The sequence below is a fragment of the Triplophysa dalaica genome, chromosome 2 (assembly GCF_015846415.1).
Source record: "Triplophysa dalaica isolate WHDGS20190420 chromosome 2, ASM1584641v1, whole genome shotgun sequence".
Taxonomy (NCBI): domain Eukaryota; kingdom Metazoa; phylum Chordata; class Actinopteri; order Cypriniformes; family Nemacheilidae; genus Triplophysa; species Triplophysa dalaica.
The window spans coordinates 4,422,092-4,483,039 of record NC_079543.1 but is presented as its reverse complement, the minus strand read 5'-3'; the positions used below and the strand labels follow the sequence as shown (position 1 = coordinate 4,483,039).

The following is a 60,948-nucleotide window of genomic DNA, read 5'->3' as shown; positions in this document are numbered from 1 at the left end:
AAGTCTGATGTTCTGTGGAGAGTGTGGTTGCGTGAGGTGTAAAGAGACTTTGCATGTCGTTCTTGCCTTGAAACCCCAAATAACTGACATGGTTCACAAAGGAAAAGTCATTCACACGGTGAACATTATGGCGACGTAGGACAAGCTGAAATATGCACATTTAGGTTTGTCCAAAGGCTGTTGCCCACAGCCGCGATTAGCTTGTTTACTGGTTTACCATGGGGTGATGAAATGTGAGAAAAGTACAACGAAGAGCGTCAAGTACTGTGAAGAAGTAAAGCAAAGCTGCAATGTGCATTTGACTCGTGTACATGTCAATTGTGCACATAAATTCAGAGACAACTGCTTAAAATATAATTCTTTTTTCATCACTTACTCACCTTCATGTTATTTCGAACCTGTTTGACTTTCTTCATTCTGCAGAACACAAAAGAAGAGATTTTGAAGAATGTTGGTGACCAAACAACACCGCTCCCCATTGACTTTCGTCACATGGACATAGAACCACAGAGACATTTCTCAAAATAACATGAGGGTGCATAAATAATGTAAGAGTCGAAAAACATCCAAACGTGGCACCAAACTGAGAGTATAGCATAAATGTTTATTCTTTTTTTTAATACATTTTTTATCATCAAATACAGAACACAGGATGATCATTTGATAACATTGCCATTTATATACTCTTTAGTACTGTTATTCGTAATAACACATGAGTAAAATCGTAGGACAGAGTATATGCGGTCTGATGGATGTAAAGAGATTTTTTTTTTAGTACCGGTGAATGTAGGTAAGGCAAAACTACAGGGTAGAGGATCACATCAGCCCCGCTTAAACTCATGCCCGGTAATTTAATGTGGCGACACTTGTAAGCATGTGACGCCCATCTTGACCTCTCATGTCGCACTTCGTTTTCCACTGTTTTACATGGTGGTAAAAACAGCCGTCATAATACATTTTCAGGAAATGTAGTATGCCCAATGCATACTGAAGTGTGCACATGCGTGTAAAATAGATTTCCCCCAATTCAATGCATCAAGTTGAACACGTTCCCTTACATTTAGAAAATGTTTAGACAACCAGGAAAACATTTGGTTGTAATGTAGTGTACTACAATAAAAAAAACTGAAAACATGATACAGTACGGAGTAAACAGTATGGGAATATGCGACTTTGAACACAACACGATCTGTATGTGAACATGTTTCTAATGGCACCAGGGTAGATTCACATCTTCCAGGACTACAAAGGGCATGGAAAATAAATAAAATAAGAGACAACACTACAAGTATTCAGCTCAAATCCCAACACTGAGATGTAAAAAGGAAAAACTGTGTCTACAATGGACACAAAACATCAAGGTGCTGTGATTTGAATTATTGTTACTCTAATAGCATTGTTTTAAATTAGTCTATGACTGTTTCATTAATAATTCAGTATTTATAAATAGTGAAATAGAAATGTGTTTGACCGTATCATGTAACATTTTCTTCTTGCTCGTTGGTTTACCAAAAACCCTCACATTATCAGATTATTTCAAAACAGCTATTTCTGAGTTCCTAATAAGTCAATCAAACGCCACAAAACCGTTGCGTGTGATGTAATCAAGTTATGAGCACAGATCCTTCAACAGCTTGAAATCCAACAGTGTTGGTAAAACAACAGCTTGGCCTGCAAGCCTCAAACAGTACAATTTTACAGTCTCGTTTTGAGCAGTTTAAGAACAACATGCCTTGCCGTCTTTACCAGATGTGTCAAAGTGGAACAGAAGTCAAAACTGCGTATGTTCAAACACTACCCGCAAGAGACCCCCAAAGTTGCCCCTATTTTCAGCGAAGTTGCAAAAAATGAAAGGTGCAGAGCAACTTCCTTTACAAATTCTTGTTGTGTTGTACATACTGTATTTTCACTACTTCGAGTTGTTCTGACAAACACAATTTTAGTTGAAATTTCTTTCAAGACAAAAACATGAAGGATGTCCAAAATCAGTGTACAGTACTGACAATACATACTTTTTCAGCTTTTGTTCTTTTAACACTGCGGTAGGCAAAAGCAAGACTACTAGGCGACTACTTTGAGACTTGACAACCCTTTGAGATAAGTTATGCCGCACAAACACTTTTCATCTCAGAATCAGCACATAAATGCTTATCTTTCAAACTTTCATGTCTCGGCGCTGTGCCTAGCAACTGTTTCTCAAAGGTTTGCATTCACTGCCAGTTGGAATTCAATGCCATCTTGTCCAAACATGATAATGTTTGTAATCATGTAAACACGTGAATGTCAGATAATTGCGACAATAGATCAAGTTTTAGCGATAATATGAGGCAGTGATGGGAACGGCAATGACAACGATGCACGGTGTAAAGTTAGGCAAACATGGCATGAAAGACAGTACGGAGACAGTCGGTAATCTTGGAGATGATAGAAAAAAATCTAAATTACAAACTTTTTAAATAAATATATTACGTTGTGTATGTGTAATAACTGCAATCCGTAGCTTTGCCTCTCTATCGCCATCTCTGTTTCAAGCATAAAATAACAGGTTTCTTTACAATTAGCAAGTCCTATGAAATCGTATCCGAAAGCTCAACATATAAATCATACAGTAGCTTACCATCGTGAATCGGGGCACGCTTTAACTGTTTTCATGTACTCAATATCAGATTTTTGTTCGTTTTTTTCAAGTTACAGACTGCAGCTTTAACTTTGTTTGGTAGTTATATTTGTTTGTAAACCTGCTTTTGTTTTCTAAATGAAAACAACAATGATACCAATAGCCAAAGGACAATAGCGAGTAACTCTTTCTTAAAAACAACAGGAAGTCATTTTGTCTTAAAGGGAGAGTTCACTCAATTTCTACAAATTCTGTTATCATTGACTCACCCTCGGGTTGTTCCCAAAAAGTATTTGTTATAATGTACAAAGAGAAAGATATTTGGAAGAATGCTTGTAATAAAAAAGTTCTGGGCCACCATTGACTACCATACTAGGAAAAATGACAATTGGAGTCAAAAGTGCCCCAGAAATGTTTGCTTTCCTACATTCTTCAAAATATCTACTTGTGTTCAACAGAAGAATAAAATATATAAAGCAGTTTTCCTACTATGGTAGTCAATGATAACCAAGAACTGTATGGTTACAAGCATTCCTCCAAATATATTATGTACACAGATTTGGGACAATTCGAGGGTGAGTAACTGAAGACAGAATTTTCATTTTTGTGTGACCTGTTCCTTTAATGCTTCATAAAGTTTTAAAGCAGTCAAGTCAATAATAACTTCTTGGTATTTAATAGTCATACAGACCATATCGATACACTTTAAGTTATCACTTAAAAAGTAAAATAAATATCTTACTAGTTTAGTCATAGCAGCGGTTTTCTTCTTCATCCTTTTGAAAACTAATCTCTTCTCTGGAGACCCTGTAGTTTCAGCTTTGTGCTGTTCTGTCAGGATTGGCACAGGAATGATACAACTAAAATACATATTTTGGCCACTGTCTACACTTCTTTGTTCCAACACATAGACAACCAACACATAAATAACAAAAAAAACATTTGGCAATGTCGACATGAAAGTGTTTCGCCTTCCAAAATGTTGCTCGCTGTTGTTTTGTATAAAAATCACACACACATATACATGAATGAGCTACTGTAATATTCACCTATGTATGTAACTATTAACATCCCTATTACGTAATATAATTAGAGTTTGTTCATTTCGTCCTTGCTTGTCTTTCAATGTTCTCTTCATCCGTCACCTCTCGATAAAGTGATAGTAGTGTTGGTTGAGTTTGACAAAAACAAAAGTGCACATGAGAAAAAAACAAAACGTAACATCCAGTCTGAGAGAGACACCGTATAGACTCGATGGACAAATAGAGAGATGGCCATGCCGCTATGATATCCAGAGCCACAGATAAAATGTTCGAAATAAACACAGGGGTATCTGAAACTGCGTCCTGCTTTCTCCCGCGCCCCTTCTCACTTCAAGCCTGATGGCTGTGTGTTATTGGTGAAGGTAGTAGTTTCACAGGGTTTAAGTGAGTGTTAAATCAGAGGTAGTTTCAAGGCCAATATGCTTTCAGATCCCTTGAAAGAATAAAAGTGAAATAAATAAAAACAATCAACTTTCTGGCACTGATGTCAGAGTTGAACCTCGCATCCAGAATAAAGTTTTTTACTTTACACAATATAAGTCTTGGTACTATGCATATTAAGTTGGAATTTATAAACACATACATGTTTACATATAAGCATTTATTCATTTTTATATTTAATTTAAATGATAAATAAAATCCATCCGATCATGCAAATATGAGCAAAATGTATACATGTATGTGTTTAAAAATATTAAATAAATATGCACATTGCACAGACATACATTAAGTAAACACAAACTTTCATTCTTGATGTGATCAATCCCCCAACAGGGTCCAAAATTAACACTCGTCAGATTCAAGTAAAAACTGAGTTTGGGTTCGGTTAGTAAATGAAACCAGCTTGCTGGTAACTTCATGAGGAACTGCAACATAAAACATGTCCAAATTGAACTGCAAGAACATGTCTGACGGACCAAAGTGACACGTGCAATTTAAATCAAAGACACAAACATTGAGTCGAGTCTTCTAAGAACTTCACCCTCAGAAGATAGTTTACCCTCTAGGTTAACCTAGAGGCACATAATATAATAAAAATAAGAAAGAAAATATGCGTTGTGACAAGTGCAATTTCAAGGAGAAACAAGAAAAGAACCTAAAAAAAACCATTTGGTACCAAAAAGTATTATTTACAGAAAAATATATACACACACAAACACACGCTAAAAGATATGTACGGTCAAAAAACCTTCCCAATTGTTATTTTTGGACCCCGTTCATGCATGTGCACGTGGAATCTGGTGCTTTATAGGGGTAAATAATTCAAGAAATACACGTAGTCACTAAATGACAAAAGAAAGAGAGAAAGAGATGAGTGAGTGTGTAGTATACTATGAGAGTGTGGCGCTATGCATCGGTTTCCTGCCGTACCTCTGACAGAATTTGGGTGAATGTATCTCTCTCTCTCGCACGCAATGCATGCATGCGCTGCTATGCAGTCTATTGTTGTCTCTTTCTATCCGTTCACGTCCTCTTGCCCACCCTTTCAACGAATCTCAATTTTCTAGTTCTTCGGCACATACCATGCCCGGGTAAAGCTGCTGCTGGTTGGCCAAAGCGTCTTGGCAGGAATTCTCGAGTTGATTCCGTTCCTCACCGTCGCTGTCCGTGCTACCCTGACTGTCCAGACGTGGCGACGAGTGGTGTGGGTACAGGGCGCTCACAGGTAAGTGGCCATGAAGAGGGTCCTCGTCCGAGCTGGGATAATCCCCTTCCGCGGACGCCGGGCTGGCCAAACACAGGTCCTGGAAAACGCCAGTATTCTGGAACTTGGAGGGCTGTCCACGCAGCTGCCTGATCTAAAATGTTGAAGAGAAGGGGGTTGAGAACATTTCAACAAATACAGCATTGGTTGAAAGCGGCCCATCCAACACCGAACTACAAAAAAGTCACTAAAACATTTTCACTGGGATCATTTCTTTATAGTTAGATATTAAACTTTTTTATCTGTCTGCTTGTTTTGGCCTAACAGGTTTTTTTTGTGTGTATCGTATGTGTACTTTACTGTCAATAATGAAAAAATGAAAAAAATAAATTATAATTATATAATTGTATATGTAGTAATAATTATTAATAACAATACTATAATCAATAATAATAAATAAATAAACATAAAAAGGAATAAATAAATTTATAAAAAAAATCTTAAACATTGATTTTAGGATTGATAGGATATCTATCTGTGTCAAATTCAGTTTGATGACTTTTATACTTTTTACATATCTGCAACACTCATGTATGTATGTTTAGGTCTGTATGTGCATCTGTTTGTGAACGATGCAGACAGTGGATTTTCTTGCGTGACAGCAATGGACCACAAATTTTTGCTCTCATTTCAGATCTTCCCTTTTGAGTCAGTGAGCACAAGCCAGTGTGCTTGTGCGTTCTGACCTTCGTGAGAGCGCCTAAAACAGGTATTATGCTAAAATCTCAGATCTGAAACGTCATGGGTTTCCCAATAAGTGCTTTAGCAATTTGCGAGTGTGGGAGGGGCTGTGGTTAACCAATGGAAAAGCTTCCTGAGACAACAATCTACACAAGCCCCACCTCTCACTTCCTCTGTCTGGTTGATCTCGTTTCAGCCAAACCACAGAGCAAAAGTCAGTGCACAGCACTTCCGAATTAGGACATCACCGAGATTTTTTAAAAGTGCACGTTGACGGCAGGGGACACAGAAAAAATACATTTCAACAGACTGTTGCAATGAGACACCCTTTACGAAATATAAATAATCAAGTGTGCAATTTTTAAACCTAACACGCAGAAACAACCATTAGACTTTAAAGTGTGCCTCCCTATGTGATGCTATCAAAACATTGCTCTGTGTGTTTGAGCATCCCAACAAGCACAACATCATATTGTGGTTCAACCAATGGAAGAGTTTGGGGTGTGGCCATCCATTTGTTCCATCAATCATAGACAGGAAATGAAACTTCGCTCATATTTGCGATTATCAATATACTTTGCTTCCTCTTTCAGCGATTAAACAATCTGCAAAAAGCTGCACGTGCCAACAGGAAGATCACATAGCCTCAAAGTTGAATTTTGCGTTTTCCTAAATAACTCGCATCCTAAGTTGACATTAACATTACTGTAGGTATTTGAAACAGTATAGTATACTATAGTAACATCAAAAATGTGCTTTTGTTGTTGTAAAAAGATTTTGAGGCAGCACCTCAGATCAGTGACCTGATTCAGGGGCAGAATACGATTACACGTAACGCGCTGACGTAAAATCGGTCCTTTGAAAGCGCCCACAGTACAGCTCAGTGAATACAGTAACCCTGAAACTGGGTTTGTATGTAAACACTGACACAAGCTCAGAAATTGCACAGGAGGAAACGTGAGGAGAAAAATCAAAACGAAGAGAAGGAGAAAACGAGAGCGCGATACGCGAAACGAGAGGTGAAAGGGAGAGATAGAAATACAGAAGAAACGAAATGTCAACACACTCTCACACCCCCCTGTCACGAAGGCTTCTCTACAAATGAGCAAGCTCATCAGAGGAGGTGCGTGAGACGGAGCAGTGACTGGGTGCGTGGGTATATGCCACAGCATCCAACCATCAAAGCCATCTATGTGTTTGTGTGCATGTGAGGGGGGGGATCGGGGAAAAGATTTTCGTGTGGTTTTGGCTGCGGTTAGGGAGTGTCCCAAATGTTAATAAAGATTATTAATACCACTTTTAAACCAAAGCGGTCCGGTAACCCTTTTTAAATTTGCTTATAAAATGATAGGAAAACGTCTTTATTTCTTTCTATGGAATACTGGGTTTATGTAGTCCTTTAGAAACGTACGAAGCACTTTTTACCGAAGATAATTGGGTAACAAATGGTTTGCTTTTCATCTCATCACATCACAGACTGCCACGCAGACTTAAAGATTGTGACAGAAAGCACTTGCATTCTAGGGTGTGCAAACCATTCACAATACAGTATTCACTTGTATGTTTTCAGCATTTAGTATTTGAAAACGTTACGTTTTTGTTTTCCAATGTTTCAAAAATTCTGTCACAAGTTTATAGTGTTATGTTTTATTATTGAGAGTAAAAAACGTAGAACACTCATAAAAGTATGAATTTCTTCATAGAAAATTATACTGATCGTAAACCTTTAAACAAAAGTCTAAGGCTGGGTTGCACAAACAAGGATTAAAGTAAACAGAATTTCAAGCTAATCTAGGGTTTGTTGAACCTAGTTTTATTTGAATTCAAATTGCGTTGCACCACTTCATTTTCAAACAGAGATGAACAAATCCTGGATTAAAACTTTAATCTGTGTTTAAATCGTCGTATGTTTCGTCGTATGTTTAAATCGTCTGTTTTGTCAGCCATGATGGATGTGCCGGTGTAACTAAACAGCAACAGTGTTGCACTGTCATGTAAAAAGGAAATAAACATCTTGTGCATGTAAAAACCTCTCTCTGGATAAGTTGTTGATCTAGATAAGTATGGTCTGATCGACCATAAATACATTTCACAAGGCTTGAGGGCCAGTTTACAAATATGACAGTTGAGCCGCATCAATATCCTGCTCCTCGCCACTGGAGCAGAGAGAAGAGTGCTGTACAGTGATATCACAAGCGAGTGGACCTCTGCTGTCAATGCTGCCGCGGACGGCCCCGGTGGGCGATTGTGTTTCTGGGGGTCATCCTCGGATGTATTTTGGGGCTGTTTGCGGCTGAGGTGGGCAAGTTCGGGCCGGACCACCATTTAGACAGCGCGCCCACAACCTTTTCTGTTTAATGACAGACGTCGTGCATGTATGTATTAGATAAGAAAGCAGGGCATCTTGAACTTGACGCTTCACAGCCAACCACCCATCAAACCGATGTGCCCTCACACGTGCCCTCACTCACGCCATTTTTACTTACAATAAACACTTTACTGAAGCATGAACTGACGCATATGTATATGTTTCTGGTCATTTTCCCGCACATTTTATTATAGATATGTGTTTTTTATAGTGGTGGGCATAGATTAATTTTTTTAATCTAGATTAATCTAGATTAATTCCAAGATTAATCTAGATTAATCTAGATTAAAATGGCTCATTTGAATTCTGCCGAAGGCATTCAGAATATGTGTGCCACCCAAATAATGACTAAAAGCAAGTCTTTGAGAACGGGTTTCTCAACCCAGGTGGCGCATTAGACCAGGGGCTCATCTCCTGTTTCCAAAATGCATCACAAACTGCTTGAGAAAGCTGTTCTACTACGATAATTGGTGATGAAAATTAAATTATGTTCAATAAGATGAACTTGTGTTTACTTCCGCATTAGCTAAGGGATGATTTGCATTTAGGTGGTACTTGAGACTGGAAGAGCTCCTACAGTACATTTACATTTAGTCATTTAGCAGACGCTTTTATCCAAAGCGACTTACAAAGAGTGAGGGAGCAACAAGCGATATGTCATACAGTAGCCATAATACATTAGGTGCCAATACAAAGTTACTGGTTTCAACTAAAGCTAGACCAGTACCTGTTGAGAGAAAGTGTTTTTTTTAAACCAATTCCGCATTGCACAAGGTGCAAACAACCTTAGTCTTGTCGATGTTTCTATTGGGAAGCTTCTTAAAAATGAATATTCCCTGAAGCAAACCCGGCGGCTTCATAGCTGCATCCATGTTAGCACGTCACTTTTGATGCGGTAATTTCACAGTAACGTGATGTTGTGTTCAGACCAAACGCGAATGGCGTGTCAAGCGCGAGTGATTTATATGTTAATGAAAAGAGCCAATAGACCTACTTGCGGCGCGAATCGCGCGAATGAAGCCCGGGTTATGAGATGATGAGGCGGCTTCTGCTTCCGCGAATGACGCGAATCACGCGAGTTGAAAAATCTCGTTCTCGCCCCGTACAGTGCAGTTAAGCTGGTATACATCCGCGCTAAAATATCAAGGTGAAAGTCATCATAGCTTGCGTAGTATAGACCCAGCTCCCAACCCAACTTTGAGAATAGATTAACGGCGACAATTTTTTTATCGCGCAATAAGAGTCTCACTGCGTTAACGGCGTTAACGGCCCACCACTAGTTTTTTATTACTTGAATCTTCTCAGTAGCAAGTTTAAAGTTATTCCCTAACTGAGAGATAAATCAGAGTTTACAGAGCAACAGAATGAAAGTTAATCTAGGTTTACTATCAAATTAAAACCTGGATCAAAGGATAGCTTAAATATAAACCTGGTTATTTTGAAACAAGCTTTACAGTTTGGTGCAACAGAATCATTAAATAAACCTTGATTTAATCTAGATTTAAACCTAACCCTTGTTTGTGTGTTTGTGATGCTCACCTCGTTCTTGAGTTCAGAGATCTGCTGTCTCAGTTGAGTTATATACTGTCTAGAGTCGGAGTGGTTCAGCTGGCCCTGGATCAGGCCTTCCTCTTTCTGCCGGCCCCAAAAAAAAACACGGGATCACATGACAAAAACACACACAAACCTGTGAAGCCCAAACACACCAAACCTTTTCTCACCTGTATTTCAAGATCGGCGATCTTCTGTCGGAGTTCGGCCATCGCCGCCATACTGTCAGCTTCTCTCAGCCGCACGGCCATCACCTCTTCTTTGCTCTAACGGAGAGATGGCATAGAGGAAACAACAACGTTTCTAAAATTGTATTTACAGTATTGAACATTTAATGAACGAATAATAACTAATGAAAGATGCAAATGATGAAACAAAAGCATGACATCAACAGTTTAGCTTAAATGCTAACTATTTTATCCTGAAACACATTAAGGATTATGATTTATAATACTTGAAATATATTTTTTTATCAATTTATAGATTTGTACTGATTCAATTCCAAATACAACTAGTGCAATAAATAATAGCAATTATAATGAATAATAAAAGAGAAGCGAAACAATATCTCATAATTACAAAAATCCAAATTAATCTATTTTTGCGTAGTTATTGACAGCGAGTATGTCTATTTAATCTTTGAATATTACTTATTTTATTATGAATATCTTGTATTTATTTATCTTTAATATTTAATGTAATGTAGTGAGTAAAAATACTGTACCTTACAGTCAGACTCTGACTGCTTTCTCTTCATTTCATTCATTTGACTTTGTAGTGTTTTGTTGTAGGAAAGCGCATTCTGCAGCCTCTCCTGCAGGGCGGCGCTCTCCTGCTCATGTCTACTGACTGCTTTACAATTGATCTGGTTCTGTAAAAACAGAAATAAACATTTATGGTTTCTTTAACAGTGTGTATAGATTATAATATATAAACCATGCTTTTCAACAACACATATTTTAATATGTTTTAAAACAATTTATAAAGCTTATTTGTTTGAGATAATGGTAATACTAATTGTGTTATTGAGGGTCTATCATTAGGGATATGTGTAACAATGTATAAATGGTATGGGCATTGTATTTCTAACCTGGGTCTCCAGCTGCAGGCTTTTAAGTTTGACCTCTCTGAGTTCAGCCTGAGTCTGAGCCTCACGAAGCCTCATGCCCATCAGTTTATCCTGCAGCTCATTCAATGCATTCTTCTTCGGAGATTCCTTCCAGTGACCTCCTCCTCCACGAGATGTGTGATGCTGTGATAGAGAGTTCAGTAAGGTTGTGGAGAGTTTAGAAGATCTTATGTAGAGTGGATTGGGAAAGTTATTTACATTGCTTTATCCTATACATTTTACATAGGTATTTGCAATCCCCAGGGATCGAACCCACAACCATGCGTTGTTCAGTGGATTGTTGTGTAGAGTTAAGTGGGATTGTGTGAAGTCAAGTGATGTTGTGTAATGTTCAGTGGATTGTTGCGTACAGTTCGGTGGGATTGTGTGAGGTTTAGTGATGTTGTGAAAAATTCAGTGGGATTGTCTGAGGTTTAGTGGTGTTGTGAAGAGTTCAGTGGGATTGTGTGAGGTTTAGCGGTGTTGTGACGAGTTCAGGGGATTGTTGTGTAGACTTCCTTGGACTGTTGTGTTGAGTTCAGTGGACTGTTGTGTTGAGTTCAGTGGGATTGTGTGAAGTTAAGTGGGATTGTGTGAAGTTTAGTGGGATTGTGTGAAGTTTAGTGGGATTGTGTGAAGTTTAGTGGGATTGTGTGAAGTTTAGTGGGATTGTGTAGAGCTCAGTGGATTGTTGAGTTGGGTTCAGTGGGATTGTGTGAAGTTTAGTGGGATTGTGTAGAGCTCAGTGGATTGTTGAGTTGAGTTCAGTGAGATTTTGTGAAGTTTGGTGGTGGTCTGAAGAGTTCAGAGGGATTGTGTGAAATTCAGTGGTGTTGTGTAGAGTTCAGTTGGATTGGGTGATGTTTGTGGTGTTGAGTTGATTTCAGTTTGATTGTGTGTAGTTCAGTGGTGTTGTGTTGAGTTCAGTGGGATTGTGTGAGGTTTAGTAGTGTTGTGTAATGTTCAGTGGATTGTTGTGTTGAGTTCAGTGGGATTGTGTGAAGTTAAGTGGATTGTTGAGTTGAGTTCAGTGGGATTATGTGAAGTTCAGTGGTGTTGTGTTGAGTTCAGTGGGATTGTGTGTAGTTCAGTGGTGTTGTGTGAGGTTAAGTGGATTGTTGTGTTGAGTTCAGTTGGATTGTGTGAAGTTTAGTGGATTGTTGAGTTGAGTTCAGTGGGATTGTGTTAAATTCAGTGGTGCTGTGTTGAGTTCAGTGGGATTGTGTGAGGTTTAGTGTTGTTGGTTCAGTGGATTGTTGTGTTGAGTTTAGTGGGATTGTGTGAAATTTAGTGGTGTTGTGTGAGGTTTAGTGGTGTTTTGTAATGTTCAGTGGATTGTTGTGTTGAGTTCAGCGGGATTGTGTGAAGTTTAGTGGATTGTTGAGTTGAGTTCAGTGGGATTGTGTGAAGCTTAGTGGTGGTGCGAAGAGTTTAGAGGGATTGTGTGATGTTCAGTGGTGTTGTGTAGAGTTCAGTGGTGTTGTGTTGAGTTCAGTGGGATTGGGTGATGTTAGTGGTGTTGTGTTTAGATCAGTGGGATTGTATAATGTTCAGTGTATTGTTGTGATGAGTTCAGCGGGATTGTGTGAAGTTTAGTGGTGTTGTGTTGAGTTCAGCGGGATTGTGTGAAGTTTAGTGGATTGTTGAGTTGAGTTGAGTTCAGTGGGATTGTGTGAAGTTTAGTGGTGTTGTGTTGAGTTCAGTGGGATTGTGTGAAATTCAGTGGTGTTGTGTGTAGTTCAGTGGTGTTGTGTGTAGTTCAGTGGTGTTGTGTTTAGATCAGTGTGATTGTGTGTAGTTCAGTGGTGTTGTGTTGAGTTCAGTGTGATTGTGTGTAGTTCAGTGGTGTTGTGAATAGTTCAGCGGGATTGTGTGTAGTTCAGTGGTGTTGTGTTGAGTTCAGTGTGATTGTGTGATTGTGTGTAGTTCAGTTGTGTTGTGAATAGTTCAGTGGGATTTTGTTGGCGCACCTGCCAGCAGTGGTTGAGATCAGTCACGGCCTCCTGCATCTCTTTGAAGGAGCGTAGAGTCTCCTGCTCTCTCAGTTTCACAAGCTTGAGCTCCTCCTGAAGCTGAGCTACATTGATTTCATCCGGCAGCGAGCTGTTCCTCTATAACACACAGAAAAACAAATCTCCCATTTATAACCCAATTACCTGCCAGCCTAAGCAACATCACTTCCGGAAGTATTAAACACACACCTTCTCCATGTCCAGCACTTTGTCTTGCATTTCTTTCAACGCGCCGAGTAGTTCTGCCTCCTGCAGCCGAGACCGTTCCAACTGAGTCTGCAGGTCGCTCACAAACTCCTCTGTGTACTACAAACAGACAGTAAATGGATTCCATAGTGTATTTTTAAATGTTTTATCTCAAGTGTTTTACAGACAGGGACAGTCCCAGTGGATATAGGGTATGCGTTGCATTCGCAGAACGAACCTGCAGGGCATGAACTTTCGACCTTATCATGAAACAAGATTTAAGATAATATCTCCTCAATATAACGAGTTTCTGTTAATTTGAGCGTTCTCTATCACTAAAAGCGGCGGTGCTGATCTGAGTGTGCTGTTGCTGTGTGAATATACTGTGGCCTACCGGAGGGGGCTGTGGGCTGGCCTGGAGACTCGTGTGAACACTGGTTCCCACGGACTTTGACTTGTCTTTTTCTGACACCCATAGAGCCTTTTCAGTCAAATTGTCGCGTTTGTTTTACTCAGATGTTTCAGACACTCATTCTAGAGTCATCAGTGCACTTGAAAATGTTTCCAGAAAGTACAGGACCAGCTTAGAAGTCAAACTGCTTTCTTTTTTTATGTGACAGGATAAAGTGCGCCGCACCGGAAACAACGAGAACATGATGTACTGCTAAAAATCCATATCGGCTTGTGAACGCTATTCAAAGTTAAAACGGCACGTTGGAGTATATGTGTGTGTGAACCCAGATATTAACCCCTTTAGACGCATAAAATCGTGTCAACCACACAGAGCCCCTAAAGAAACCAGATCAGTTCTTATGTCAAAATAAGAGGCCTAAATAATCACACCTTAATACAAAAAATGTAAAATCACATATTCTAGGTTTCTATACATATCGACGAGAGCAGGGGTGTGTACACTTGTTTTGCTGACATCGGCACAGGGCGGTGGTCAGTCCTAACCGTGACCAGAGAGTGCTGCTTTAAGTGAGAAACATTTCATGTTCACAACGAGCACTCAGCATGACACACACCACACCCCGACACTCACAGCTAACCAAAAGGACATCTCTAAAATACCCTATGTCGAGAGAGCGGCGCCTGTTCTTATCTCATTAACTTGTGACACAAGAATTTCAAACTGAATAATGTGTTTGAACAATCAGTTTGGTACTGTACCCAAAGAACATGTAGTCATTTTCATACCTTCCAGAAAACAACCTGTGTGACCTGTCAATGACCCAGTTTGTGTAGTTCAGGGTATTTTTGCAGTGGGTAAGTAAATCTTTTGACCGAGAACAGTCTGTAAACGTGTGTACGGTGAACATAATGAGCATGTGGGTGTGACTTAAGAAATTGTCAATATATACAAAACTCTCAAAAGCTTTAGGTTAGGTTTATCATTTTAATTAATCTCTCTCACTTATCTTACACCTACCAGGCTGATCCACTTTTGAGAATTTAAAGGTCCACCCCAAATTAAAAATTCTGTCATTTCTCTTCCTCATCGTTCAAAACGTGTATATGACTGTTTTGTCAGTTGAACACAAAATAAGATATTTTGAGAAATGTCCATACAATGGAAGTCAATGGGGGTCAGTGTTGTTTGGTTACCAACATTCTTCAAATGATCTTCTTTTGTACTCGAAACAAAGTCACTGGTTTGAAATGACACATCAGCTTCCGTCTCAGAAGAAGAATTACCATAGCCATTGCCCAATACTGACTGGTGAAGTGTTCAACCCAACTACAACGGTTTTGGGGTTTTTATTTACTGGTCTATCACCAGTACTGACTTCGTAAAAGTAGCAGCTTTTTTGATTTTTTAATACACTTATGATTTAAAGATCACCCTTTTGCTGTTACCTTGTGTTGCTGAAGTTCTCGTATGGTCTCCTGCGCCTTCTCCAAACTCTCGCTGGTGGTCGAACACTGCTGCCGAACAACGGCCAGTTCGCGCTTAATAACATAGTTCTCCTCTGCCTCCTGGGCTCGTGTCACCTGACCCTGAGACAAGAAAATGGAGTGAATAGAAATCCTGGAAAATTTGTTTTTTGGGGTCAAGATAAGGAATAAGAGGGGCTACATGCAATGATAGAGACGTAAAATCAGGGAAGAAATACAATCATCTTAAGAATCCCACTGATTTTGATGAATAACAATGAAAATTGGCCCTAACATGGAACCATGATGCACACCTATGCTTCCACATCCCACATGCAAGGCTGGAACAGCCGGTGTAGTGTTAGGGTTAACTTCGATTTAGGGCACCTCAGGGACATCATTTAAGCCATAAAGACAATTGTACTGTCAAGGCAGTGATGGAAAATGAGAAAAACATGTAACCATATTTGTCATGCAACAAGCCCATTTTTAGAATGTGAGGATGAGGAGCCAGGAAGATCGGGGATTACAGGAGAAATCGTTGACAGACGAAGAGAGGAAGTGGGCGAACGGATGATGAGAGACAGAAGGAGGGATAAATGTGCAGCTGGTTTGACAGTTACTGTACCTGAATCAACCTGTCTGCTAATGCAGCACTCTCCTACAAAACCACAGAAGAAAAGTGGGAAAGAACAGACACAGAGAGATGAGAAAACGGGTTGAAAACAGAGACAGAATAAAGGGATGGAAACAATGGATAAGAAACAAAAAGAGACATTAAAATCCACAGGCACACAAATAGAAAACAGTTGAGTAGGAAGAATTGAGTGAGGAAGGATTGTAATGGTAGAACATAAGAAATAGGTGTTTGAGGTATAAGAGCACAAGAGTGTGTTTGTGGTGAAACCGAGTGAGAGATTTCAGAGAAAATGGTGGGGAAGTTTCGACAGAAGAGGGCAGAGAAAAAGAAAGATTTCAAAACTTTACCATCAAGAAAAAGACAAGGGCAGTACAGATAAGCATCTGTAAACATCTACAGGACATGCTCTAAAATCTGCATCATTCACATAGTACAGAATTTACACAGTTTACTCAAACACAGACTAATCAAAGCTACATTTACTTTCATGTGTATGTGTTACATACGACAGAGTGAGCCTTACTTTCTCCAGTGCTTCGATCCTCTGTTTTAGTAGTCTGTTTTCTGTACGCAGTCTCTGTTAAAATAAAAGATATCCACCGTTCAAATGACAGTTGGCGCACAGTACATACACAGTGTGATGGTGCAAATGTAGTACTCTGGTATATAGTTGAATGTCAATCTGTTTAGTTGCTGTTTAGTCATCATTTACTCACCCTCAGTTGGTTCAAAACCTTTGTTCTGCTGAACACACAGGAAGATATCTGGAAGATTGTCAAATCTCATCCCTCATTGACTCCCATAGTATTTCTTTTCCCTTCTTTTGTTATAAATGGTGGATGAGATCTGACATTCTAACAAATTTATTTCTGTGTGTTAGCCAAACAAAGAAATTTGTACAGGTTTGAAACAATCTAGGGGAGAGTAAATTATGACAGAATTTGATTTTTTTGGTATAAGTATCCCTTTTAAGCAGTGGTCGCCAACCCGTCGATCAAGAAAATAGGCTAATAGAAGAATGAATACACAAATATATTGTGCCTAATTAATGCTCAGTTTTACAAGCGCATATCCCTTTCTCTTCATTCAGCGGTTGTATGTTTTGCAGTTCTGCATGAATCTTTTCATGGCTGAGTAAATAATGATTCCCTGCGTGAGTTTTTAATGCAACCATTATCATTAATCAAATTTCAGTGGGATGCACGACTGCATGATCGCTCTTCAGTGTTTCTCATTATGTGGGTGATCACACGCAAAATGACTTGCGCATTCAGTGGCGTAACTTTGTTATGAAAAGTGGTTGGGACAAAGATGACGAAAACAAAACAAATTGTTTGTGTAATAACTCGTTGGGAATATTTATGGTCAGTTCATTGGCTACTCCGGTTTACAACTCAAGCTCTCACAGTATGTGGTTCCCAAAATGCCATTTGGGGAAGGTCACTTAGCTGTTTATTCCTATGACTAAAAATGTCACTTGTTCATTGGTTTAAGCGTTTTTGTGCTTGGACACTTGCATCGTGTATCGACATTTATATTTTGAGCTTGGACACTTTTGTGCTTCGAATCGTAAACGATGCTTGTACATCCAAAATCCTGCAACTCCCACGGGCACGCCTTTCTGCGGCAGTTGAAAGCCACATTGGCCGTGTGGCTTTCAACTATTCACCGTGTACCGTGTGAATGGCCCATTACGAGCCATTTAAATCCTTAACTGGTATTTTTGACCTTCTTTTGGCACACTGAAAGAATTGTATTCTGTTTAAAACGTTTGTGCAACTGAAACAGGAAGTTCTTTTGGACGTTGTTTACATCATCCGAAAAGGTCTATAAATCCTTCTTTTATAGAAAATAACTACTATGGGGTATATTAACTACCACTTTGACATAAAATGTATTGCATTATTATTTTACCGACCAGCGACAAAAACATGTATAAAACAAAACGGGTACAAAAGGTTGATTTGTCCAACATCTCTTTACAAACCTTAATCTCAATCTGTTCCTCCATTTCTTTGTTCTTGATGGTGGTGTACTCCTTTTCTAATCTGTAATGATAAAACGATAAATCAATTCAAGATCACAACCCTTCTCATACTTTTGATAAGAAATCCCATTATACTTGCATATTACTTACTTTTTCATTCTCTTGGGATTGTATTTGACCTGATAAGCCCGCAGGATGAGTTTATCCGGGCAGCTGTCAAACTGGTGGGGAATCATCTTCTGAAAGTGCTATGAGATCAGATCCAGAATCAGAGTCCGAAGGTCTGACACAATTGATGAAAACGCTTCTATTTTTAATGACTTTTATTTTACAGCAAAAATTCACAATAAATTCGAGAAGATTTGGGAATTGAAGTTATATTGAACTTTTTCAAATTTGTTATACCCTGAGCTGTGGTGGAATCGTGCAAAACTTGATGATGTGTGCATGACGAGTCTAACCTGTGACATTCCCTCCATGTCCAACTGTATGAGGTCTGTCTGGTTGTACTGCAGTATCGCTATTCCAACTCGAAATATAATCTCCAAACCCTAATAAAACGACACGAAGAATGTATCACGTACTAACAAATACACCATTTCTTTTCCAGTTCTCAGAACCACCCCTCAGATGTATTCACACTTACAAAGTGCCAAAACCATAAGCAACAAACAAACATATCTATTTATTTAAAGACTTCCTATTCTTCAAATGTAATTAATATAGATCAGGGAACAGCCATTAGTGGACCGCAGACCAGACATTTTCACATTGTGTGCATACCTCATACATAAAGATGTCAAATATACGTGTGGCTATCGGCATTGGCAAGAAAGTGAGGAAGAGGGTGAGAAACCAGGATGAAGCGTACATAGATGTGTGGAAACTCTGAGATCGGAAATGAACGTTCAGCTCGGGCAACTGCTCCTGATCGATCACAGAGACGAAGAAACATGAGTTACAGGTCAAAGACAATTTATATAAAAACTTCTAGTCATCTCTGTCTCCATTTTGTAAATCTGCTGCCTCCTAGTGGACAAGGTGACATGGTGTATACATATAGATATGTCTAAAATTTAAAATACATTTTTTTTTAAACGAAGTTCTTGCTCACCAGTAGCAAGTATTCAAATTGATAAATGCAGAGACCCAGCTCAGCCATGCTGGGCTTAAACAGCTCTCTAAGCCTGTATTCCTGCATCAGTCTGACAAACACACAGAAAGCCTCCTCTTCTGGCATCTATACACGCACACAAACACAATGAATAACAAACAGTGTTTATTTATGACATCTCTTTACATTGTTTCTCATCCGTCCATAGTTTATCGGGATAAACACAAAGCAGATGAAGCAAACCTGCATTAGTAGCAACCCAACGATGAAGGCGCTGCCTTGACAATAGCCGACCTCTCGATCCACGAGAGAATACGCCTGCGAGACAAGGACGCACTTTAAGATGACCCTTTTGGTAAATTGTTGGTGAAGTTTATATTACTAATGTCGTACCTTCATGACATTAAACAGAACTTCCTGTCCCAGGCTGTCCTGGCCCTTGAAGAAGTCGTGTTCGGGATACGTGCGGGCAATGTCCCTGCGTATGAGCTTCTCGCATGGAGAAGACATCTTTAAGAGTTCGGAATACTGATTCTTCACCGGCATTTCAGTGGCGTTGCATAACAGCTGCCAAACGATTGCTCGAAAATGATGAGGAATGCCTTTTCTTATTAGCTCCTGCATAAAGAGAGAGAGAGAGAGAGAGAGAGAGAGAGAGCGCAAGAGAGATATGAGGGGTGATTCAGCAAAAGACTTCCCTTTCAGTTTTGTATATATCCATTTTGGACCCTTCAGCCAGCTGATCAGCACCATACAAGCGTTTTAAATATGTTATAGATAAAAAAATGTTAAATACATAATTTAGAATAACTTCTATAATTCATATGAAAACAACATTAAAGTCCTCATAAGAGGGATAAGAACATGAAAATGGAGGTCCACAAAACAAACAAAAAAATCCTCCCCTTTCCATCACCTTCAGAAGTTTGTCCTTCTTTCGCCTCCACTCGTCCCACTCATTAACAATGCGACCCCACAAGATCCAGGTGTCCTCCTCCAGATGGGACAGGTTGGAGGATGCAGATGAGCTCGAGACCAGAGAGGAGCCACTATTCCTCCGAGATCCACTCATGGAGCGCATGGACTTCGAATCGGCCTCTAACAGCCTGTATGCAAATAAATACACACACACAGGTTTGAGTATTCAAATTATGGTTAATTTGTAGCAACATCATGTACTTGAGTACATGTTCTCTCAAGTGTAGTCCGAAATAATGTATCGACTCAAGCACATGAAAGACCAGGCGAAGTCAGATTCACGAGTGGGAAACTGTTACCAATGATAATAAACATTATCGCAAAGTTATTTAAACATTACACTATTTTACATTATTATTATGTAACATCTCAAAACTAAATATTTTTGTTCTGTAAAAAAATTTATTGAGTCCCTGAAATAAGTGGACTATGTTATTTAAACAAAAAAAAGCACCTACTACAAAAATAACAACAAGTGCGTTTATGTTATATAGAGACCACCTCGGGTGACATAAACAGTGCTGATCCAACGCTGGTCCACAAAATACAATAAACAGAAAATGTATAACCAAATCAAAATGTTAAATGAACGTTATTAAAAAATATTAAATTAAATATGTAAGATCTAAAAAATAAAAAAATAGAACCGCAGTGTTAACATCTTGAAAAGTGGTCTTTATTCCAGATGCTTATAATTTTCCATGATAAAAGTTTAAGTCAAAAGTTTTATGTCATCTTGTTCGGGTGAAAGTTGAGCCTGAACAAGAAACACATGGGCTTCTCCGCAGCACAAGCACGATCACGCGCATGACACTGCCATGTTTTAAAGCTTGGTAAGCGATCAAGTTAATTGAAGCGCTGTATATTTTCGTGTTAATAGTTTTGATACAAGTTTAATCTGCATTTAGAAGCGGACAACGCATCTGAGCTTAAGTTTGGTGATTATGATTATTGCATTCATCCGGGATTTAGCTAAAGACGAATAGTATTTTTAAGTTTTCGATTAACTAACGAACATAAATTACTCACTTAACTTTATTATATGCTTTTGTAGCCAAATTATTTGCGATTTATTATAGATGCGTGTCATCAGTACACCGCTTTTACGGCATTGTTTCTGCCTTTTGTTCACACAGGGCGCTTTCCGGGACTGATCCCGCTTATGTTATAGGTTCCCTTTCCGGAATCACTTTTCACATCAATCCCGGATGCGCTCACACAGAAGTCACTCTAGCAATTTTATGGCATTTTTCTGGGATCAGCGGTCTGTGTGAATCGGGTTTAACCGACGTCATTTTCAATGGATAGTCATTACAAAAGTGCATTTTCAGATTTTAAATAAAGATTAAAATAGGAACACAGGTTTGAAAAAGAGAATGACTCAAATAAACTATATATAATAAACGCTGCAATATTTCATGAAAAATAGGCATTGTCATCTTTATTTCACTGGGACTTTAATCTGCTTTGAGTGGCTGCTATGGCTACGGTGTTCCGGCTGGTACTCTCTGGCCAAAGTCAAGGGCCCATCCTTTATGACACTCTGGCTCGGGTCCTTCTCTAAATACAAATGTATTTCAAGTTTCAGTGACAACTGCTACTACCGTGGTTGCTAGGCAACCACCACAAATATTTATAGCAAAGCTGTTGCAGAAAGTGTAGATCTGCTGCTTTGAGGTTCACACTATATAGCATTCACATATCGAGTACAAAACCACGTGCACACCCCATTCCTCATCTGTACCTTTACACATCTACATGCACATGCACTTTGATTTAATTTGACATCGCAGATAGCCTATGATGTCACCGTAACACCGTCAGTGTATATGATGCTCTCGTTTTACCTGTTCTGCTCCTCCAGTTTAGCCAGAAGCTCGAGCTCATCTGGACTGAGGTTTTCTGAATCAGCCGGGGAAGCCGCCGGCGCAGAGAGCGCAGCATCATGGGAACTCGAGTCCGGACTGAGCAACGGACTGCCGACAAATGGAGGGTCAGTTTCCAAGCCCTGAGGTGATGAGAGATCCTCGAGCCGGACAGAAGCTACCACGCCTCCCTCTCTCTCCGGACTGCTGCTAGGGCTTGACATGACAGAAGAGCAAGCGGGATGCAGGAAGTGGACAGATGCTGCAGGGGTGTCACGCCGCTGTGGACGTGAACAGGCCTTCTTGAAGAGGGAGCGTTTATCAGGCCCGGGACAGTCTGTGGACATGAGAGACGTACTGTCAGACTAGGCATTTTTCTATAAGATTATAGAATGTTATTCAATTCTGAGCATTCTTAATAAGTTTTCCCAAATCATGCTAATGATGTCAACAGGTTTCAGTGAGGGTTGGTTTAGGGTTTACATAATCTTTGTATAAAAACATTATCTATGAGAGGTCCTCACTGGTGTACGTCTGTGTGCGTGACACTGTAAGAACAGAAGATGAAGAATGACCGTGACACGTATGTGACGTGTGTGTTCTACAACAAACCACACAAACATAGCTGCTAACCCACAGTCAAGGCAACACTCCTATATACGAGAGAGAGAGCAGCAATGCCTGCATTATGTATAAAGTATTTGTCTTTATATTTGTTTTGTCTTATCATGTCTTAACAGAGTTCATATGGCTGTTGATCATTGGACGTTGCACAAATATCAACCACTTAATTGTATGTCACTGTATGTTAGAGGGGCTATTCAAACGGACAAATTAATAAAACCACTGACCTTTAAATAATAGAAAGTAAAACAAGAGGGGTGATACACATACAAAAGACATGTAAATAAATGTGTTACCTTCACAGAACTAAGACATCAAGAAACAAGCCAACAAACATGCCCCGGGCATTGACCCCTGAAACACACATCAACCGATCATGCCACCATAAGAGAGAATGAGAATGCAAAAACTAACCCACGGCTAAAAATAAAGCCACAAATATACTCTTGTTAAACAAAGTAAACACACACAGAGGACAATAGCAGTATTCACATCAGAGAAGCAGCCCAATCAAAAGAACCATTTACAGCAAATGAAGCCAATCCCCTCGACTGGGATTGGAACACATGCACGCACACATCACTAGTCAGACGATGCTCTGCAACCACAATCAAACTTGAACCTAACATTCATCTCTGTGTAAGGTTATGCGCAAACATTTCAGCACGATTTCTCAGACTGTGGCATTTACAATGAAAAAGGTAGCGTGCGCTGAAATCAAATGTTGAAATGATGATAATAATAACGCATCAGCATTTCTGACCTATTTATATTCAATTCCCTTTATTCAAATAAGAAATGGAGATTTGTAGCTTGTTTCCTATTTTATTTATTTGTCAAGGGTAGTTTTAAACTGCATAAACATCTAAATTGTCTAAATAGATCTGAAATGGGCTTATTGAGGTTAAAATGAAAAATATAGGATGGCAAAAATCTTATTTGTGCATCTCTTAGTCGGTGATGACAATAACAGCATTGTGTGTCTGCCAACGTCTCTTCTACTGACGAGCGACACAATTGTGGTTATTGTAGCTCTAAGCACAGTGTCAATCACGCAACCCATCAGAGTTTAGGCCAAACCTTTAAACCCCAATCTACGAGCCCATAAAGATAACTAGACAAAAAAACTGAAAAAATTCTAGAGTTGTAGCAATTTCTAATCTCACTGTACAATAACACTTCGGTATAAAGTCCACGGTACGATATTCTTTACAATATTTAAAATGACAAATGATGACTTGGAAACGTGTTAAGAGCATCTTCTTTTCTTAGGCACGAAAGATGCATTTGGCAGACGCTTTGGACTTACATTACCCTACACATTTGTTTCTTAGTATGTGCAATCCCCTGGGATCGAACCCACAACCTTGCGCTCTTACCGCTGAGCTACAGGAAAGCTTAGCTTAGGATGGCTTAGGCTTAAAGTCTTTAAGAAGCCATGTCAAATCACAGTCAAGGTAGGTCATAAGGTAGGCCCATGGCGCTTTACACCCCAATGAATAACTTAGCACAAAAACATAAAAAAATCTTCTTCAGAACACCTTGTTTTGTGAAAACATCATACGGGTTCAGAAAAGCATGAGGGTAAAACAATGACATAAGTTTCATGGTGGGCTGACCTATTTCTTTTAACATGGACATGGGTCTGAACGTTGTAACATTTAGCTGTAAACGCAGGTTGGAGGAAGTTCTTGTCTTTCTGCAAAATGACAAATCGCTAAATTCAAAAACAGAGACAGGATCTGGTGAAACTTGAGCGATTCAAAACAGATTTAATTCTTTCTGAACGGTAAGTCCAACTGCACAAATGTTCACCAACGACATGAGTAAAGGTTATAAATATACTATGGAAAGAACGTCATGCACTTAAATTGCAATGTGGATGCTGGCTATGACTAATAAATGCTTTAAATTTAAATTTGGAACACACATCCAGCACAGTCATTTCTAAAATCTCCTCATCCTTTGTTTAACCAACCCATAAAAACACGTAAAATACCTTCCATATGCTATTTAAACATTATATGACACTTTCACTTACTAGACCATACAAATTAAAATTTTCTAAATAGAAAAACTAAATCTTAGTAAAAAATAACCACAAGCCTGTTTCTGGTAAAACTTAGAGCCACAAAGTGGTATATAAATCAATGAATATGTGGTACCTTAAATGGATGTACACTGAGAGGTAAAGAACTTAAGTAGGAATGAGTCATTATAGGTGACTAACAGTAAACCAACCCTTAGGTGAGGTGGACCCGAGACCAGACTAATTATATGGGGCAATCTAAAAGGAGTAGTTAACCTTCATAATAAGCCCCCATTGACTTTCCATAGTCATTTCTATTCCTACTATGGAAAGTCAAGGGGGGCTTATTTTAAAGTGAACTACTCTAGTGAACTAGATGAGTGACTATTTTTAATTTTGAGTATGGCACAACCCTATCTTGAGTTATCTCTCGTTCTCTGAGTTTTAAAAGGATAGTCATCAAAAACTTTTTTTTATAACAAAACAAAAAAATTGGGTCTTGTAACTCGTTGTCATACGTGTGTTTTGACACGAGATGAATGAGAACCAATGAGATTTTAAGTTTTCGATGAGCTACCATATTTGAATTTAGCAATTTCATTTTCCATCTCATTTTTGCTAAATGTGCAAAAATATTACTCGGTTTGTAAATATAGTTGTTTTGCTTCAGAACCACTGGAGTCATCTGAATGACTTTAATGGCGGATATATGCCACCCCTGGCACTAGGCTATCACATGAGCTGTGATGTCAAAGGCAGCAGAAAGAAAAAACATAATTCTGTCCCGTGATCTTCCTGGGGGGAAAAGTGTGGTCTGGCTAATCAGCATTGTCAAGAGTTTATTTAGCAGCTCCATAACCAGATGAAGGGGAACACCAAATAGGGGTGTAAAAATATATCAAAGTACCGCATATCGTGATACAAAAATGAACAAACTTATGTATCTTAGAGCTAATGAGTGTATGTAATGATGTATTGTAAAGCTAATGTATGGCATTAATGTTTAATACAATATATAAGGATGCACAGATCTGTAAATTCTGGCCGATAATGATAACCAATAATACTTTAACACTGGAGGCCGATAACCGATATATATGCCGATATACAGTATCTAAATTATATAATATAACATTTTCTGGGACTGACACAAAAGGGAAAAAGTGGACAACTGATTTTATTGGAAAACCTTCACCGCAGAAAACAAAAGGTAACCATAAGTTCTCTTTTTTCCATGAAAATCATGTACCAAGCATACTTTACACTAGTTAAATATTCTTTAACTTTTTGATATCATTTTTGTTTCATGAACAAACTATAGATGTTCTTCCAGAGCAACCCAGAAAAATGTTCTTAAAAGCCACAAATCTTAACAGGTCTCATCTTAAGACAGAAAGCATTCAGACAGCAGTCTGATTCAAACAATATGCTTTTGAAATGATAAATATCTACATAATATACCTACATCCACAATGTTTAGCTAATAGCAGTAAGTGAATGATCACGATGACAGAAAGACAGCACTGTACTGTATTTTAACTGTAAGCAGTGTGCAGGTGAAGTGGTTTAACCAGTGGAAATGATTTATAATTTATCGGCTATAATATATTGGCCTGATTTTATTATCAGCTTATACCAATAACATTAAAGGGGTGATACGCCGGATATATGTGTTATTCTTTGTCTTTGGTGTGTTATAAGTTGCCCATGCATGTATTAGACACGTAAAATTGCAAAAATGTATGTGTTGGAACAAAAGATGTATTTTATCTAGAAGCGAATGCTCTCCCAGATCTGCCTGAAACGCCTCGCGTAACCACATCCTGGCAAATCTACGTCAGTTCGTAACACGATTTGACTAAGACCGTCCAAATGTATACGCAAGTAAGGTACAAATACCTGATAGTACAATTGCTTAGGAACCTGATGTTCCAAATATGGTAACAAGCGTTTCATTTCTGTGCAGTATTTGACCAATCACTACGCACTAGTGAACTGGCCAATCATAGCACACCTCACTCTTCATAGCAATGAGCTTTGTAAAACATGCACGGTATGTGGAAAATACTGCGATTTTTAACCTTAAATCGTGTATACACATTGTATTACATCTAAAGAAAACAATAATATTTGTTTTAGCCGCGTCAAATGACCTCTTTAAAAATAATTTAATTTATCGGCTAATACCGAAATGGCAGAAAATTTATTGTGCACCCGTAAAAAGCGATTAATTCTATTTTTAGCTAAAAATTCTGTTTTATTTTTCAGTGACAGATCAATAACATTTTTATTCCTTTACATACCCATGGTTCAATTAAACCTTGAATCATGTCAATTCTTTAACAATATAAATGTTACTGAAAATATTTGGAGAAAAATCTGTCATTTTAATGTCAGATACATATCTATCGTATCATATCGAATCGTGAGCATATCATTACACCCCTTACAATAATAGATACTTATCTCTTCGGATTTTCCGAAACACCCAAAACAACAACAGTCTTGGCTTTATACTGGTTTGTGAATTTGTTATTGCCAAGTGGATCAGAAAGCAACAAGTACAAACATGCAAAAACACACCTAAATACACTAACACAAACAGCTCTAAACAAGGCATCCCAGAACATATTGTGTCATGCATCAGTCAGAGGCATGTCATTTTTTAGTAGAGTATAAAGCCACACCTAAAACATCACACAATAGTTTAGGCTTTATTATGGAGTTTCTCAGCTCTGTGTGACATACCATGGCCATTGAGCTTGGAGAGATGCATGAGAACACACCCTCTCCTCTACCACTGCCCTACATAAAGACAACCAAATGACTCACTACACAACAAGACTGCGGGCTTAACATAGTATATCCAATAATTCAAGGTGGACTTTACAGTATTCGAATGCTTTCATGTGGTCAGTTGCTTAATGACTAAAATGATAAATCATTAAATATTTAGAGGAAGAAAGTATTGTTGCATTTATCTTTTCTGCAAAAATCTTTGATGATGTTACATGGCTGTAACCAAGAAGTAATTTTACTGGATATCCAGCAATAATGGCTAACAAGGTGTGGCCTTACATGATTATGAGGGCTGTCCTGGCTCCTCAGTCCTCAAAATGAGCACCTGAACTATGATTCTGCATAGGAAGCCCAAACAAGTTCATTTCTTGACCCTTTTTAGAGGGTCATTGGCCAAGAAAAGGCCATCTTTAGCTCTAAGTTAAAGAGTAGCACATGTTACCAGCACAATACAAATTTTACTTTACTATTTGAGATATCGTAAACTTTATTTTCTGTTCATGTAACAGCAGAAACTGCATCAGAAAGCTTATGGGTTTGATTCCTATATGCCGAGCATAAAACACGATCCGGGCATCAGTAAAAATGTTTTAACTAGCTGAGTGAACAAAGATTCAGGAGCACATAGAAATTATATTTTCTGTATATTATAAAATCATTACAGAAGTGGTGAAGAAGCGTTACATAAGACGTGACAACTCTAATGTCTTCTGTAGCACTAACGCAGTTTTATTCTTATGAAAAATAAGAAAATTCGAAAAGCATTTGAAATATTTGGAACATTATCGGGAATCGAATATTTGAACATTCGTGCACATCCCGATTCCCTAGTCAACAATTATGTATTTGGTCTACAGTAGATACTGATAAAATGCATTCTCCAAATACACTTCAAGTCATGTTTGAAAAATAGCATCTACTACTAGATGCATAAACGAAATGAGACCTGAAAATGCTCTGCATACATATAAAGTCCTACATGATCAGCACTCTTGCATTCTAATCGGGTTTAGCATAAATACAATGAAATGAATCCTGAGAAATACAAGCACAAATGCCTCATAACACGCACAAATGTTACGACACGTTATAGCTAATAAAAAAAGGCTAATGAAAAATTTACAGATCCGAGAAAGAAATAAGCGTCTGCTGTGTCACCAAGAGCAGCTGCATCGAATCCAAATTAGTAGGACTAAGTAAAACCCAACAAACAGCAGCAGAGGAGAGACGAAGATAGACAGGACAACATAAACACAAACAGGCCTGTAAGACTGTCATGGCGGACGAGCCACAGCTGCTCTGAAACAAAGTCAGTCACTAACTGTCAAATGGCTGGTTCACAACAACAAAACCAATAATCATGAAAACTATAGCAACAAAGCTTTCCTAATAATTCTAAATTCAACGAGAATAGCTACGTCCACACCGCAACTATTACAATACAGACAAACAATCCTATTGGGACCACTTTTAGAGTAATATTTTATCCAGCTGGTAAACAATAACACATCAACAGCCAACCAAAACCTATTCGAATTTAAAGGACTAACACGTTTAAAATGTGAAACTTCCGTGTGCAAGCGTAGAATAAACATAACGTTATCATCTGTTGATTGTGGACGCTATTATTAAGTTATCATTCTTAACAGGAACAGTCAAATCTCAAACCCCCATAGTATTTATTTTCCCTAATATGGCAGTAAATGGTGGATGAGATCGGACATTCTTCCAAATTTATTCTTGTGTGTCCAGCAAAACAAAGAAATGTATACAGGTTGGAACAATCTAAGGGTGAGTAAATGATGACAGAATTTAACTGCTAGATTCATTCAATAACATTGTTTATTGTGATAATTGATTGCTAAAAAAACTTTGAATGAAATCATAAAAATGTACTTTTAATACATATGTCCATTTTCAGAATGCTCTATTGCAACCCTTGCTTAAGGAGAGCGAGTGTAAACAAAATCTATGATGAAATAAATAATATTTTTAATTAAAATGAATTCAGGAAAAGAAAATGTGGCTACTGATGACAGCAAATATCTGTTAAAGCGAAAGTTTACCCAAAACTGAAAATTCTGTCATCATTTGCTCACCTTTAAGTTGTTTCAAATCTGTATAAAAATGTTTTGTTCTATTGAACACCAAAGAATATATTTAGAATAGTGTAGGAAGAAAAACTAAACCATTCTGTGGCACCATTAACTGACTACTGTATTGTGTTGTTTCCTACTATGGAAGTCAATGGTTCCCCAGAACTGTTTGGTTACAAACATTATTTAAAAATCTGCTTTTGTGTTCAGGGAAACAATACAATGTTAACAGGTTTAAATCAACATGAGGGTGAGTAAATGATGACAGAATTTTTTTTTTTGGTTGAACTTTCCCTCCCACAATAATACTGTATATAGCAACAAAAGTCCTAGCATTTATCATGAATCATAATGTGAAAAATTGACACACATAATGAAACGATGACATCAGTTTGTGGTTAAATATGTCAGCATGGTTAACTGACATCTTAAAACCAAGATAAAGTGTGGCAGTGCCTGAAATGATACACATTCAAGGGATACTTCACCCAAAAATTATAATTCTGTCATCATTTACTCGCCTTTATATTGTTCCAAACCTGTATAAATGTCTCTGTTTTCTTTGTCAGATCTTGCCCCCCCATTGACTCCCGTAGTATTTATTTTCCCTACTATGGGATTCAATGGGGTACAAGATCTGACATTTTTCCAATTTTCTTCCTTTGTGTTGGGCAAAACAAAGAAATGTATACAGGTTTGGAAACAGGTTGGAATTTTCATTTTTGGGTGAAGTATCCCTTTCAGAAGAGGGTTGGTTAAAGAATGAATTTCTAAGACAACATAAATTAGGAGGCCTTTCTATACAACTCTCAGGCATGTATGTACCTACAAAACATGTATCCTGACAAAAAATTCAATGACAGAGCCATATCAGTTTGTTTCCCATTCATAAGTTCCTATCATTCCTGATCACTGGTGTTCTGTAATGTCTTCCTTTCAAATAAATCAGAACAATCAATACATTGTTAATTCGTGATCTCATTAGTTTCCATTCAATCACATGTTGTTTACATCTTGACAGTATTCTGACTCCTAAAATGCTTAGTGAGATTCTTAACAAACCAGCAGGGATGGGACAGCTACTAAAACTACTGCTCAAGCAATTCATGACAATCTCTCATACCTCTATAGCTCACCCTCCCTCTGTTTTAATGGAAACACAACATGGGAACTGTGACGATGAGGTCATTATTACATCATCAGGGCAAAAACATCAAAACACAGAAACGATCCTTTAAACAATACGCCTCAAATACTTGCAAATCACCTTATATAGCCTACACTGTAACGAGATGGGAAAACTGCTTTGTTTCACGAGCAGGTGAAATCGTGCCCTTTGCGATGTCATCATTTTGTCTTTTACAGACTCACCACTATCTCCACACGTGTTTTTGTGTCAGTTGGTATAACACAAAAGCACAGACTTATCATTAAATACCGACTCAGACAAGCAAACTCTCCTCCCTAACAACACATGTAATCAGACCACCCAAATAATCCCTTACAGCCATACAATTAATTCATTAAACCGTACAAACAAAAATGCACATATCTAATCAGAAATATAATTTCCTTCGGTCGGTCTTTGTATTTCAGTTCACCAAAAATACAGATGTGGGCAGACAAACGTCAATAAGGAAATGTGCAGCCATCGCAGTCGTGTGTATACGCTTAGTCTCGACATATAAAATAATACAAATCTATAACAAGCCATAAGGGGTTTTAAAGGCGTTATGAATATAATGCCACTGACGTTGGTTTACTATAAAAAGCCCGTAGCCTAGTCGGAGCGCTAAAAAGGCTCATGCAAATACACCTTATGTCAGCGCAGGGGATGCCACTAATTTACACTATAGGTGTGCAATGGATGTGTAACACATACAGCTACCTTGTCGGGGTTTTAGCGATACGATTGGTTTGATTGTGCAGCGGCATAACGTTAACAGTGAGAGCTTCGTTTAATTGACTGTGGTCGTGTTGTGTGTCTCTGTTAAATGAGATCATGGATCGCGTGTGTGTCGCCTTTTCTTGTGAAATATAATGGTGCGGATGATCATTTGTTCTTTGGCACAAAATCTCATCCTTGCCATTGGACCAGACATAAGAGCGATGCGCTGGAATTTTCCCTAGCTTTGTCCTACACCACCTCCTCACCTATCTGTCATTTCATCCCGGTATACATTTTGAACCACTGACCTACTCAAACCGACGCATATAATAAACCAGTCACCCCCTGACATCCGTGATGATAATGCATAGATGAACGAGCAATGCCCACCTGAATTTCGGTGTCATTACTGAAGCTGCTCCGGCGCGTTCACGGATCTCGCGGCTCGCCGTGCCCAAGACAATCGAGCACGAAAACGGCAGGTGCCGATAATCCTTTCTTGCACGACGCCGTCGGACAACTACGGTAAGCCGGGAAGTAAATACGGCATCATATTGATGCTCGGATGCGGATGCTCATGAGAAGAAAATATGAGTGGTCAGGGTGAGCTTCCTCAAGGAGAGCTGGAGTCGACGCCTACAAGAGAAAACACCGCCCTGGTCCCGCCCACCTCACGGACGAATCAAATAAAAAAAACAGCGTAAATAATCACATGGCTTTTTATTGCGGGGAATTACCGATAAAAAGAACTCAGAACTGCTGGATGCTCTACTTGCAGTTTATGGGCTCGTTCAATGAATGAAGCTTTTTTGATGTTTCTACGTCAGAGGATCGCATGTGAATGACAACCGCACAACCAATAGGAGAAAAGACTGGCGTTTTAACCACGAGTGACAGCCTATTCCACCAATCATTTATTTTTCTTGACCACACGCACAGTGGGTAGCGGACAGGTGATGTCGCAACGTTCTGAAAGAGATCTTTAGGATAATCATCATACATATAGTAGTGTTGTTGTGGTATTTAGTTTGCAAACACCTGGTATCATAACATTATAACATAAATGTAATTTTAAACATGCACAACGTGTTGGACTTGATATCATTTAACGATAATCCCTCCGACTAAATATTTAATATAGTTCTACAGAATATTAAGTGAGGTCCAAATGTTTGGTACAACAAGAATAGTGGCAGTGCATTTGTAACATTCTGTTTATACAGTTAATGCACTTTTTAAATTACATTTACAACACAACATTTTGATTAAAATGTTGAAGAATTGTCTCATTATAGGTATTTTTCTTGCTTAAATCAAACCATAGCATTTATATCCCACTTTTGCCATAGTATGCGCCATATCAATATCATGTGGTGCCCTCATGCAGACTTGTTAAATAGAGCTGTGTCCGAAATCGCCTCTTATAACCTCATTCACTATTCCCTACATTAGTTCACTAATATAGTCCGCTTTAAGGAGCGAGTGAAAATGAGTGAGTACATTCGGACACTCTGCACTGGAAGCGCCATCTTGTGTTGGGATGCGGAAATACATAAAGATCGAGCCAGTTCGCTAGCAGCTAGCCGTTATTATGATGCATCATGGGATTAAATGAGTGCACTTCATAATGTCCACTATGAATTCGGAAACCACTAAAACTGGATGTCCCCTCAAATAGTGCACTATATTAGGATAAAGGGGGCTTTTTCGGACACAACCAGAGATTTTACAAAAAAAAGTTGTAAGCCCGCCCACAACAACTATACGCACATTGACGTTAAGCAACTACACGCATGCGCACAGTCTAAAACATTATTGACTTTGAAATCGACCAATAGAAACGCTCGTTTTGTATTTCCGGGAAGAGCTATAAGACTTTAGGGCCTAACCACACGATTTGCAAGTGGCGACGTTCAGGACTAACATCTGAAGGTAAACCGTCTTTTATTTGTGCGTTTTATCATTGCTTTGTTATGACGCATGATTAGTAACACAGGTTATATATAAAAATAAGTATCAAAAGTACGTTTAATTGAATAAATGGACGGTACTAGAGATCTCGCGTTTCTGGTCGTGCATCGCAGCCTGTGAGACTCAAAACCTGATCACGAAATCGATTTATGAACAAATAACCAAATTCGTGCTTATAGTGATATCGTTATCATGTATAATCTATATGCAACTGTGAACGCTGTATGCTGTAAAGCGCTCGTTTTAGTCGGAAGGTTTGGCTGATAAAATGAATGGCGTCTCTTTTGTTTAGACACGCTGAGCGATAGGCTCAATCGCGACCGGTTTTACTCTACATGCAAACCAGGTTGTAGAGGGATGCGCCGATATGTAATTTTTGGCCGATAACTGATAATCATTTGACATTGGAAGCCGATAGCGATAGCAATGTTGGCCGATATTCAGTATCTAAATAGTTATATAACATTTTCTGAGACTGATACAAAAGTCAAAAAGTGGTCAAATACTTTTGTTTGAAAACATTCACTACAGAAAACAAGGTAATCATTAGTTATATTTTTCCTCCTGAAAATCATGTACCAAGCATACTTTACACTAGTTAAAGATTCTTTAACTTTTAAACTTTTCTGGTATAATTTATATTTAATGAAACGACCAACCCAGACTAAGAGCCACAAAGAGGTTTCAAGACCGTAAGTGTTTAGACAGCATTCTGATTCAAACAATATGCTTTTTTCCAATGAGTTTCACATTCATGAATATCTACTTAATGTATGTATCTACAATATGTATAAGGGAATGATCATGACAGAAATGCAGTACTTAAAATGATTTATAATTAGGGCTGTCACAATTATGAAATTTGGCTGACAATTTATTTTCTAATAAATCGTTATGATTATGACGATTAATTGTCTGTTTGAGGGCTTTGACAATTAATTCGTATACGTTTTTGATTCGGCTTTAAAACGACCATGTTCTGAATATAAGACTTTTTTTTATAAGTTTATTTCCTCGTAAAAAAATGGGGTCATCATCAAATATTTAAGGTCTTGACTTTAACATTTAATGCATACGCCAAATACGTGTTTGACAAAGACTAGTTTGATCAGGAGTGAAATGAAGCCACCATTAAAATGCTATGTCATAGAAAAGCTTCTAGTCTTCTTTTTCTCACTTGCAAGACTACAATAAAATGTTACTTCTGTGTGAATTAAATTTTGTTAGGCTGGTTTTCACATTGAGAGTAGATTAAATAATATTAAATTGTACTGCAGGGTTTTTATGGTATATGCTTGAAAGTTTTTCCTAAGTGATTGTTGGTACATTTTACCACTATCATACTTAAGTTACAATAAATGAAGAGTTTAATTCCAAAATGAGAACCCTGTTTTTAAAAATGTTTTTTATCATCTTTATATTGTGTTCCTTAGCTGTATTTTTTTTTACATATTATAGCTTAAATCAAAAAACACACCAACTACAGTTTGATTGATATTAATTGGAATGGCAAATAAAGAACATGATTTTTTTTAACATTTTTAAAAACGGAGTTACCTCATTTTGGTACCACACTCTTCACATACATTAAAACATGCAATATGCAGGCACTGCAGTTCCCACTTGTGTCTTCTATAGAGATATGCATTATGCAATAATTGCGATGATCTGAAACCATCGCGATGCGGTCAAACAATCCTGATGAGACTGTAATTTAATTAGAATTATAATTATAACAATTACAATTATAATTTAATTTTTATTGGCGATAATCAATCAGCCTGATTTTATTATCATAATTTTATTATATTTTTTTATTATGGATTAAAAATGACAATGCATCGGCTGATACCGATATGGCCAATAATTTATCGTGGATCGCTATTTGTATTAGTGTTTGTATAGTGTATTTATTCGGAAGCTGCGACGTGTGTTTAAATGTATTGTACAGGTTTTGTAAATTTCACATGTGGTAAATGTGAAAAATTCCCGGTTCCCATTGAGAAGTTTTTCAAAACCTAATGAGCTGCGTATTTAGATGCCCTTTCTAGCATAACGTTTTATTTAATTTAATGAATATAGCTTGAGGTATCTATTCTACCCTCATTCGTCCATATAGTGCAGCAAATATGAATGCATGATTTTTAATTGCATTTTAATACTTGTGTACTGTACATTCTTTACATTTGATTTACTTTCAACCAAAGTAATCATGGCCGAAAACGATGTTGACAACGAGCTGTTGGACTACGAAGAGGATGAGGAGCCGCAGACCGCCGTTGACAGTATCGTGCCTGCCGGTAAGAAGGAGGTGAAGGGCTCCTACGTCTCCATTCACAGCTCCGGGTTCCGTGATTTCCTCCTAAAGCCAGAACTCCTCCGCGCCATTGTCGACTGTGGTTTTGAACATCCATCTGAGGGTGAGGATTCACTTCAAATTTGCATTATTAGTTTTATGGATGAAGAGCCGCTCAATTATTTGAAGTGGCTTGTGGGTATGAATCACCTTAATGAATATTTTCTTCCTCAGTCCAACATGAGTGCATTCCACAAGCCATCTTGGGTATGGACATCCTATGCCAGGCAAAGTCTGGAATGGGAAAAACTGCTGTATTCGTGCTCGCCACACTACAACAGATCGAGCCAGTTGATGGGCAGGTGTGTTTTCATCCAGACGGTTGACTTCCAAACTCAAGCACTGTGATCTTCTCACTTCTAACACCATTTTGTTATGAAATATTGAACCAGATTACTGTGTATGTATAAAAATATTGTGTACTAGAGCAGTTACCCTTAAATGGATATGGCCTTGTTTGTGAGCATTGAGAAAGATGCAAAAGTGTCTATTATACTTGCGAGGATTAGTATCGTTAGACTTTCATATTTTCTGAAGGATGGCATTTGAACACCAACCAGGTGTGATAACTTCATGGTTGTTTTCTCATCAGGTGTCTGTGTTGGTTATGTGCCACACGCGTGAGCTGGCTTTCCAGATTAGTAAAGAGTACGAGCGATTCTCCAAGTACATGTCCACTGTTAAGTGCGCTGTGTTTTTCGGCGGCTTGTCCGTAAAGAACGACGAAGATGTTTTGAAGAAGAACTGCCCTCACATCGTGGTGGGAACACCAGGAAGGATCCTTGCCCTCCTTCGCAACAAGACACTTAACCTCAAAAACGTCAAGCACTTTGTTTTGGATGAGTGTGACAAGATGCTAGAGCAGCTGGGTGCGTATTGTTTTCTTACTTCAGGAAGGCCTACATAATAACTGTGCTTTTCTATATTTTATAAAAGATAGGAGCTATCCTTTGCCAAATTTCAGTAATTCTAGTTTGTGTTACCACAACACAACTAAAGCTATTGAAATTGACCATTTTAAAAGGGTAACACTGTTTATACTGATTGGTACAGTCATGAAAAAAATGTTATTCATGTTTTCAACCATTTGAGCAAAGGTATGCATCCGAAAGCAGGAGGGTGCTCTCGCACTGTAACTCCAAATGCTGTCTTCCTATCTGCATTTGGCATCTTTCTATCACTGTTTTTCAAGCCTCCTCAGGTATTTTCATTATAATGAAGTAGATTTATAAAGATGATGTTTGACGGGTGATGTCTTTTGTAAATGCACGTTTTAAGCGACTTTCAGATGGAGCAGTATTTCCCACATATCACAGAGCCGTACTTTACGAACAAGCTGAGCATAAAACAGAATTTCAGCCTTAATGATTTCACAATCGCGATAGCCACATCCATTCAATTGCGATTTGAATGGGAATTGCGGTTTATCATGCAGCCCTAGTATTAGTATTGTTGTTCAAAATAAGATAGAAATCTAATTCTGTGCATGATTGTTTGTTAGATATGCGACGGGATGTTCAGGATATCTTCAGACTGACACCTCATGAGAAACAATGCATGATGTTCAGCGCCACGCTGAGCAAAGAGATCAGGCCGGTTTGTCGCAAGTTCATGCAAGATGTGAGTACTCCTGCTTTTACATTCTGTCCTCAAGCGTTAAACTGATTTAACCAGTCATTCTGGATAGGTTTGTATACAATTTTAATGCACATCAGGTGGCATTCACGAGTAACAGATTGTTTTTTCTTTCAGCCAATGGAGGTGTTTGTTGACGATGAGACGAAGCTCACCCTACATGGTCTTCAGCAATACTATGTCAAACTGAAGGACAGCGAGAAGAACCGCAAACTGTTTGACCTACTCGATGTTCTTGAATTCAACCAGGTGATGTCATTTCACAGTTTATACTGCCTCCCTGGAGTCAGCAATTTGTATGATTTGTACGCTAAACCACGCCAACTGTTTTTGTGTGTTGTAGGTGGTGATTTTCGTGAAGTCGGTTGCCCGATGTGTGGCTCTGTCACAGCTGCTGGTTGAACAGAATTTCCCTGCCATTGCGATCCATAGAGGCATGGCTCAGGAAGAGAGGTAAGACATGGGTTTCTTGGTCACATGACCATGAAATAAGTAGGATAAAATATTTGTTTTCTTGCCATCAAAGCTGTTTGTCCAACAAATGGAGGACGAAAGTGTTTAGGGAAACTAAATGAACAGTCACTAGAGTAAATTGTTTACCTTATTGTGTTTCCAACAGATTATCTCGGTATCAACAGTTTAAAGATTTCCAGAGGAGGATCCTGGTGGCTACTAATCTGTTTGGTCGTGGGATGGATATTGAGCGCGTTAACATTGCTTTTAACTATGACATGCCTGAGGACTCTGACACGTATCTGCATCGGGTAAATATACACTACAGTCTTATACTTTGCATTGAAAGCCAAACGACCTTCCAACACAGAACCTGAAAACAGTTTTACACCCATTTTAATTTCCTTGCAACTCTTACATTTTTGGGCAGATGAAGTTGTTTAAATCTTGTCATGTAAAACTGGTTCACCTGTACCATGGTAAATAAACTGACAGATTATTTGTATTTTTTTATTGCAATTTTAACATTACTATATTCTGTATATTACGTTCTAGTAGTTTTCAACTGGTTTTCAAAATAACTGAACCAAGCCCAATTTTATGACAACTGTCATTTTATCCTCTTTAGGTTGCCCGTGCTGGTAGATTTGGCACAAAAGGTTTGGCCATCACCTTTGTGTCAGATGAAACTGATGCAAAGATCCTGAATGATGTGCAGGACCGTTTTGAAGTCAACGTTGCGGAGTTGCCTGAGGAGATTGACATCTCCACTTACAGTAAGCGCAAAATATTATAATATGATAATCCTTAATTGTTTTAGTTGTAATTCACTTTTGATTTTCTTATACGTGTCTGTATTCCATGTTTTTGTAGTTAGCAGTACTTTTTGTAATTACTTTGTATATCTCCCTCTTTCTCTAGTTGAGCAGTCCAGATGAGCTGTATATATGCTGAAGTGGATGTTGTCCAGCTTTCCCTGCCTGTTGTTTCTGTGACGGTGGAAGAGAAAATCGCCCATTTTATTTTCATAAGATCTTGCTTACACACCCCTCTCAACTATTTTATTGCTCCGGGGATTTGTGCAGGAGTCTTTTTTTTTACTTCTGTTAATTCTGGTTGTTTGTTGGTTTGAGAATTAAACATTTTATACTATACGTTTTCTGAGTTGTATTTTAAGTAATTTAAAGGTTATGTGAACTTTGTAGAAAGACCTTTTTAATGTGTGAGAGACCTGTATGTAAGCCATTTTTGTTTATTCTCAGAAGATTGTAAACACTGCGATGTGATACTCTAAAAACATGACTGTTTGTGTGACGAAACATTGCTGGCTCAACTAATTGTGATTGACTTTGTAGGGTATGAGACTGGTTACATGTAATACTAGATAGTTTCTGTAATTGAGTGATTATGAAATGCGACATTGACTTTGATATTTGGACATATAAAGGTTTATTTTAACCAAGCTGCCAAAAAGAACTCCTGTTCTCTATTTTGTACTTTGTGAATGCACACTGAGGGCAGGACTGCATACACCAGAATACATCACAAGAGTAGAACGGCACAAAAAAATATGAATCACTGAGACCGTAGTTTCCCAGACATATAAGGTAAATGGGAAACAATTCAACATGTGTTGGTTTTAAAAGCAAAACATGCAAGGGGTGTATATTTGTATACTTTAATATTTGTATACTTTAAATTAGTATAAAAATACAGGATAATTCTTGTTCACCTGCGAAACGGACCATGCTAGAGTCGTAGAAAAGATGAAGAGTTCTTTTCCAAAATGCTTTAAATCTATTTTAATAGTTTTCAAGAAAATGTCTTTTTTTTACCTAGACCCATACATTTAGTTAATATTCAATTTATCCTGTTAAAATGGTCTGTTGGCTCAGTCTGAACATGTTAAACAACGATTGTTAAATGAAACTACAATATTGTCGATCATAAATTCAAAGTTTATTTTTTAAAAACAAACAAGAGAACATGCAACATATGACATCAGGGACTCATACTACAAATTAATATAAATCAAATGCAAATGCATGAAATAAATAACAGCCAAATAAAATAAATAGTAACAAACTAAATAGGTCAATAAAATATTTTCAATTTCATGAAAATATTTTTCCACCACATACAAAAATTTTAAAAATAACACGCATACAAATACCACTAACGAGCGAATTCTGATTGGTCGAGAGGACATATCGCAATTAGGCTTAATACAGGTTCGGCACTTACAGCGTTTTGGAAAGAAACTGCATCTTGAAGAACATTTTAAACAAGGAAATATTGCGATTTTACATGAAACATTGATGGAGCAGTGAATAGGTTTAGTACACACCAATACGGCATGACAAACTTAAATTTGGAGTTTAATGCGTTTTGGAAAAAGCTCTTCAGATATAAGAAGTTGTAAACGGGAGTCGCTTTAAAATAATAACAAAATAGTAAAAAGAGAAACTGTATGGTATAGAATCACTCATGTGCGTCGATTTGCGTAAGGACGTGTGACGTGTCCCTACCAATATCCAGGGAGCACTTATTTGTCCCTACCAATAATATCGACCAAACAATTAATCAACATTCACATACAACACTGATGTCCATCTGTGTCTTGTTTTCTACCTCTTGTTTAATTCAACATTTATTTTTCCAGAAATCATTTAATCAAAGTTAACACAACACTAATGGTTAAATCTCGCTCTCTGCAATGAGTTCCGCCTCTGCAGCTCACGTCGCTAACAGGATTGGCTTTGCTTTTTTAAATCCCGCCTCTCCAACCCAGGTCGCTTTATGAATGGCTTTGAAGCCTTCTGTAACTCTGTAATGCTTTGGTCTAGAGACCTAATCTTTGTCTTGATTTAGAGAAGAGATTCTATACTTTGTTATAAAAGTGTCTTGAAAAACTGTAATAGCAGTTTAATTGTACATTAAAAAACAACAACAACATTGTTTTATGTAACTAAAACATAAAAAAATCTGATAAAAACATAAGAAATTTAAAGACATACTTCTAATTAAATTTTGTTTCAAATGTCAAGCTATTATCACAAAAATATTGGTTTCTATGATACCATTAATCGCTACACCAACAACGGCCACTAGGTGTCATATAGGCTCCAATGATTTACTGCATGCAAACTAAAAATTAATAAATTTCTTCATTATATGATGGACATTCTTGGAGCTTTTCAATTTTATCAAATTTTTTAAGGTTCATTTTTAGATTTTCGATAAAATATGATTTTGAATATTTGTTTTGTAACAATGAAAATTGTAAAAAGCGCTATATAAATAAAGTTGAGTTGAGTGAGTTGAGAATATGTAATATTATGGTACCAAGTGGGCCCAGTGACATTTGCGATTTTTTTGTGATTTAAGTTTATTATGTGATTTTTCTATTGCAAAACAGTTCCAAAATATAAAAACTACATTCTTAGAGCTTTCCAATCATATATAGTTTGTCAGGAATAAAATGGATTTATATCTGCATTGTGTGTGCAAACACAACGGCTTGAAATCGAGGAATCAATCAATTCCCAGCCCTATATGACACAACACAAAGGCTGTGACACGTACAGATTTGAAAGTAAACTTTCAAAGTTTTTCGTTAGATTTTACACATCTAAATCAACTGACCATGATGTAAGGACTGAAACTCAGGGCATTTGATTGTTATATCTGAAAACTGAGACACCCTATACTTCTGTGGTGAGACGAATACTGTTAACCTGAAGAAAATTTAAGTTTATTCTTCTGTCAATAAATATCTGCTTATATTGTGTTGAAGTCTTTCGTTATTTTAGATTTGACAATCAGAGGCATGATCCAATCTCCTTTCCCAGAGGACATGCCAGCAATTCAGCTACCAGAACAGATGGACACAAGCCCCCCTAAATGGAGGGAAGTTTAGTTTGCAGTAAAATGCGCAAGATCAGCTCCTGGACCCAACGGTATACCATACAGGCTCTACAAGAAAGCCCCTCGGGTGTTGAGGTTCCTTTGGAGAATAATGGCTGTGGCATGGATAAAGCAGGTGATACCAAAGGTCTGGAGAAGGGCAGGAGGCATACTGATCCCCAAGGAGAAAAACTCCTCAACTATTGACCCGTTTCGCCAAATTAGAACGTTTGAAAAATGGCTTGCGCCTCCAATCAGGGCATAGATGGATGACATGACGATGACAATCATCACAACAACCCAAACATGTACAAAGCGGCCGCTGGATAAGCTCCAGGGGCCCGTTCTTCGTACGTCGCTAACTCGGTTAGCTGGATTTGATTGTTGACGATTTGGCCTTGGATTGTTTGGTTCTTCGAAGCTCATCCTGGACTTGCTGTCATAGCAACAGGTCCGTAAGCTTGAACCTGCTCGCGAGCAGGCTTACTTCATGTAAACAGGATTAGATTGCTGCTTTATAAGCGGAGGTGATATGGGAAGTCTTTCGCAGACATGTCTTGTCCGTTTTTACGTCAGGAATCCGTTGCTGAAGGTGCCAGAATAATTCAAAGAGCTTTTCGAATTAATCGCGTTTTGCAATATCGACAGGATCCTTTTGCGCAGCGCGATAATCTACTGATTGAGAGATATCGTTTTTCTCGGGAGGGTGTATCTACATTATCAACTTGTTGGAGCCACACGTTAAATGTTGGACTCGTCGCAGTCGGGCTTTAACAACTGCACAAACAGTTTGTATAGCTTTGCGATTCTTTGCGAGTGGCACTTTCCTTTACACTATTGGAGATGCAGAAAACGTGGGTAAAAGTGCTGTATGTCGTGCCACTCGCAAAGTTTATCTGTCACTCAAACAGTTTTTAGGGGGCTTTGTGGTATTTCCATGCCACTTAAGACCACAGGCTGTAAAGCAGATTTTTTTTGCAACTGCAGGTACATTATAATTGTTAATGAAGATCATGGAATCATGATCATGCCAAAAAGTAGCCTAGGACTTACAGTATTTGTTCCTCAGGCTCCCCTAACGTTATTGGTGCCATATACTGCACACAGGTCCCCATCAAGGCCCCACCTGGCCCAAATGAAGGGGATTTTTTGAACCGAAAGGGATTTCACAGTGTAAATGTGCAAGTAAATTACTACAACAATTATTCATATTCCAGATAAGTAATAAATAAATAAAAGTTATGTAATCAAAAAGTATGCAGTTGAGTGATTACAAATATTTTAGATGGTGTGCGACTCCATGTTCCACATCACAAATGTGGAAGCCACATGGCCTGGTTCTGTGCATGACTCCAGGATTTTCAGAGAGTCACATTTATGCACATTATTAGAACGTGGTAAGGAAAAATTATTTAAAACTCACTGTATTACATAATTTTATTCTGAGCCTAACAAAACTGCATTTTTCCAGGTGCTTACGATGGGATCCTGTTTGGCGACAGGGGCTATGCCTTCAGGCAGGCAGTACTTCATGACGCCATTCCCCGACCCAAACCCTGGACCACAAACCTGTTACAATGCAGCTCTAGCCAGGACAAGGCACCGCATTGAAATGACCTTTGGCCAACTAAAGGAAGATTTCAGTGTCTTTTTAAGGGTCTGAGGTATGCACCTGACAGGGCCTGTGACATTATTGTTGCATGTGCCATCTTCCACAATATTGCCACCATCAGAAAGGAGAGGACCTCTGTGGTGGAGGTGCAGCCTGATGATGACCTCCAGCCAGTGCACTTGGACCAACCTAGTGGCAGAGCTGCACGGGACAGAATTGTGGAACACCATTTTATGAATTCTTTCTTTTACACATAAACTTTCATTAAATGAATAATAGAAGACAACATGCTTAGTTCATGGAGTTTTATTTCAATTATTGTTTCTCAAGAAAAGCCAGTGATGGTCATCTTTTGCCTGCAATAAGATATATATATATATATACATAGTTATCCAAGGGCAGCAATAGTACTCTTTGTGAAAAATAGTGTTTAAGCACTTACTGAGAAGATTATTTTGAGGCAACTCAATCTCTAGTGCCAGTTTTTTCTTCTTTAAGGTGTCAAGTTCAATTTCTTCCCTTAATTTTTTTTTTTTAAGAGCAAAATACTCAATTTTATATTGAAGATTCCGTTTATATAGGGTACGGATATCCCCCTGTGCCATTCAAAAAAAAAAAAAACTCAACAAGCCTCATGCAACAGAAAAAGGAAAAGTAGACTGCCCACCTCTGTGCTGTAGGCGTTTCCTCCTGCAACTCATATTGCAGTCAGAAATAATGTGTCCACACCTATAAATTACATAAAGTTATTTGTGCACTTACAAGTAATTCCTCCAAAGGACAAACATCTAAGGGGGTTTCTTCACTGGCCTGTGCAAAAGAAAAATGGGTATTACAAAGTGTTGCACTTTCTTTCCTTTTGATGTAAAGTTAGAAATGTCCACTCGCTGTACATATTTCAGACACCACTTTCCTGGGAACAGATAAAAGTGTTGGTGTATTATGCAAAACTACACAAAAGAACTCAATGGCATTACAATACACTAGGAGAAAATATGATCAATATCAAATTGCAAAAAAAATGACATTAGTTATACAGCTTTCACCTTCACAAGTCAAAGCAATTGACTCAATATTTATTTGTTGAAATGACTGTACAAGCCATTTGGATTATAGACATAATTTAACGCAGCAACAAATTATTTACGAAAATTGAAATATATATGAAATATGAAATTATTAAAATAAGACTATATACTGTAATAATAAGTGATATAACCATAACATGGAACACTTACGCATTTAATTTGTCTGCTACTTTTTGCCAGACCTCTCTCCTGGCGTTTTAATTATTTTTTCAAATTATTACTGGAAGCATAGCAAACCCTTCCAGTAATAATTCTTGCTCTGCTGCGTTGAAAAACTGAGCGCGCTCTTTTGCCATGATGAGCAGCCAATAGCAGCGTTGCTGATCATTGTTTCTACTATCGATACATATCCCCTTTTAAACAAGCGCATGAACGCGCATTTATTTCAGATAACTCAATCCAGCGATACTAATCATAAACAGCAGGTGTGTTCGAAGAACCCAATTAGCCGGATCATGATTAGCACGATGATATTATCTTGGATGTGTCATTTGATCTCGGATGTAATAAGCGACGTACGAAGAACGGGCCCCAGGAGAACATTAGTTGGGCACAAATGGAGATCAAACCAAGCAAATCCCGAAGCATTTATTTATCTGCAATATTAGCAACATTTTAATTTGAGTGTCCGATGGTTGTTTTAAGCCCTAATGAATTTGAAGTCTGATTTGTTGTTGTTGTTGTTGGGGTGACATTTAAAGAGGTCATTTGACGCGGCTAAAACGAATATTATTGTTTGCTTTAGATGTAATACAACGTGTATACACGATTAAAGGTTATTATAAACGCTTTATTTTCCACATACCGTGCATGTTTTTATCTCCTCTTTGCTCCGCCTCTCTGAATCGCGCTGTAATTTTACAAATCTCATCGCTCTGAAAAGCGAGGTGTGCTATGATTGGCCATTTCACTAGTGCATAGTGATTGGTCGAATACTGCATGGACTGTAACGCCTCTTACCATATTTGGAACATCAGGTTCCTAAGCAATTGTACTATTGGGTATGCGTACCTTACTTGCGTATACATTTGGGCGGTCTTAGTCAAATCGTGTTACGAACTGACGTAGATTCGCCGGGGTGTGGTTACACGAGGCGTTTCAGGCAGGTCTGGGTGAGCATTCGCTTAGATAAAATATCTTAAATAAATCTTTTTTTGAGATTGGCTTTAAATAATTAGTTGTTTTGTCGTTCCAGTGCTTTGTTCAGGTTCAGTAGATGGGACTAGTTGAGATTTGAGAGAGCTGAGGTTTGTCTGTAGGGTTCTCAGTTTTGATAGTATGATGTTCTGTCATTGCTGTTGTAAACAAGGGGGTTGGAGTTTTAGTTTTTGTCATTTTATTTTCATCTGCAGATAGGCTTGCATTTTTTGTTTGACCACTGGCTGAAAGATTTTGCCATTTGCCACAAAAACCATTTGTTGGAAAAATGTTGATGGTGTTGTTGTATCTGTAGTTTTACTTGTTGATTAGTTTGTCAGTTTTTGTTGTTGTTGTTGATTGTTTGGTTTTTTACAGGGTGTCCGAGGGGTCTTAAAAAGTAGTAAAAAGTCTTTAAATGGCATTTTTCAAGGTATTAAATTATCATCATCAAGTATCATCTTTTATTTGTCCAAAGAGGTCATATGCTAAAGTTTGCCTGAATTTATTCATTGCGTAGGGCAGGCGAAGAGTGGGAGATCCATTTACACCTGGGGCCCGTTCTTCGTACGTCGCTAACTCGGTTAGCTGGATTTGATTGTTGACGATTTGGCATGATCTTGGATTGTTTGGTTCTTCGAAGCTCATCCTGGACTTGCTGTCATAGCAACAGGTCCGTAAGCTTGAACCTGCTCGGGAGCAGGCTTACTTCATGTAAACAGGATTAGATCACGGCTTTATAAGCGGAGGTGATATGGGAAGTCTTTCGCAGACATGTCTTGTCCGTTTTTACGTCAGGAATGCGTTGCTGAAGGTACCAGAATAATTCAAAGAGCTTTTCGAATTAATCGCTTTTTGCGAGATCGACAGGATCCTTTAGCGCAGCGCGATAATCTACTGAATGAGAGATATTGTTTTTCTCTGGAGGGTGTATCTACATTATCAACTTGTTGGAGCCACACGTTAAATGTTCGACTCGTCGCAGTCGGGGTTTAACAACTGCACAGTTTGAATAGCTTTGCGATTCTTTGCGAGTGGCACTTTCCTTTACACTATTGGAGATGCAGAAAACTTGGGTAAAAATGCTGTATGTCGTGCCACTCGCAAAGTTTATCTGTCACTCAAACAGTTTTTAGGGGGCTTTGTGGTATTTCCATGCCACTTAAGACCACAGGCTGTGAAGCAGATTTTTTTTGCCATTGCAGGTACATTATAATTGTTAATGAAGATCATGGAATCATGATCATGCCAAAAAGTAGCCTAGGACTTACAGTATTTGTTCCTCAGGCTTCCCTAATGTTATTTGTGCCATAGACTGCACACAGGTCCCCATCAAGGCCCCACCTGGCCCAAATGAAGGGGATTTTTTGAACAGAAAGGGATTTCACAGTGTAAATGTGCAAGTAAATTACTATAACAATTATTCATATTCCAGATAAGCAATAAATAAATAAAAGTAACGTAATCAAAAAGTATGCAGACTGATTTCAAATATTTTAGATGGTGTGCGACTCCATGTTCCACATCACAAATGTGGAAGCCACATGGCCTGGTTCTGTGGGTGACTCCAAGATTTTCAGAGAGTCACATTTATGCACATTATTTGAACGTGGTAAGGAAAAATTATTTAAAACTCACTGTATTACATAATTTTATTCTGAGCCTATCAAAACTGCATTTTCCCAGGTGCTGACGATGGGATCCTGTTTGGCGACAGGGGCTATGCCTTCAGGCAGGCAGTACTTCATGACACCATTCCCTGGACCACAAACCCGTTACAATGCAACTTTCATTAAATGAATAATAGAAGACAACATGCTTAGTTCATGGAGTTTTATTTCAATGATTGTTTCTCAAGAAAAGCCAGTGATGGTCATCTTTTGCCTGCAATAAGATATATAGTTATCCAAGGGCAGCAATAGTGCTCTTTGTGAAAAATAGGGTTTAAGCAATTACTCTGAAGTTTCTTTTGAAGCAACTCAATCTCTAGTGCCAGTTTTTTCTTCTTTAAGGTGTCAAGTTCAATTTCTCCCCTTAATTTTTGTTTTTTTAAGAGCAAAATACTCAATTTTATGTTGAAGATTCTGTTTATATAGGGTACGGATATCCCCCTGTGCCATTAAAAAAAAAAAAAACTCAACAAGCCTCATGCAACAGAAAAAGGAAAAGTAGACTGCCGACCTCTGTATATTTTTGTGCTGTAGGCCTGTCTGTAGGCGTTTCCTCCTCCTATATTGCAGTCAGAAATAATGTGTCCACACCTATAAATTAAATAAAGTTATTTGTGCACTTACAAGTAATTCCTCCAAAGGACAGTCATCTGAGAGGGTTTCTTCACTGTCCTGTGCAAAAGAAAAATGGGTTTTACAAAGTGTTGCACTTTCTTTCCTTTTGATGTAAAGTTATAAATGTCCACTTACTGCACATATTTCAGACACCACTTTCTTGGGAACAGATAAAAGTGTTGGTTTATTATGTAAAACTACACAAAAGAGGAGAACTCAATGGCATTACAATACACAAGGAGAAAATATGATCAATATCAAATTGCAAAAAAAATGACATTAGTTATACAGCTTTCACCTTCACAAGTCAAAGAAATTAACTCAATATTTATTTGTCGAAATGACTGTACAAGCAATTTGGATTATAGACATAATTTAACGCAGCAACAAATTATTTACGAAAATTGAAATATATATGAAATTATTAAAATAAGACTATATACTGTAATTGTAAGTGATATAACCATAACATGGAACACTTACGCATTTAATTTGTCTGCTACTTTTTGCCAGCCCTCTCCACTGGCGTTTTAATTATTTTTTCAAATTATTACTGTAAGCAAACCCTTCCAGTAATAATTCTTGCTCTGCTGCGTTGAAAAACTGAGCGCGCTCTTTTGCCATGTGAGCAGCCAATAGCAGCGTTGCTGATCATTGTTTCTACTATCGATACATATCCCCTTTTAAACAAGCGCATGAACGCGCAATTATCTCAGATAACTCAATCCAGCGATACTAATCATAAACAGCAGGTGTGTTCGAAGAACCCAATTAGCCGGATCATGATTAGCACGATGATATTATCTTGGATGTGTCATTTGATCTCGGATGTAATAAGCGACGTACGAAGAACGGGCCCCTGGTTATTACACAACATTGTTGACTAATCGGGAAAGACAAATTTCATGCAAATGGTTGGAGGATAAAGAGTTGGAGCAATAGGTGAGGGCAGTCTCTGAGAATAACAGTGAGGTGTACTGCTCAGTGTGTCGCAAGTTGATTAGCGTAGCATCGTTTCTCTTTAGGTACATTACAATTAAATTAAGGTAAATTAAAATGTTGCTAAAGTAAGATTAAAATGGTGTTAAAATTAATAGGTGGCGATGTCTTGAAATGTATAGAAAGAGTCTTAAAAATGGTCTTAAAAAGTATTTAATTTAGCTCCATGATATATGTATATACCATGTTTTTAGCTTCGGTACTTCTGGGAATTCCCTTAGTTGTAACCGTTACAGTTGCAGCTGTTGTTTCATGTGTTGTTGATGGTTCACCTGTCTTTGTTTTATCATTTGCGCTGGTTGTTGTTAAGAAGTACTTTGTTCAGTTTGTATTTGTTTCCCTGCATTACAGTATATGTGGAGTGGGACCTCTGGTTTTTGTTGTTTGGCATCTTATTTCCATTGCTTTTAAGTGATTGAGTTGTAAGTTATAGGAATTTCAAGGGTTGATGGGTTTCTAGTTGCAGAGATGAGTGGTTCACTTAAAGTTGTTACTGACAAAGTTGACAAAGCAGATTGATTTGTTAAGTTAGTGTTACTCACTTTTTCAAAGTTTGTCCGTTTTGATGGCTTAATGCTGGTTTGTGCAGACGGTTAATTGTGATGTCATACTTTCAGTTATTCTTTGTTTCTATCAGTTAAATGTGTTCTTCCTTTCAATTGAGATACTGATACATCCATATTAGTAGTTTGAGCAGTAGTAGAGTTTTATTTCGTACTGGATCCTGCTTTGTTGAGCAATTGCATTTTTTGTTGTTGACTTTTTAGTTGTTGTTTCTGTTGACAACCATAGGTCTTTACTCTATGCAAGTTCAGTGTTCCTAAAGAGTTGATTTACCGATGATGTTTCAAAAGATGTAAATGCCAGTGGCTCACCAGTCATTGTTGAAGCAGTATCAGAGACCAATCACAAAAGACTTCTGAAGCTGAAACATGCAAACACTGTAAGGGGCGAAACATTGCTCACACTCTCTAAGCGGGTGACCAATCACAACAGTGTCAGCTTTACCAATCAGAGGATATCGGAATGAGAGACTTTCAACAGGAAAAAAACTGATCGTTTTGTGAGAAGGGCAACAGTGGTGAGCATTTAGGTAAAATATGTACAAAATATAATGCATTTTTCACAAACTAAGAGTGGACTTCTGTTACAGAGCACCACTAAAATGCAAAAAAGTAGGGTCGGGCGATATATATCGCGGTTCACAGTAATTATACATTTTTAAATCGATACTGAAATCGATTCGATGTTTTATGCACGGCTCTTTCGTGAACTGTTCTCTGATCATTAGGAAGTACTGCTTGATTTAAAATCACTAAGAGATTTACATTTAGGCATTTTGGCAGACGCTTTTATCCAAAGTAACTTACATTGCTTTATCCTATACATTTTACATAGGTATTTGCAATCCCCTGGGATCGAACCCACAACCTTGCGTTGTTAACGCAAATGTACGTTATCCCTTATAACGTACATTTGAAAAAGCAACACTCGTCAAACATCATCACTATAAATATACTTTATCATCATAAAATACCTGAAAAGGTTTGAAGAACAGCGATAGAATATGACCACTGGCATTTCCTGGAACAAATGGTTCTTCTTCTGTTTCCCATATTCAGAGTTTCTGCGCAAGAGCGCCCCCTGTTTTCGGATGTTGCGGCATTTAACCGCAAGTCATTGAGAAACTGAGAGCATTAGAATCGCACAATATATCGCCCAGCCCTACAATAAAGATCTCAGAATACCCTGAAATATATACTCCTTTTATTTATTATTTATATTAATAAATGTGGTAGCACATAAATATGTTAAATTGTTGTTCTCAACAAAAACTTTAAAATTTTGAAAATGTATGTTATGCAGTATATACTTAAAATACTTATTTGTGTGCAGGACCATCTGTTTAAATAAAATATTTTTCAGAAATATTACATTTACAATACATTCATTAAATTCTCATGCATAAAGAACTTGATTTCATCAAATCTTTGTTTTTATTTTCAAATATTACAATGACAATTTATTTATATAGCGCTATTAACTACAACCGGAGTTGAGCATTGTCCTTTACAACGAAGTGCAAATACAACAAATAAGGCACATTACAAATCTAAAAAGGATAGAATATAGCCAATAAAGCAACAAAAAGAACAATACACTATTAAAATTTAAAATTAAATATTAAAAGCCTTTTTACATAGACTTAAAAAATGGACACAGATGAAGTCACTTTGATTGAATTATAAATCAGTTGGAAAATTTTAAATTAAATTGTTACATTTAAAGAAAGCTTTTCAAATGTGTTATTACTATTCTTTCAATCACCATAAGAAGATAAATGTCAATCATACGACTATAATTGTGAGATTCTTGAAGATTACATGTCTGGTGAATCTATTGTGAATCTCTTATTTAATGTGTTACAATTACATTTTTAATATATTAAGGGTAATATATAAACATTTTAATATTAACATTATACAAGAAATATAAGATCCATTATATTAGCGCAGGTAGAATCACAACACTTTTAGTTCTAGTAAAAAGAAATTGATTAGGGTGATAGGAAGAAGAAAAATGACCACATCAGTGGGTCTTCTCCATGCAATTACACTGCCAGATGAAACCGTTGTCGAAGATTGGCTGCTTGTCGGTGGTGTTGTGAATTTAGGAGCAATCGTTGTTGTGATAAGAGCATGATCTGCGCAAAAATAGTTTTCAGCATATTAAGGTTTACATATTTGTATCGAAGTGATTTGACTTTTAATCATAAGGCTATGATGTTATTCATAAGTACTTTTCGAAGCAAATATTTTACTTTCATAAAATGTTCCACAAATCAATCAAAATCCATTATGTTAAAATAAAAGTTGATACTCACAAACCACAATACTGGATGGGACAATGTCTAAATAGACAATGGATGCATTTACAGTTTCACCCAAGGACTCCCTTACATTTGTAATGTTGGGAACAACGCTTTGATTTTGGAAAATCAGCTGAGTGGTTAGGCCTACAGAGCCCGGCCTAAGGATAAAATAGAAAAGTACTGTTACTTTATATACAGTGAATTAATAATTGAAGAGACATTGAACTCCTTTTTTGACCATGTTATTTAAGCATGTATTTTAATACAACATTGATTAGCGAAAGATATGAATGGCCACTAATATTCAATTGCACCATTGTCGTATCATTCTTAAGATGTAATGTTATTTGCTTGTTGTGTATAACTGTGCATTCTACTGTCTACTTTATCTTGTAGCTGATGATTCCCCACTATCCTTCCAGCTTGAAATGTTTTGGACAGTTTTTAACCCATATCCAGCGATACCCATGATACAGTAACGTTTGGCTGTAACCGATGAGGTTGATAGGGTAATGGGAAGCTAGACACTGCATTTCACACTTAAATGTATTAATCACTGTAGTAATGATCTACTGCTGGTATTTCCATTGAACTGAGAGCTATAGGCTGTCGCACCCTCACTGTGAAAACTGACAGTCAAATTGAAATGTGCTGAGGAGTAACACACATGTATGTTGTTTTCGCCTCAGGGCATTAACATCTTTTCATCTTGTTTTTATAGCTGTGCACTGTAGTGAACTCTCTGGGTGAAACAGTTATACAATTTCTTAAAAAATACAAAAACATACATAAGAAAGTGTAGTCTAACAGTATGCTGTGCCAAATTTATGATAATGACATAAAGGAATGTTTGTCTTACCAAACAGTGATTAGAATGCATCTCAGAAACGTTTGTGGGTATTTATATTTGTAGCCTCGATTAAGCTGAAAAGAAACATGAATATAGAAACAGGATGAATAATTTGTTTACATGTTATAGTAGGATATCCAAACTTTTCATTGGTTTTAAATAAAAAATATTCTGAAAGTTTGCAAAAGATATTTGAGATTTACCTCAGTTGTTACATTTCTTTCCAGTATTTTGTAAGCAGAAGATGTTTTATCATAATAATCTTGTGTGAATATCCGCATTATTCGAAACCTTACAAAAATAAACCCCTCTTCTACTGTTGGTGGATTCGGAGGTGGTGAGGTTGTTGATGTTTTCATTGTTGTTTTTGTAACAGTTTTCGTTGTCAGATTTTTAGCTTTGGTGGTTGAAGTACTCAATTTTGTTATTTTAGCTGTAGTTTTCAAAGCTGTAACTGTTGCATTGCTCTTGGTTGTTTTGACATCTAGTGAGTGTGATATCTGATCTGTTGTTGTTGGCTTATTAGTTGGTGTAGTTGAAGTTTTAGTTGTTGTGGATGTTGACAGACTGGTGTTTGTAGATTGCTTTGTTATATCACCCTTAGTACTTTTTGTAATTCCAATGCTCATTAAAGTTTCAGCTACAGATGTATGAGAAGAATTGCTTATTGTTGTTGTTGATGGTATTGTTGACACAGCTAGTGTAGTTGTTCCAGATCTATTTATTGTTGGTATGTTTTCAGAGGTTACGGTTCTGTTGATTTGCCTTGATGTTGGATTTTTAGATGCTGGTTGCATTGTTGACTTAGAATGTGTAGTTGTTGTATGTCTAGTATTTGTATATGGTTTAGTTGAAGTTGTTTTCACTTTGAGTGTAGACATCGATAGGCCAGTTGTTGTTATTGGACTTTTATTCATTATATTTAAGCTTGTTGATTGCCTTGTTGACAGACCTGGTGTAGTTGTTTTAAATTCATTAGTTGTGACTACTTCACTTGAAGTTGTTGTTTTCAAGGGTGTTGATGTTGGTGGCGCACCAGTCTGTGAAATATTTGTTGAGGTTGGTAAAAGCTTAGTGCCTGGAGTTGTTGGTTTGTATGAAGCATTCCATGTGCTTGATGGTTGAGTTGTTGACTCGGGTAGTGTTTTTATTGTGGCTGTAGTAGTATTAACTGACTCAATGAAAATTGTTGTCTCATTTACTGTAGATGTTGGTAGCTCACCAGTCCTAGCAGTTGTTGCTATTTCTTCTGTTGTGTTTTGTTGGGCTGTTGTTGGATTTTTGGATGAGTGTACAAAACTCCTCATGCTTGTTGATTGTTTTGTTGACCTAGGTGGTGTAGTTACAGGTGTAGTGACTGTAACTACAGTTATAGGTGTAGAAGCTGTAAATCTAGTTACAGGTGAAGTAGTAGTAACTGGTTCAGTGAAAATAGGTGTCTCCTTGATTGTAAATGTTGAAATCTCACCAGTCTGAACAGTTGCTGAGGTTGTTTGCAACATTCTACTGCTTTGTTGATTTGTTGTTGTTGATATTGTTGCAGGTCTAATTGATTTAGTGAAAATTGTTGTCTCTTTAGCTGTAGATGTTAATAGCTCACCAGTCCTTGTCTGAACAGTTACTGAGGTTGTTGCCAACAGGTCACTACTTTGTTGATGTGTTGTTACTTCACTCTGGGTTGTTATATCTAGAGAAATGCTCTTGATTGTTGATTGTATCGTTGACAGAGTTGGTGCAGTGGTTTCAAATCCAATAGGGTTTATTGAACTTGTTGTTGGCAAGAGTGTTGATGGCTCACCAGTTGTTGGTATATATTCTGAGGTAGGTGTAAGTAAAGTTGTTTTTTCTGATGTATGTAGTGGATTCTTAGTGCTTGTTGATTTTGTGGTTGACTGTAGTAGTGTAGCTGTTGCAAGTTTAGTAGCTGTAACTGCTGATTCATTAACAATTGTTGTCTCTTTAGCTGTAGATGTTAATAGCTCACCAGTTCTTGTCTGAACAGTTAATGAGGTTGTTGGCAACATTACGCTGCTTTGTGGATTTGTTGTTTTTGGACTTTCAGTTGTCATATGTGGAGAAAGGCTTTTGATTGTTGTATGCCGTGTTGTCAGAGGTAGAGTAGTTCCAAATTCATAAGTTGTTGTCGACATGGCTGTTGATGGCTCCTGAGTTGTTGATATATTTTCTGTTAGTGTAAGTGTAGTTTTTTGTTTGGTTGTTGTTGGTTTTTCAGATGTGTTTGGTGGATTTGTCATGTTTGTTGGTTGTGTTGTAGACTCGTTCAATGTAGTTGCTGTAGACGTAGTAGCTGTGACAGCTTCATTAACAACTGTTGTCTCTTTAGCTGTAGATATTAATTGCTCACCAGTTCTTGTCTGAACAGTTGCTGAGGTTGTTTTAGTTGTCAAACGTGGAGAAAGGCTTTTGATTGTTGTATGCGGTGTTGTCAGAGGTAGAGTAGTTCCAAATTCATTAGTTGTTGTCGACATGGCTGTTGATGGCTTCTGAGTGGTTGATATATTTTCTGTTAGTGTAAGTGTAGTTTTTTGTTTGGTTGTTGTTGGTTTTTCAGATGTGTTTGGTGGATTTGTCATGTTTGTTAGTTGTTTTGTAGACTCGTTCAATGTAGTTGCTGTACGTGTAGTAGCTGTGACAGCTTCATTAACAACTGTTGTCTCTTTAGCTGTAGATATTAATAGCTCACCAGTTCTTGTCTGAACAGTTGCTGAGGTTGTTTTAGTTGTCAAACGTGGAGAAAGGCTTTTGATTGTTGTATGCGGTGTTGTCAGAGGTAGAGTAGTTCCAAATTCATTAGTTGTTGTCGATATGGCTGTTGATGGCTTCTGAGTGGTTGATATATTTTCTGTTAGTGTAGGTGTAGTTTTTTGTTTGGTTGTTGTTGGTTTTTCAGATGTGTTTGGTGGATTTGTCATGCTTGTTGGTTGTGTCGTAGACTCTTTTAATGTAGTTGTTGCAGGCGTAGAAGCTGTAACAGATTCATTAACAACTGTTGTCTCTTTAGCTGTAGATGTTATTAGCTCACCAGTCCTTGTCTGAACAGTTACTGAGGTTGTTGACAACAGGTCACTACTTTGGTGATGTGTTGTTACTTCACTCTGGGTTGTTATATCTAGAGAAATGCTCTTGCGTGTTGATTGTATGGTTGACAGAGTTGGTGCAGTGGTTTCAAATCCATTAGGGTTTATTGAACTTGTTGTTGGCACGAGTGTTGATGGCTCACCAGTTGTTGATATATATTCTGAGGTAGGTGTAAGTAAAGTTGTTTTTTCTGATGTATGTAGTGGATTCTTAGGGCTTGTTGATTTTGTGGTTGACTGTAGTAGTGTAGCTGTTGCAAGTTTAGTAGCTGTAACAGATTCACTAACAATGGTTGTCTCTTTAGCTGTAGATGTTAATAACTCACCAGTTCTTGTCTGAACAGTTAATGAGGTTGTTGGCAACATTACACTGCTTTGTGGATTTGTTGTTTTTGGACTTTCAGTTGTCATACGTGGAGAAAGGCTTTTGATTGTTGTATGCCGTGTTGTCAGAGGTAGAGTAGTTCCAAATTCATAAGTTGTTGTCGATATGGCTGTTGATGGCTCCTGAGTTCTTGATATATTTTCTGTTAGTGTAAGTGTAGTTTTTTGTTTGGTTATTGTTGTTGGTTTTTCAGATGTGTTTGGTGGATTTGTCATGTTTGTTGGTTGTGTTGTAGACTCGTTCAATGTAGTTGCTGTAGGTGTAGTAGCTGTGGCAGCTTCATTAACAACTGTTGTCTCTTTAGCTGTAGATATTAATAGCTCACCAGTTCTTGTCTGAACAGTTGCTGAGGTTGTTTTAGTTGTCAAACGTGGAGAAAGGCTTTTGATTGTTGTATGCGGTGTTGTCAGAGGTAGAGTAGTTCCAAATTCATTAGTTGTTGTAGACATGGCAGTTGATGGCTCCTGAGTGGTTGATATATTTTCTGTTAGTGTAAGTGTAGTTTTTTGTTTGGTTGTTGTTGGTTTTTCAGATGTGTTTGGTGGATTTGTCATGCTTGTTGGTTGTGTTGTAGACTCGTTCAATGTAGTTGCTGTAGGTGTAGTAGCTGTGGCAGCTTCATTAACAACTGTTGTCTCTTTAGCTGTAGATATTAATAGCTCACCAGTCCTTGTCTGAACAGTTACTGAGGTTGTTGACAACAGGTCACTACTTTGGTGATGTGTTGTTACTTCACTCTGGGTTGTTATATCTAGAGAAATGCTCTTGCGTGTTGATTGTATGGTTGACAGAGTTGGTGCAGTGGTTTCAAATCCATTAGGGTTTATTGAACTTGTTGTTGGCACGAGTGTTGATGGCTCACCAGTTGTTGGTATATATTCTGAGGTAGGTGTAAGTAAAGTTGTTTTTTCTGATGTATGTAGTGGATTCTTAGGGCTTGTTGATTTTGTGGTTGACTGTAGTAGTGTAGCTGTTGCAAGTTTAGTAGCTGTAACAGATTCACTAACAATGGTTGTCTCTTTAGCTGTAGATGTTAATAACTCACCAGTTCTTGTCTGAACAGTTAATGAGGTTTTTGGCAACATTACACTGCTCCGTGGATTTGTTGTTTTTGGACTTTCAGTTGTCATACGTGGAGAAAGGCTTTTGATTGCTGTTTGCCGTGTTGTCAGAGGTAGAGTAGTTCCAAATTCATTAGTTGTCGACATGGCAGTTGATGGCTTCTGAGTGGTTGATATATTTTCTGTTAGTGTAGGTGTAGTTTTTTGTTTGGTTGTTGTTGGTTTTTCAGATGTGTTTGGTGGATTTGTCATGCTTGTTGGTTGTGTTGTAGACTCTTTGAATGCAGTTGTTGTAGACGTAGTAGCTGTATCAGATTCATTAACAATTGTTGTCTCTTTAGCTGTAGATGTTAATAGCTCACCAGTTCTTGTCTGAACAGTTGCTTTGGTTATTGGCAACATTACACTGCTTCGTGGATTTGTTGTTTTTGGACTTTCAGTTGTCATACGTGGAGAAAGGATTTTGATTGTTGTATGTGGTGTTGTCAGAGGTAGAGTAGTTCCAAATTCATAAGTTGTAGTCGACATGGCTGTTGATGGCTCCTGAGTTGTTGATATATTTTCTGTTAGTGTAAGTGTAGTTTTTTGTTTGGTTGTTGGTTTTTCAGATGTGTTTGGTGGATTTGTCATGTTTGTTGGTTGTGTTGTAAACTCGTTCAATGTAGTTGCTGTAGGTGTAGTAGCTGTGGCAGCTTCATTAACAACTGTTGTCTCTTTAGCTGTAGATATTAATAGCTCACCAGTTCTTGTCTGAACAGTTGCTGAGGTTCTTTTAGTTGTCAAACGTGGAGAAAGGCTTTTGATTGTTGTATGCGGTGTTGTCAGAGGTAGAGTAGTTCCAAATGCATTAGTTGTTGTCGACATGGCAGTTGATGGCTCCTGAGTTGTTGATATATTTTCTGTTAGTGTAAGTGTAGTTTTTTGTTTGGTTGTTGTTGGTTTTTCAGATGTGTTTGATGGATTTGTCATGCTTGTTGGTTGTGTTGTAGACTCTTTCAATGCAGTTGTTGTAGACGTAGTAGCTGTATCAGATTCATTAACAATGGTTGTCTCTTTAGGTGTAGATGTTAATAGCTCACCAGTTCTTGTCTGAACAGTTGCTTTGGTTATTGGCAACATTACACTGCTTTGTGGATTTGTTGTTTTTGGACTTTCAGTTGTCATACGTGGAGAAAGGATTTTGATTGTTGTATGTGGTGTTGTCAGAGGTAGAGTAGTTCCAAATTCATAAGTTGTTGTCGACATGGCTGTTGATGGCTCCTGAGTTGTTGATATATTTTCTGTTAGTGTAAGTGTAGTTTTTTGTTTGGTTGTTGTTGGTTTTTCAGATGTGTTTGGTGGATTTGTCATGTTTGTTGGTTGTGTTGTAGACTCGTTCAATGTAGCTGCTGTAGGTGTAGTAGCTGTGGCAGCTTCATTAACAACTGTTGTCTCTTTAGCTGTAGATATTAATAGCTCACCAGTTCTTGTCTGAACAGTTGCTGAGGTTGTTTTAGTTGTCAAACGTGGAGAAATGCTTTTGATTGCTGTTTGCCGTGTTGTCAGAGGTAGAGTAGTTCCAAATTCATTAGTTGTTGTCGACATGGCAGTTGATGGCTCCTGAGTTGTTGATATATTTTCTGTTAGTGTAAATGTAGTTTTTTGTTTGGTTGTTGTTGGTGTTTCAGATGTGTTTGGTGGATTTGTCATGCTTGTTGGTTGTGTTGTAGACTCGTTCAATGTAGTTGCTGTAGGTGTAGTAGCTGTGACAGCTTCATTAACAACTGTTGTCTCTTTAGCTGTAGATATTAATAGCTCACCAGTTCTTGTCTGAACAGTTGCTGAGGTTGTTTTAGTTGTCAAACGTGGAGAAAGGCTTTTGATTGTTGTATGCGGTGTTGTCAGAGGTAGAGTAGTTCCAAATTCATTAGTTGTTGTCGACATGGCTGTTGATGGCTTCTGAGTAGTTGATATATTTTCTGTTAGTGTAGGTGTAGTTTTTTGTTTGGTTGTTGTTGGTTTTTCAGATGTGTTTGGTGGATTTGTCATGCTTGTTGGTTGTGTCGTAGACTCTTTTAATGTAGTTGTTGCAGGCGTAGAAGCTGTAACAGATTCATTAACAACTGTTGTCTCTTTAGCTGTAGATGTTATTAGCTCACCAGTCCTTGTCTGAACAGTTACTTTGGTTATTGGCAATATTACACTGCTTTGTGGATTTATTGTTTTTGGACTTTCAGTTGTCAGACGTGGAGAAAGGCTTTTGATTGTTGTATGCCGTGTTGTCAGAGGTAGAGTAGTTCCAAATTCATAAGTTGTTGTCGACATGGCTGTTGACGGCTCCTGAGTTGTTGATATATTTTCTGTTAGTGTAAGTGTAGTTTTTTGTTTGGTTGTTGTTGGTTTTTCAGATGTGTTTGGTGGATTTTGTTGATTTGTTGTTGTTGATATTATTGCAGGTCCAGTAGATCTAATTGATTTAGTGAAAATTGTTGTCTCTTTAGCTGTAGATGTTAATAGCTCACCAGTCCTTGTCTGAACAGTTACTGAGGTTGTTGGCAACAGGTCACTACTTTGTTGATGTGTTGTTAATTCACTCTGGGTTGTTATATCTAGAGAAATTCTCTTGATTGTTGATTGTATCGTTGACAGAGTTGGTGCAGTGGTTTCAAATCCAATAGGGTTTATTGAACTTGTTGTTGGCACGAGTGTTGATGGCTCACCAGTTGTTGGTATATATTCTGAGGTAGGTGTAAGTAAAGTTGTTTTTTCTGATGTATGTAGTGGATTCTTAGGGCTTGTTAATTTTGTGGTTGACTGTAGTAGTGTAGCTGTTGCAAGTTTAGTAGCTGTAACAGATTCACTAACAATGGTTGTCTCTTTAGCTGTAGATGTTAATAATTCACCAGTTCTTGTCTGAACAGTTAATGAGGTTGTTGGCAACATTACACTGCTTTGTGGATTTGTTGTTTTTGGACTTTCAGTTGTCATACGTGGAGAAAGGCTTTTGATTGCTGTTTGCCGTGTTGTCAGATGTAGAGTAGTTCCAAATTCATTAGTTGTTGTCGACATGGCAGTTGATGGCTCATGAGTTGTTGATATATTTTCTGTTAGTGTAAGTGTAGTTTTTTGTTTGGTTGTTGTTGGTTTTTCAGATGTGTTTGGTGGATTTGTCATGCTTGTTGGTTGTGTTGTAGACTCTTTCAATGCAGTTGTTGTAGACGTAGTAGCTGTATCAGAGTCATTAACAATTGTTGTCTCTTTAGCTGTAGATATTAATAGCTCACCAGTTCTTGTCTGAACAGTTGCTGAGGTTGTTTTAGTTGTCATACGTGGAGAAAGGCTTTTGATTGTTGTATGCCGTGTTGTCAGAGGTAGAGTAGTTCCAAATTCATAAGTTGTTGTCGACATGGCTGTTGATGGCTCCTGAGTTCTTGATATATTTTCTGTTAGTGTAAGTGTAGTTTTTTGTTTGGTTATTGTTGTTGGTTTTTCAGATGTGTTTGGTGGATTTGTCATGTTTGTTGGTTGTGTTGTAGACTCGTTCAATGTAGTTGCTGTAGGTGTAGTAGCTGTGGCAGCTTCATTAACAACTGTTGTCTCTTTAGCTGTAGATATTAATAGCTCACCAGTTCTTGTCTGAACAGTTGCTGAGGTTGTTTTAGTTGTCAAACGTGGAGAAAGGCTTTTGATTGTTGTATGCGGTGTTGTCAGAGGTAGAGTAGTTCCAAATGCATTAGTTGTTGTCGACATGGCAGTTGATGGCTCCTGAGTTGTTGATATATTTTCTGTTAGTGTAAGTGTAGTTTTTTGTTTGGTTGTTGTTGGTTTTTCAGATGTGTTTGATGGATTTGTCATGCTTGTTGGTTGTGTTGTAGACTCTTTCAATGCAGTTGTTGTAGACGTAGTAGCTGTATCAGATTCATTAACAATGGTTGTCTCTTTAGCTGTAGATGTTAATAGCTCACCAGTTCTTGTCTGAACAGTTGCTTTGGTTATTGGCAACATTACACTGCTTTGTGGATTTGTTGTTTTTGGACTTTCAGTTGTCATACGTGGAGAAAGGATTTTGATTGTTGTATGTGGTGTTGTCAG

General features: G+C 37.8%; 3 protein-coding genes across 6 annotated transcripts; 2 read left to right on the top strand and 1 right to left on the bottom strand.

The window, feature by feature from the left end:
• Window positions 1–584: 584 nt before the first annotated feature.
• Window positions 585–31,815, bottom strand: evi5l (ecotropic viral integration site 5 like). 4 transcript variants are annotated; one of them, XR_008904838.1, is made up of 21 exons: window positions 31,560–31,814; window positions 21,716–22,070; window positions 19,807–19,996; window positions 19,284–19,508; window positions 19,134–19,208; window positions 18,891–19,016; window positions 18,560–18,703; window positions 18,238–18,327; window positions 17,927–18,024; window positions 17,777–17,837; window positions 16,313–16,366; window positions 15,778–15,810; window positions 15,132–15,272; window positions 13,275–13,391; window positions 13,044–13,184; window positions 11,056–11,217; window positions 10,690–10,836; window positions 10,136–10,231; window positions 9,954–10,049; window positions 5,032–5,459; window positions 585–4,093 (listed from the first exon to the last, which is right to left on the bottom strand). XR_008904838.1 is itself a non-coding variant. In XM_056733118.1 (20 exons), the coding sequence occupies exons 2-20, from the start codon at window positions 21,955–21,957 to the stop codon at window positions 5,157–5,159; spliced, it is 2,541 nt and encodes an 846-aa protein (XP_056589096.1). In that variant the 5' UTR covers window positions 21,958–22,070; window positions 31,560–31,814; the 3' UTR covers window positions 585–5,156. The 4 variants fall into 4 exon arrangements, 3 of the variants coding, with proteins under 3 accessions (XP_056589096.1, XP_056589117.1, XP_056589109.1); XM_056733118.1 differs by having other exon boundaries at window positions 585–5,459; XM_056733139.1 differs by lacking the exon at window positions 9,954–10,049 and having other exon boundaries at window positions 585–5,459; window positions 31,560–31,815.
• Window positions 31,816–33,010: 1,195 nt separating this feature from the next.
• On the top strand, window positions 33,011–39,046 carry ddx39aa (DEAD (Asp-Glu-Ala-Asp) box polypeptide 39Aa). Its single transcript, XM_056733236.1, has 10 exons — window positions 33,011–33,101; window positions 35,348–35,560; window positions 35,671–35,798; window positions 36,089–36,365; window positions 36,998–37,116; window positions 37,249–37,380; window positions 37,475–37,584; window positions 37,751–37,895; window positions 38,213–38,360; window positions 38,506–39,046. The coding sequence occupies exons 2-10, from the start codon at window positions 35,353–35,355 to the stop codon at window positions 38,520–38,522; spliced, it is 1,284 nt and encodes a 427-aa protein (XP_056589214.1). The 5' UTR covers window positions 33,011–33,101; window positions 35,348–35,352; the 3' UTR covers window positions 38,523–39,046.
• A 6,831-nt stretch (window positions 39,047–45,877) lies between these two features.
• LOC130409473 (putative nuclease HARBI1) lies at window positions 45,878–47,123 on the top strand. The gene is made up of 4 exons (XM_056733476.1): window positions 45,878–46,141; window positions 46,642–46,730; window positions 46,828–46,939; window positions 47,014–47,123. Exons 1-4 carry the CDS (start codon window positions 46,102–46,104, stop codon window positions 47,121–47,123), a joined length of 351 nt encoding a protein of 116 aa, XP_056589454.1. The 5' UTR covers window positions 45,878–46,101.
• Window positions 47,124–60,948: the final 13,825 nt, after the last annotated feature.

Coding starts and splice junctions, on each gene's coding strand:
- LOC130409473 (XM_056733476.1), top strand. CDS start 46,102: ATGTCTTGTCCGTTTTTACGTCAGGAATGCGTTGCTGAAG. Junction 46,731..46,827: donor TTCACAGTGTAAATGTGCAA/GTAAATTACTAT, acceptor CAAATATTTTAG/ATGGTGTGCGACTCCATGTT. Junction 46,940..47,013: donor ATGCACATTATTTGAACGTG/GTAAGGAAAAAT, acceptor GCATTTTCCCAG/GTGCTGACGATGGGATCCTG.
- evi5l (XM_056733118.1), bottom strand. CDS start 21,957: ATGTCAAGCCCTAGCAGCAGTCCGGAGAGAGAGGGAGGCGTGGTAGCT. Junction 16,367..17,776: donor AGGAACAGATTGAGATTAAG/GTTTGTAAAGAG, acceptor TTATTTTAACAG/AGACTGCGTACAGAAAACAG. Junction 15,811..16,312: donor GGATCGAAGCACTGGAGAAA/GTAAGGCTCACT, acceptor GTGGTTTTGTAG/GAGAGTGCTGCATTAGCAGA.
- ddx39aa (XM_056733236.1), top strand. CDS start 35,353: ATGGCCGAAAACGATGTTGACAACGAGCTGTTGGACTACGAAGAGGAT. Junction 35,561..35,670: donor TTTTGAACATCCATCTGAGG/GTGAGGATTCAC, acceptor TTTCTTCCTCAG/TCCAACATGAGTGCATTCCA. Junction 35,799..36,088: donor TCGAGCCAGTTGATGGGCAG/GTGTGTTTTCAT, acceptor TTTTCTCATCAG/GTGTCTGTGTTGGTTATGTG.